The 72,089-nt window shown below is 41.6% G+C and overlaps 1 pseudogene and 1 gene segment (V, D, J or C); one reads left to right on the top strand and one right to left on the bottom strand.

The window, feature by feature from the left end:
• Positions 1-22,346: 22,346 nt before the first annotated feature.
• LOC111140018 lies at positions 22,347-23,149 on the bottom strand. The segment is given in 2 exon segments: positions 22,347-22,618; positions 23,107-23,149. Coding segments are annotated over 2 exon segments (315 nt in total).
• A 4,215-nt stretch (positions 23,150-27,364) lies between these two features.
• On the top strand, positions 27,365-27,932 carry LOC111140012 (annotated as a pseudogene).
• The last annotated feature ends 44,157 nt before the right edge of the window (positions 27,933-72,089 follow it).

The raw sequence follows: 72,089 nt of genomic DNA on the forward strand, positions 1-72,089 counted from the left end.
GACACATTCAGAGCTCAAGCCTTAAGCCCTGAGTTCCTTAGGGAAAATAAGGAAGTCAGATTTTCTCATTACATCTATGGCAAAACCTTAATGTCTTTCCTTTGAGACATGGCCTTCCCCTGAGTCAATGTGCTTCAGAGTAGGAACTGACTTAGGTCTAGGAACTGAGTCAGAAGCTGTGACTTTGGGCTTGAGGAACCCTGAGCTAGAGTTTTCCAATTAGAGAGATAAAATACTCTTAGGGTCAGCACATTGACTTAATTTCTCATAACATGTGCTCAATTCTACTGCCACATTCTCTCTTTCTGACATCATTCTGTCCCTGTGCATTTTGGAAAATGGACAGCTTCTGCCTATGGAGGTTATTCTGAATATCTGGTCTGTGCTACTCTCCAACGTCAGTGGTCACAGGCATTGTTTCCCTGGAAGCAGACTCACATCGACTATAGCATGTGTGACACTGGCTGGGGAATGTTCTTGACATCATCACCTCTGGAAAGAGAATGCAGGGTTGGGCAGAGGGGGAGTTGGGCTAGGATACAGTAGAACAAAAGCCTAAGCCAGCCCCCCCGGGGGATGCAGCCCTGTGGTCGCCCTCCAGAGTGGACCTGACTGGGGACACAAGGGTCAGATCCTTACCCGGGATATCATTGCTTCCTCTCCTCCTGTACCTTCATGCACGCGTGATGCACCTGCCAGCGGTGCAGGCCTTTTCACAGTGGTTACTCCTTTCTCCTCAGATTCACTCACTTTCACCTTTATTTTTGTTCTTTATGGAATGTATGGGGAGTCTATCACATTAGTTTTGTCATCACTCTGGGACTTTGGATTTTTATTGAAGGAATTTTTAAAGTTTGTGACAGGAAAGAAGAATGACTTTAGCTTTGTTCAGGGAAGACCTCAAATCTAGGTCTATATCCATCCCATGTGTATGTTTCGGGAGGAGACTGATGTCTCCGCACATTGTGGAGAAGGTGTCACCACTGTCACAGACACTGGGCACAAGGAACCACACGGGGGTGGATAAGCTCCAGTGCACAGAATCCAGGTGGCAGTCCCTAACTAGCTGTGTGGAGAACACCAAGCACTTTCAAGAGGGACTTTCCTCAGGGCACAGCCCCTTGGCTCTCGTTCTGCTCTCAGTGGCTTCGCGTCCACACTTCATCCTCCAGAGCAGCTGCTCGTGGCTCTGCAGGATGTCATGGAGACCCCCAATTGAGAAGGACTAGCCCATTGGGAGCATCATCGTCTAATGGGAGTGAAGAAGGGACCTCTGTCTCTGACCACCTGTAGGCACGGGGTTCCATGATTCCCTCCTCAGATGTGATTAGTTTGCTAGAGCAGCTCACTTCACTTTGATATATACTTAGTTATGTTCACCAGGTTATTAAAAAATATGATAAAGACTCAGATGAAGAGCTTGAGGGAGAGAGACACAGCAGAGATTGGGAGAATCCTGAATGCAGCAGCTTCTGTCCCCATGGAGCTGGGATGTGTCACCCTCCCTGTGTGGACGTGTTCACCAGCCTGGGAGCTTTCTGAACCCTGCTCTATTGAGATCTTATGGAGCCTGTGCCAAAAAAAGAAGTAGGCTTTGTTTATATTCAAATAATGACCTTCATAGTTCTTCATTCAGGGCTTTACACTCTATAATTTCTTTGTGATAAGGAATAACGGCAGGAGATTGAAATCTTATATTTAGGCACCTCTTTAAATACATTTCTGGTTTGCCGTATTCTCGTGCCTCTAGGATTTTTCCAGCCTTGCTTCTAGGATGGTTCCTTCACATTTGCAGCCACTAGAATGGTGCTGGGAGGGACCATCTTGTCCGTGTCCTGGTCAGATTGGCTGAGGTTGTCACTGTGCAGGAAATGACTACATGTGTCTTCAGCATATGCAATCCTATGGCTGACATGGAAGAAGGAGGAAGAACACGTCTGTGTCCAGACCGTGCAGTTTCTGCTCTAAGTGAATCTGCTTTGGTCCTCAGCTTGCTGAGCGGCTCTTCATGTGTCCCGGCCAGAGTGGACTGGTGAGGTGGGGCAGGTTGGATCTCAGATCTCTGTCTCTGCTGTTGTGCTTTCTGCTGCTCTGTGACCTGCCTGAGAAGAGGAGGTGGAAGGGAAATGATATTCCGAGTGTCCTTGCCATGGAAGCTGGGATTGGGAGTCACAGAGGGTCTCATGACATTAGACATGTGCCTGAGAGAATCTTTCTCCAAGAAACTGATCCTTCATCCCAAGTACTTCCTCTGAAAATCCAAATATATACACACATTCGTGTGGATTAGATTAAGTCCTGTATTTGAGTTGAGTTTTGCATAGCTAATGCAATCGCAGATTGTCCAAATGGGAAATTGAATTTTAGTAATGGAGACAGACACAGAACAAACATTTTTCAAGGATAATTTATTATCTTGGCAATTACAAATAAATTGTAAGCTGAACGTGCATATGAGAGGACATGCATTGTTACCTACCAGGATCCACGCACCATACAGACCCAATGATAATAAAACTTTGGTAAGAGAAAGGAAAGGAGACCCGAATAAATGGAGAAATATTACGCTTTCATGCATCTGAAGACTCAATATGTCTGTCTCAAGAAATTGATCCTTAGTTTCAATGTACTTCTGATAAACACCCAATTACTTTTTTGCACATTATAAAATGTATAGGGGATTCTGAGCTATAAAGAACGAAGACATTTCTGAAAAAGAACAATGTTGAGAGAATACTCTATTGACTAATAAGACTTATTTAAATACACATGGGGCTCCTGGGTGGCTCAGCTGGTTAAGCATCTGCGTTTTTGCTCAGGTCCTGGGAAGGAGAATTGGGTCTGGCTCCCTGCTCAGTGGGGAGTCTGCTTCTCTCTCTCCCTCTGCCCCTCCCCCGCCAGCTCATGTTCACTCATTCTCAAAGAAATAAATGAATTCTCTTTTTGAAAAGACTTATTTATAGTCACAGTGATTACGGCACTGTAGTATGCAACAAAGATATAAGAGAGACCAGGGGAATGAAACATAGTCCATGAACAGACATATAACTATGGGGATGCTTAATTTGTGACACATGACTCCTAGGACAATTAACAAAGGAACATTCTTTCTAATATAGTGGGATGGTTCAAGTGGACATTCATACTGAAAGAGAAATGAAATCTGATCCCCTACTCTGTATCATGTCCAAGAACCCAATCCAGCTAGATTATAGAAATAAAGTACAGTGATAAAGCTTAGAAAAATAGTAAGTAGTAATATATTCATCAATTTGGGGTATGAAATGACTTTTCAGATAAGACATGAAGAGTACTCCATATGAAAGATTGGTAATTTGGGCAGCATCGAAATTATCACAGGTTTCAAAACTACCACTCAGATAAAGCAGAGAGAGGATAAAGATGTTTGCAAATACCATAACTGAAGCATCCATTCCATTCTAGATCAGTAACTGGTTGTTTCCAGTTTGGGGTTGTCATAAGCAACACTGTCATGTCATTCCTTGAGCACGTACGCTCTCAATTCTGTTGGGTATATCAGAGTAAAAAAGTACTGAGTACTGGTATGTGCATGGGGGGTGGGCATGGAATTGACAGGGAAGGAGATTGAGGGAGATTTTGGGATTCTAGAGACAGTCTCTGTCTTGACCTGTTTTTAGTTGTACTTATTTTTTTTTTAATGAATGTAGTTAAATAATGAGTAGAAATTATGGAGTCAAAATAATAGATTCTTCTTCTGTCTACTTCCTTTAGAACCACTGGCATGTTGAGTAATGTGAACTCTGAGAACCCGTGATTTCTCATCTCTGGAGGATTATTGTGAGATGAATTGCGCTAGATGAATGAGTCCTTCGTACAGTATTTGATACATAGTAAGTCCTCAAGATTTCACTCGTTGGCAGCTGACAGTGTAGTTGATGTTTATTCGTTTTATTAGTGGTAGTAGCATGACAGTAGTAGTGCCTGAAGTATTAGTACTAACGTTTGTAATACTAGTATTTGCAGTACTAGTATTAGTCATAGCAGTATTAGTAGTATTAGTAGTGTTTGCTTGGAGGTGGGTTCCCTTTTTTTGCCTACTTCACAGAGTGTTTATCAGAAATAGGATTCAAGGTCCATCCTGTGGATGAATTCCGTTGCAGGCCTGAAAGAGAAATTTCATTTTTAGAATTCCTGAGGTTTGGGATTTGTGTCATCAGGAAAGGAAGCTTTTGAAGGACAAAATCCCTTGATCCTTGAGCCCTGCTAGCCCTTCCCCAAAGCAGTTCCTGCCGGGATGATCAGACCCAGAGCAGAACGCAGCTGCTGGAACCGCAGTGAGCACAGCCCACTGCTCCCCTCACCATCACAACCCACGCCAGGACGGTTTCTGTGCGGGGCTATGGCACTGTGAGAGGAAGGGTATAATCCTGCTGGCAGTAATAACTGGCAGCATCCTCAGCCTCTACTGCGCTGATATTGAGGATGAATTCTCTGTCCAACTGAATTGCAGAGAACTGGTCTGGGACACCAGACTTGAGGTTATCAGCATATAGATGAGAAGCTGAGGAGCCTGGTCTGGTTTCTGCTGATACCAGCTGAAGTAATCGCTAACAATCTCTTTGGCCCTGCAGGTGATGGACATGCCTTCTCTGAGGGATACGGAGAGGAAGGCCAGAGACTGGGTCAGCTCCACGTGCCTGTGGACAGCTGTGTTGGAAGCAAAACCCAAAATCACCATTGTTTACCAGGTCCCACCTCATGTTCCTCCAGGAAGATTCTGGCGGCCTTGGTCCCCTAATCTGAGAGCACCTGGGTATCCGAGGGGAGGAGAGATCCTGGGTCTGGGATCCACAGGGAGGATCCCTGGGGAGATCCCACAGTCTGGAGGACAGGATTCCCACCATCTCGGGATGTCCCTTGCACTCCCCTCCTCACCTAGAAGGCAGGCCAGTAGAAGGCAGAGGAGTTGGGTCAGGACGCCCATGTTCGATCCGAGGCCCATCCTGAGGCTCTTTTTTGCCCCAAATGTCTGAGTAGCCTCTTAATGAGAATGCTGAGGAGCAGAAATGGGCTCTGGGGGAAACATGCAAATCACTGAGGAGTTGGGCAGGTCCTAGGCAGGTGCAGAACCAGTGCCTCTTGGGGGATCACACAGATGCAGGGTTCGTGTCCTGACCCCGAGGAGCTTCTCTGCGCTGTTCGTCAGAAAAAGACCATCTCTGTATTTTGTGATGCTTGTTTATCCTCAGAGTCCAAGAGTTTGTGATTAGAACAGGGGGTCTTCCTCCTAAGAATGAGGAAAGAAAAGTAGATGACTCTCCATGACCTAAACTTTGCTATGAGTACACATTTTTGATTGTGGGTTACCCAGGACATCATGCTCTAGAAAGGCCAGTGAGGCTCCATCTTCATACCTTCTCAGATCGATGCCATGAGCCCCGGGGGAGAAGAGGGGACGAGCTGATGCTTGGGAAGCAAACCCCCCAATCCCATACAGATCCAGAGTTATCCTTAATACCATTCCTTTTTTATTCTCATAAATGACCCTAAGTTTTGGTGAAATGTATCTGGCAGAACCTAGATTATGACTCCATTCTTAGTCTATGAACTGTTTTTACTTGAAAATTAGAAATGTGTTTAAAAGTATGTTACAGAGGGGACGCCTGGGTGGCTCAGTTGGTTAAGCAGCTGCCTTCAGCTCAGGTCATGATCCCAGCATCCTGGGATCGAGTCCCACATCGGGCTCCTTGTTCTGTGGGGAGCCTGCATCTCCCTTTGCCTCTGCCTGCCATTCTGTCTGCCTGTGCTCGCTCTTTCTCTCTCTCTCTGACAAATAAATAAATAAAATCTTTTTAAAAAAAGTGTGTTACATATATTTATTTCATCTGCCTTTGTGATTGAAAGGTTTTATTCGGAACCCCTTATATTGCCATTACAATAGTACATCATCTGGGCTAACTGGGGCTCCCAGGATCATCACCCACTTGGTTCAACATAAAATGCCCCAGAGCTGCTTTTCCCAGAAGACATCTACAGGGTTGTCCAGGTGGGAAGTGGGTTATTGTAAATCACCTTCAATACTGAGTACCTTGCAATTTTTTATTTGAGCTGTACATTGTAAGCCTGTGGGATTCTTTGGAGTGAGAGGAGTCTGTTTGTCTAATTTTTTCTTAGGCCAAGATCCACAGCACTTCAGATATCCCCTCTCCCACTGGCAGCCTCTCAGGACCCACAGTTGCTCCCGTACAGTTGCTCAGACTGTGGCTGTCCATGTCCCTGTGTCCAGACACAGCCCTGAAGGTGAATTCCCATCATAGCACACAACCAGCACTGGGGGATGAACCTTTACACTTCTGACCTCAGAACATCAGGGAAATCTGTCCTCCCTCTCAGCGGTTCTGGGGCTGAGAGGACCATGCTCTGTGTTCTGTGGCTGCATTTCACTCACGAGTCAGAGGCTGTATTCTGCTCAACCTTCCCAAGAATTCCCTGCACAAATGCCAGGCTCTGTTAATTATGTCCACATGATTTAAAATCAGGCAAAAAGAAAATCACCATTTTATTCATATAAACTACCTAATGTTGAAGTTATTTTTAACCTTCTTGCTAATTCTTAATATTCTTGAAATTTACTATATCTTGTCACCACATTTTTATAATATAAGGGGAAGAAAATATTAAAATTTTATCTACATTTATGCATTTATGTTTATAGGTGATATTGATCTATTTATTCTTTTCCATGTTATCTTTTCATATCTTCATATCAACATTAACTTTTTAAAAAAAATGTTGAAAGATTGTTCTCCATATGTTCTAATCTAAAAGAAATAGTTCATGGGATTCAAACATATTTGTGAAGCAAATGTATACCACACAGAACATTTTATTCATACTGTGATGCACTTAAGGAGAAAAAGCTGTATCAAAGAGTGGGTAATACTTTCAGTTGTAGAATAAATAAGTCATGGGGATGTAAGGCACAGCATAGAGAATATAGGCAATGATATTTAATAACTTTGTATAGTGACACATGGTACTTATTGTGGTGAGCATTTCATAAGGTATAGAATTGTTCAATCACTATGTTGTATACTTGAAACTAACATTGTATGTTAACCATAAGTAAATAATAAACAGATAAAATAGGTAATGATTTTTGCTCATTCTGTGGCTGTTTTAGTTCTACAACTTTGTTCTTAAATGCTGCCTTTACTTTTATTTGTCCATTAAACTTCCAAAAAAGTTTTAAAATCAACTTGTTCCTAATAGGTTAAGAAAATTTAAAAAATGAATGACCAAATTATGTCTCCATCAAAGACAGAATTTTGTCTTTCTCTTTGCTTTCTATGATACTGAAAACCTATGGAATTGTATAGGGCTTTAGGAACCAAGGAACTAAATCAGGCCTCCTTCCTTATAGATGTCATATAATGGTTGATTCATATCCCTGATCAGGGCCCTGGAGAGATTGCTTTACTTATGTGTTGACATTAAAAATCAGCAGTGATGCGGTGCCTGGGTGGTTCAATCAGTTCAGCATCAGACCCTTGCAGGTCAAAATCTCAGGGATGTGACATCAAGCTCTGCATTGGGCTCTGCATGGAGTGTGGAGATGGCTTAAGATTCTCTCTCCCCCTCTCCCTCGGCCCTTCTCCCTGGTCCCCTACTAAGAATTTTTAATTTTATCATTATTCTGAATTAATAATTCGATTAGTGCACTTCTCAAACCTAAACAAAAAAGTAGCCAGTTATTTTATTAGCAAAAGAAGCTTATTTGAGAAAAGGAGAATTGCAATTTGGGTCAAAGCAAATTATGGCAAACCACCGCTGAGTCTGAAGAGGCAAAAGGAAGGCCGGCATTTATCATGCATTAGGAGTAGATTGGGGAAGATTGTTTTGAACAAATGCTCACTGGAGAAGGACAGTTTGAGGTTGTGGTGGTTTCTCTCTGGCTGCAAGCAGTGGTTGTTGCTTGCAGGGTGAGAATCTCCTTCTTTTTCTTAAAAGCAGGAAGTGAATACCTACATGAAAAATGTCCTCCTTTGTTGAGAGAATTCTTACATTTCTTCTTTCTGTTGGTTACACAGACTCTAACCATGGAATGGTATGTGTAAGAGAACTTCCCAGCTTATATGAGATTTCCTTTACTCTTTTTTATCCAACAAAGTCAATATTGTTTGGTAAAGAGAATAACAGGAGGGTAGGTGCATCTGGGACTACCATTGGTAGCACCCTCCTGTTTACAAACACGTAATAGCTGTGTTCTTCTCAATGACAGGAAGGCATTAGAGTTGTCATTGTTCTGTCCTTGTTGCCATGTCACCTCTTTACAGAGCCACCTCTTTACAGAGTGGAAAACCTTAATATAGAGTATCTTCTTTGTCATGATTAGGAGATACCATATTTCTTCCTCCCTTTTTTTGTTTGAAGCTATTCTTCAATAGAGATCATGAGCAGAGCTCCTCTTTGAGGGCTCTGAATAATAGGGATGAGATCAAGAGATATTTGTTAAGAAGCAGAAGCTGGGGACTCAGCAGTGCTCTATAGAGTAGCACAGTTTGTGCACTGCACAAATGTGCCCAGCTAAAGGGAATTAATAGGGGTGAAAGGTAGCTTTGCATATTTGTTTGCTGAGCCATGTGAATAGAATTTTGTTAGTAGGATGTGCATCCATATGGTTCATTAGTACATGGACAGTTCTTCTCTTGGTGAGCCTGTGGAATTGGAGAGATGTCATCGTCAAAGCACTGACTCATTCTCTTGTGATAGCATACTCACTACAGCTTAGCACCATTCTCCCCTCAGGCTTGTACATCTCCAGATGACATTTGAGGGGGACAACAGGACAGAAGGAAGTCTGCTCGTCTTCAAACTCTGTCTTTAAAACAGAAAGAAGCACTTCATCATTCTATCACAGTGGCAGGAAACTTGACATTTAGAAGCAGGGCATCTGAATTCTAGCTGGAGAGTCACATACAGCGTATCAGATAGGAAGCCAGTCTTAGTATTGTGTTTGTTTTGAATCTCTGATTGTAAGAAGACGTCTCATAGCTGAGACTGAATTCAGCCTGGCTAGAAAAGCAAGATCAGGAATTGGCAAACTATGGTTCATGGACTCCATCAGACCCACTGCCCGCTTTTGAGGGACTTGTATGTTAAAAATTGTTTTTTCATTTAAATGGTTGAGAAGAGTGAAAAGCAGATTAATATTATGTGACACAAGAAAAGTAGGTGAAATTCAAATTCAGGGCCTTATGTGTAGATACAGTTATTTTCTTTCACATTAGTATTGACTGAGACTACTCTTATAATATAAAGGTGCATTGACTCTCAGACACCAGGTTCTAAAATGTGGAAAGTACCTTAAGGAGAAGATGGGAATATAGGCATTGCCACCTAGCTGCTAGTCACATTTGCCAATTTGTCAAAAGTTAAAGAAGGAAGTGAGATCTTATTCTCCCATAAATTTGCAGGGAATATATAGTCTGTTGGAACTTGAGGCAAATGAGAACGAACTTGCCATTTTCCAAAATTCTGTACAATTGAGGAGTTTCCACGTAATATTCAATGGAAATGAATTAATTCTCAATGTAACAATAAGCTAAGTCTTCCTTCGGCTCACATTGTAAACCCAGGGTCCTGGAATTGAGCCCCACATCAGGCTTTTCCCTCTTTCCCCTGCTCATGCTCTCCTTTGCTCTTTTTGTCTCTAATAAATAAATAAAGTCTTAAAAAATATTGAGCTAAAATACACATCTCAACAAGACTTTCCCAAATTCTATATATGAGGCCGGGAGTGGCTTAGTTGGTTAAGTGTCTGCCTTCAGCTCAGGTCATGATTCCAGGGTCCTGGAATCAAGCCCTGCATCAAGCTTTCTGCTGTGTGGAGAGCCTGCTTCTCCCTCTCCCTCTGCCTGCCACTCTACCTGATTGTGCTCTCTCTGTGTCAAATAAATAAAATCTTTAAAAAAGATTCTGTACATGACTTCCAAGTGATGCATGTGCTCAATTTCTATCATGTGAACTGGTATCAGTATTTGGCAGTAGCAATCTGTGTGCAAGATATTTACAAAGATATTTGAAAGGCAGAGAGAGAGCAGAAAAAGAAAATTATTAGCAAAGAATGCATTGTTTTAGGGTAAGTTGCCCTCCAAAAAGGAATGAAAGGGGTTTATCAGTGGATTGGCTACTAATTTTGACAAGGAAATTCCAGTTCGACTGGTTAAAGATCACATTCCGGGGGGTGAAATTGCATTTAGTTGAGGTGTTAAGTCTAGGTTTGCTAATACAGAGCCTTAACATAAGTGACACCATTTTGGTTCCATGTGTTTTTTGTTTTGTTTTGTTTTTGTTTTGCTTAACAATTTTTTTTATAAAGAAAGAATAGAGAAAGCAAAATTATCTAAGAGCCATAAATGTACATCTGAGTTGTGCAGTTATTGTGAAATCGCTTCCTCAGTATTTCTGTCCTCAGGGTTCCCTTGGGTCTTTTTATGTGGAAGGTTCTGGAAAGGCTAAACCACATTGCCTTGGCACTCTTCGCTGCAGGTGCCATTAAGACTCTGACTATCTGATGCATTCCTGTAGAGTGGTTCTTGGCACAGAGAGAGGGGAGGAGCAACATACAGCCAGAGGGGCTCACATCTCTGGAGTGGGGTCCAGGCAGCACTGTCTGAAGCACATAGCTTTCTGATTTGCCAGATGGCCTTTGCCAGAGCAATAGCTTTTCTGATCATGGAAAATACTAGGGTATTTGAGGGACTGAAACAGGGAGTTGCCTGAGCCTGCTCATTTGGTCTTTCTACACATTTTTGATTTACCCAATTCATGATAATAAATACCTTTCTGTTTGAATTAGCCATAATGTCTTCTTTTATCAAATGGCTCAATCCCAGAACATGTGCTAGTAAGACAACCACCTTTCATTATATGAATCTGTACCCTTGAGCCTACACATGGACTTCCATCTCTGATGTCATGATGTTTGTTCTTTAGGCTTCCTGGGAAAGCTGGGAAGGGTGACTGTCCTAGTCTGTTTGGGTTGTTACATCAGAAAGAACCTTAGCCTTGGCAGCTCGTAAACAACAGAAATATATTTCTCACAGTTCTGGAGACTGTGGAGTCCAAGATCAGGTTGCTCGCCAATTCAGTATGTGGTGAGGGCTCACATTCTGCTTCTCAGATGGTGCCTTCCTGCTGTGTCTGGACATGGTTGAAGGGACCAGGGAGCTCAGTGGGGTCTCTTTTTAAAGCACTAGTCCCATAATGTGTGCTCCATCCTTATGACCTAATCACCTACCAAAGGGCCAACTGCTTAATATGATCACCTTGGAGTTTAAGATTTCAACATATGAATCTGTGGGGAACAGATCATCAGACCATACCAGGAACCAACATCTACCTATAGGATCATGTAATCATTAACAGCCTTCTGTTTGATAATGGCCCTTTGATCAGCATTCACTGGGAAGCTATTATTTTCAATCTTGGCCCATTTTTCAGCTCTTCCCAAAATGACTTTGACTCCAATCTTTTGATCTTATTTTTTTCCAGGTCTGATAATTTGTCAAAACCAGTAGTCTATGTCAGTGAATTGACTATTTCTGCTGTCATCAAACATAACCTTTGAATTTAATGTACTGTTGTGATTTCCTTTTCTCAAAATCTTCCTTGCGAAGAGCAGCAAAGTGGCATCATACCAGCAAAATTCTCTGACAAACCTCAGGTATAAATTTGTCCCCAATTCCAGAAATATTTCATAAAAATAAGGAAATATCTGGGTTCATCCGGAACTGAAAGCTCTTGTTTTTGTATCTTAGATAACTGACTGGTCAGTATTTCACTTCTGGTAATAAATGTTTCATTCTGTCTCCACATCTCTTTCCTTACCTGGGAAAGTGGGAAATGAGGTAGTTCATATATGCCCCAATGGTCCGTGCACTGGGATTCTCTGTTAAAAGTTCTTAGGACGTTGGTTGACTTGTTTCTCCCTTGGTTTCTTTTAGCTACAGAACAACCTGTTAAATTTTTCTAAATTTTATCCAAGTTTCTTCAGGGTTAATTATGTATAAAATAATGGGGGGGATGATTACCTAAGGAGCAATCTAAAATATTTAACACATTGACAATGCATCTCTAAATTGTAATTTTATCCTCTAATTCACCAACAAGGACAGAGAAATCATTCAATCGATATTTTAGAGACATGCCAACTGTTGATAAACAAATATTAATATTTGTAGGATGAAATTGAGATAGTGTAAGGGCCTGCCCCTCCCAGAGGAACTAGCTTGTGGACCCTGGAAGTAGGGGCGGGGCAGCCCGGGTGGAGACGTCCAGTCGGTGTGGCGTGGGTATATCCACTGGGTGAATTAGGATTCAATTGGCTACCTGTGTAGGGGTGGGGCTCAACCACCCCCATAAAGGTTGGTCTGCGAGGCTGGCGAGGAGGAGAAGAAAGAGAGCTGTCAGAAGAAGAAGAAGGAAGAAGAAGCAGGAGAAGAGTCGGGGGAGCAGCAGCAGCAGAAGAGTTGGTGGGAGCAGCAGAGAGAAGAGCTGTAACAGCTCTTCGCCCCGAGCCGCCAGCAGTCCCGCGCCACCAGCGGCCCTGAGCCGCCAGCGGTCCTGCAGCCCTGAGCAGCCAGCGGTCCCGACGCCAGCGGTCCTGAGCCGCCAGCGGTCCCAAGCCGCCAGTGGTCCCGCGCTGCCAGCAGTCCCGCGCCGCCAGTGGCCCCAAGCCGCCAGCAGTCCAGATGCCAGAGGTCCTGTGCCACCAGTGGTCCTGACGCCTGCGGCCCTGAGCCGCCGGCAGTCCTGCCGCCAGCGGTCCCACGCCACCAGCAGTCCAGATGCCAGTGGTCCCGCGCCACCAGCGGTCCCGCGCCACCAGCGCCCCGATGCCTGCTGCCCTGAGATGCCTGCGGCACCGAGATGCCAGTGGCCCCGAAGCCAGCGGCCCCACCCACACACTGCGACCCTTGGCAGCAGCGCCGCGGGGAACGGCCTAGACGGCAGCAACCTCGCCGGGAACCCTGAGCCGCTGCCTCACCGGAGCTGTGTCATTCCGGGGAGCGGCTTTGTCTGGGAAGAGGCCTCCTCGGTGAGCAGCCCTGCGGAAGCAGCATCGTCAGGGAGGAGGCTTCCTCCAGAGCAGCCTCGCCGGAGCAGCCTTGTCTGGGGAGCAGCCTCGCCAGAGCAGCCTTGTCAGAGTGGCATCATGGGGAGCAGAATCTGTGTCCTCCCTGTCATCATCGCTGTCATCATCATCTCTTCTTGGGAGCAGCTCCAACTGGGGAGCAGCCTCATCTGCGGAGCAGCCTCATCCGGAGTGGCCTTCTTGGGAGTGACCTTGTCGGAATCATTGTCGTCATCTTTTCGTAAGAGACAGCCCTGTCCGGTCAGTTTGATTTTTGATGCTTGGCGTGAAATAAAGCTTTGTTTGATTTTCGCTTTATATCAGTCTTGTTCCTTTGATCACGGACCCTAACAATAGTAGCATGTATTGTTAAGTGATCAAACTTGATAACTGCCCCTCCCCATGATTCTGATATGCTTCCTCCCAGAAGGCTGAGTTCTGTGCCTTATGCCCCACTTGAGGACAAGTGATATTACCCATTGTTGGGGCCGATTCCATGTTAAAACCTGTTAACCCCCTAGGGCCTGCCTGGGCCTACTTAGCCATAGTGACTCCATGTTGACTAGGTAGCCATTTTGTTATTTAATAAATGCCTCAGCTGTTACTGATACCTGTTCTGGGTAACTGTTGCTTAAAAAAAAAAAATACCGAAAACAAGGCCATTTTGTTGTTTAATAAATGCCTTAGCAGTTAATGATATCAGGTCCAGGTAACTGTTGCTAAAACATATACCTAAAACAAGGCCATTTTGTTGTATCAGTTCTGGGTAACTGTTACTAAAACACACAGGTAGGAGACATCCAATCAGCCAAACTCACATATGTAGAGGTCTGTGGTTGTGCCCTATAAAACTAGCCTGTAAGACCAAAAGGGGGTCGCTCTCTTCGGAGGAGGCCCTGGCCGGTCAGTCTGACTTCTAATGGTTGGCATAGAATAAAGCTTTACATAACTTTCACTTTGTCTCAGCCTCTTTCCCCTGGTGAGTCAGTCTAACTTCCAATGCTTGGCATAGAATAAGGCTTTGCAAAACTTTCAGTTTGTCTCAGTCTCGTTCCTTTGATAACGGACCCAGCATATGGGGGCTCGTCCATGATCAAACGACAAGAACTGAGCCAGCATCAGAATTTTTGGGAAAGGCCTCTGGAGGTAAGTTCTCCATATTCTGTGAGATCCAGTCTGTCTGGTTGTGGAGCTCCAGGGTATGGCCCACCAGGGAGAAGCTGGATGCAGCCATGCTCCCCAGGGCTGGAGTGGATGTGAGGATGCCCCATCCCTCTTCTGGTAGATTGTCTAGAGGTTAGAGCCCCCCAGGCTTTCATCTGGGTCTGTATGGAGACCTGGTAACCCCTGTCTGTAGGGGGCCAGGAAAACCACCACCAGTGGGTGAGGGCCGCTGGGTCTGGTTCTGTTCTGTGACTCATCCTGGTGAGCATCTGTGGCTCGTCCCGGTGAGCGTCTGTAGGAGGCCTGGGATCCCCCACCAGCGGCAGGCTCTTGGTGAGGTAGATTGCCAAGGATTCGAGCCCCCCTAGACAGTCAAGGGACTGAGAATTTCTCCACCAGCGGCAGGTTCTGGGTAAGAGCCGCTGGGTCTATGGTTGTCTTTGTCTTGTCTTTTTGTTGTCTGTTGTGTTGTTTGTTGTGTTTGAAGAAATGGGGCAAACAGAGAGTAAGGGGACTCTGACTTTCATCTCTCCGTTCCTCCTAATAGATGTGGGACTTCTCCCTTGAAAATTTCTTGTGTTAATGGCTATAACTGGAGCCAACTGTGTTTAGTCTAAATCGAGACAGACTTTAAGGAATATTCCCAAGCAGCTGCCAAAACTCCCTTTGTTTCAGGGAAGTTCCTTGCCTTCTTTGGCCTGACCTGGACTGCCTAGCCCCTCCCCCTTGCTGGCTGGGCCTTCTGGCAGCACTTTGTTCTTCTGTCTCCTCTTTCTGTTTCTGCACCAGCTTGGGTGCGGCTTGCATAACTGGCCACTAGACCATCCTCAGTGCTTCCTGCACCACGGCTCCTTCCCTCTTCACTGACAAGGAACAAAAAGAGCACCCCCTGGACCTAACACCCCCCACTCCTGATCTTCCCACCCTTGTCTCAGGTAAACATTCAAAATGGAGTGGGTCCAGGTGAAACATAAATCAGTATTTAAACTAAGTTAAGTTTGTTGGTTTAATTAAGATAGACATGTCTTTAAAGTTACAGCAGTAAATGTGAAATTTCAATCAAAGTTTACTGAAGGTCAAATAAGCTCATGTTATTTGTTAAAATAGCAAATTAGCAAAGAAATAACTAAACTGATGATTAATTGTCTGTCTCAAAGTTTTAATGGGTAATTGTTAAAGTAACTTTTAAAGTCTTTTGTAACCTGAAACTTTATAGGTTTGCTTGGATAACAAATGGAATTAAGTTTGTTGGACATCTAGGTCTTAACCAAGTAGGATAAAATACCAAAGCATTAATTACTGGAACCAGGTTTGTGCTTTGACTTCTTACTACAAAAAATTTAAATCTGTTGGTAAACATGATTTGTGCTTGACTGATTCATAAATTTGCCATCTACGGAATTCTGTTGTAACTGTTCACAATTGGTTAATACTTAGTCATCACTAGAGACTGAAGTATTTCTATGAATAAACAATTCTGCTAACTATAAGTAAGACTGATGGAAGTAAGAAAAACAACCCTATATGTAAAAAGTAGGAGGTAAAAAAAAAAGAAATAGAAATACATTTTGTTAAAGATAAAAGGTAATTTTTTCATAAATGAAATTATTGTTTGGAAAAAAAAATGGCTTGGGACAAAACCTAGATGCAAAAAAGTTGTATAAGGTTTGTGAAGAAAAATCTTCAAAAAAAGAAATTTTAGGTATAGTCAGGATGGACTAAGATTAAAATGAATTTTAAAATGTAGCACATCAGAATGATAAATACAAATGAAATGACTCCATGTATTCTAGACTACCAAAAGAAAAATGCCTTTAAGGTTTTTATTAAAAGTTTTAATGTTGTCTAAAAAACCAGAGGAAAGGCAGTTGACTGATAATGATAGTAAGTTTAGAAAAACTACACACAGAAAAAGGAGGGCCTAAGAGAGTAAGTAGTTTTGTCTTAAAAATATCTGGTTGCACCAGAACTTGAAAGAAAATAATAAAAACTAAACTTGGGAGTATTTAGTGAGTCATAGAAGGCTTAGGGAAAGTGTCCTTTATTTGCCTTGGTTTATAGGTTTGAAAGAGAACAATGAAATATGTTGGAAATTTAACCATGTTAGTTCAGTTTTGATGGATGTATTCACAAGAAAGAAAAAGACTAATAAATCTTTTCCTGTAAAATGTTTCTGTTCAAATGAGACATAGTATTTAAAAAAGAAAGACTAAAGCCCTGTGTCATGGCAAATCTATATTGGTGATCCACTCAAGTAAATGTTGACTATTATGTAAACCAAAAAATCACTGGTATAAAAAAAAAATCTGCTTTCTCTCTGTTCAAAAAGACAAAGTTTTCTTAGATTAATTGATCTGCTGTTAAGAAGAAAATATAAATGGTTTTCTCTTTGCCTGCCCAGAGAAACCAGTTTCTATGTTTTGTTTTACCCATAATCCTATTTAAGCATGTGCTTTAAAACTTAAATTTTAGAAATTGTCAAAAAGATTTAAATTGTAAATTAGATCTCTGACTTATAAGGCTTTTCCTTGGTATACTAAGTTACTCAGAAAGTACTGCTAAACCAATGATAAATCTTGGGTTACATTTGGGTAAATACTATAACTATTATAGAAATTCTATGCATTTCCTAAAGTTTTAACCTTTTGATAAGGTCATCACTTGATATTGTAATTATTGAAATGTTATGTGTCACAGAAGTAACCTGATTTTCTTGCCAGTTAAATTGTAAAACCATATCTATTCTGAATTTTTGTCATTTATAATTGTTTTAATTCTCTTGTAAAATAGGTTTTACCTTAAAGGAGATTCATATAAAAGACTTTCAGGACAAATACAGATATTTGATATGTTAAAAATCCTAGAACTAAAATGGGTAAAAATTTCCAGAACTAAGTAAAACCTGCATTCAAACTGAACCAGAATTAGTAACATAGGACTAAATAAACTAAAAGATTATAATATTGTATCTGTTATTTTAAATATTGCTGGTTCTCTTATGTTTGCTCTTCCAGACTAGGGAAACTTTTTCTTAAGTTATCTGTAACTTACAGAGATGTAAAAATATTCATTTGTAAATAAATCAAAGCATTCAACTTTTCTCTCTATCTGAACATTCTAAAACTCAAAGGGTCTCAGTAAGTATTCTTTCTTCCATGGCAATCATTCATTTGCATAAGTTCAATAAGAATCTGTTCTCCTTGTAACAGGACACCATTGGAAATGCTGGTTATTTTACCAAGGCTTTGACTGGAATATCATATTTGAGAAAGACTCAGATATGACCAGATAGCTTAAAGGAACTAAGGTTGATTTTATAAAACCTAGAGCCATAAAGCCCCTTGAAACTGTTGGCCTGATACCTTGCTTACAGAGTTCCCAGCAGCCTCACCAGGTGAGTAAAGAATGTCACTTCCTGGTAGGATACTTTGGGAACCTCAGAAAGAGGAATTCGCCCAAATTGACTGGTATTGCAGGCATGTCTGATGGCAAGTACTTGGCTTGGCTTCTGGCCCGGAGAGGCTACTAAAAGTTCAACCTAGAAGATTCCTTATAAGAAGTTCCAGCAAAGCAGATTCTAAAAGATCTATATAATTACTCACTGTTCTTGCTGAGCTTATGTAAATAATTAGGCCACATTTGTTAAAACTGGACTTGTTTTTCAAATAAGTTAGTTCTGATTTGGCTATCTCTGAAAATGAGGGTTATTTTAGAAAGAAAAATCATGTTTCAGTAACACATCTTTGTGAATATTAAGTTCTAGATTTTGTTTCCTTTAAATGTTTGTTTACCTAAGCTAGACAACTTGAGGGAAACTTCAGAGAAGTTACACAATAGCTCTTTAGATGATCTTACCTAATATTCTGTAGGGATAATAACAAAACCCATTGGACACAAATATATGTTAGTTTTTATAGATACCTTTTCAGGCTGGATAGAAACTTTTCCGCCAAGCATGAGATGACAGAAATAGTAGCAAAAAAAAAAAAAAAAACCACAAAAAACAAAAAACAAAAAAACAAAAAACAAAAAAACTACTAGAAAAAATAATTCCTAGGTTTGGGTTGCCTCTCATGATCAGGTCAAACAACAGCCCTGCATTTGTAAGTTCAGTCTCACAGGCATTAAAATTAAATTAAAAACTACACTGTGCCTACTGGCCCCAGAATTCTAGACAAGTAGAGAAAATGAACCGGACTCTTAAAGAAACCTTGACAAAGTTAATTCTGGAAACTGGCGGTGGATGGGTGGATCTCCTTCCCTTCACCCTCCTTACGGCATGATGTACACCCTACTTAAACAAGGTTACCCCATTTAAAATAATGTTCAGAGACCCCCTCCACTCTGCCCACGGCTACAAGTGGTTGCCCTAGTGGAAATGACTAATCAGTCTGTACTCTAGTCACTGCAGGTGCTAAAGTCTGTCTTAAAAGGAGCCCACACAGGGATCCAAACTGCCTACACTGAGACAGAGACAGAGATGGAACCACATCCTTACCAATCTGGAAACTTGGTTTGGATACGCTGCCACCAAATAAAAACTTGAAGCCTCGCTGAAAGGGAACATTCACTGTCATCCTGACCACCCCATGGCAGTAAAAGTAAAAGACATTAGGATCTGGATTCACACGTGTCATACCAAATGAGCTGAAAGCAAGAACACCCCCCAGAAATGGGAACCACTGCTGGTGGACCCCACCAACTGTGGACTAAAACTAAGACTCAAAAGAGTTTCATAACTTGGTCACTTTTAACCCTGATCCTACTCAGCAGCAGGCAGGAAACAACTTCCTTAAGGCACCCACTGGAGCCTGGTTTGCTTGCAGTTCAGAAAAAGTCAAAGAATTGACTAATCTCCAAAGAAAAGGGGGGAATGTTGGGGCCGATTTCATGTTAAAACCTGTTAAAGCCCTAGGGCCTGCCTGTGTCTACTTAGCCATAGTGACTCCATGTTGCCTAGGTAGACATTTTGTTGTTTAATAAATGCCTCAGCAGTTACTGATATCAGTTCCAGGTAACTGCTGCTAAAACACATACCTAAAACAAGGCCATTTTGTTGTATCAGTTCCGGGTAACCGTTACTAAAACACACAGGTAGGAGACATCCAATCAGCCAAACCCACATATGTAGAGGTCTGCAGTTGTGCCCTATAAAACTAGCCTGTCGGGTGCCTGGGTGGCTCAGTGGGTTAAGCCGCTGCCTTCAGCTCAGGTCATGATCCCAGGGTCCTGGGATCGAGTCCTGCATCGGGCTCTCTGCTCAGCAGGGAGCCTGCTTCCCTTCCTCTCTCTCTGCCTGCCTCTCTGCCTACTTGTGATCTCTGTCTGTCAAATAAATAAATAAAATCTTTAAAAAAACAAAAAACAAACAAAAAAAAACTAGACTGTAAGACCAAGGGGGGGTCGCTCTCTTCGGAGGCAGTCCTGGCTGGTCAGTCCAACTTCTAATGCTTGGCATAGAATAAAGTTTTACATAACTTTCACTTTGTCTCAGCCTCTTTCCCCTGGCCAGTCAGTCTAACTTCCAGTGCTTGGCATAGAATAAGGCTTTGCATAACTTTCACTTTGTCTCAGTCTCGTTCCTTTGATAACAGACCCAACACCATGAATTCATTTTTCAGTCAGTCTTTTTATTGTTTAATGTTGGTAGTTTCATTTAGTTGTTATTTTCTCTATAAATTACAAGAGCTCTGACCTATGTTATGAAAGTATTAATAGATTTCACCTTAAAATGAAAACAAAAAGATTGGATAATATCTCATACCTGGAATTCATCACATGAATGTGGATGTAGAGATAATAGGGCTTTCATGGTCTATAATGGTTTGTAGGAAGAAATAACTCCATTTAAACCATTGGGACCTCCACTGAGTGAGAAAACGTATATTCAGATAAGTATACCAATTGGTATATGATTTAGAAACAAAGATTTTAAGGAAAATTCCTCAAGCCAGGTAGGTACTATATCTGGTCCTGGACACCAGTTAGTTATTTATGGGGAGTTACTGGACTCATATTAATCCATTTAATGTATAAGATAATTGTATAAACACATCAAAAATGTACCTACATGTACATATATTATACATATATGCATATATATATGCATATTGACATATACAATTTTATTTAGGTACTTTAGATTTAATCACACTTAATTCTGAATGATCTAAAGAATTTTTCATCATTAATCAAAGTAATCTTAGATGTTTCTACAATGGGGTGAATTTTACACTTTTAATTCAAATATTTTTTTAAACATTTCTTTGTTTTGTATCTTCTTATAAATGGATTCCCAAGTATTCCTTTTTTTTATGCCATCGTGTTTAATAAAACCTGTCAATTTCTATGGGAAGATATGTAAAATCTGTATTAGTCAGATTTTACACACTATTTTAACAAACCAGTCAAAAACTCAGTGGCTTGTCATACTAAGCATTTGTTTCTATATTCATGGATGTTCAGGTTGACAATAATTTGGATAATGCACGCAGGGCTCAGCTGTGTGGTTCTTCTGCAGGGAATTGAATGGTTCTCCAGTCTACGGATTGTGGTTGATCTGGGGCCAAGACAGAGTGTGGTGACTCCCCATGGCACATCATTCTCATGGCAAGCTGTGGGAGCACAGAGAAACCACAAAACAAGCAAATCTAAGTCCAGTTATTCTGACAGAATTACATATAATTTTGTTTTATTCTTACTGTGGTCTTCATAATTCTTTAAATTTCTACAAATCATTATTCTATTTAATGTTTAAGATACATGATCATGTTATTTCTGAATAATTATATTTTTCCATATTTACAGTCTAAAAAGAATTTTGTAATTCTATTTTGTATGAATTAGAATGTAAAATTGGAGGCGTTTTTGACCTGTGGCTTTAATTCAACAGATGGCTTTCAATTGAAATGTGTTAAGTGAAAATAGAAAATTAAAGAAAGGCTACTTTAGGGAAAGTAATAGTGCTCTACAACAGAGCATCTAAACCTTACACAGCTCCTGCTATCTTGTTAAAATGGAGAGCCTTGTGAGTAGGTATCAGGTGGAGACAGCTATTTCACATTTGCCACAAGCTTTCAGGGTTGTTGATGATGCCCTGGCTTATAGAGGATTTTAAGAAACAAGATATTTTTATAGTAAGAAAAAAATGTTTCTTCCACATTTAGTTTTTTTTTTTTTAAATCACGAAAGTCCTTCATTGTCTAGTTATTTCTATATACATGACACAAGTACCTCATTCTTCTGTTCCCTCAGTCACTTAACAAAATCTCCTTGTTTTGACCTAATGATGGTAGCTAGAAGCATATTCAAACATGTTCTGGGGCATTCCCCTAACTGGCCAACTTCTGAGAGATGTAAAAATAGTGACCATCCCAGGCTGTCTTCTGTCAAATCCCCGTCACCACCATCACTTCTGGAAGCACATTTCACAGAGCCTTCTTTCCTCTGTGGTGCCCTATGGAGTTGCTCAGGAGGCACCTTACCCTAGAACTGAGGTTAGATGAGGAGGATTCAGTGCCTTCCATCAGCACCTGCAGGAAGGTAAGTGGTAAGTGAGGGACAGAGAATCACCTGGGGAGGGGCTGCAGTGGCTAGAGCATCAGCCCCTCCATCCCTGGCCATCCTAGATAGGCCTGAGGACCACGTGGTTAGGCAGCCTGGATCTCCAATGGTATAAATTCTCTGACTTATGTGGGATCATCAAGGAGTCACTGTTTCTAGTGTTTGCTTCCCTTATTATATCCCCAGTGCTTTGAAAGAGTGATGTTTAAACATTACTTCCTTTTAGGAAGCAATCCCTGCTTGGAATACCTAGAGTGGCTTCTCTTTTGCTGTGTAAACCCCAGAGGATGCCATCACCCACACTCCTCAGTTGTAATGATCTGGTGGAATGGGAGTCAGTCAGGGGGCCAAGGAGCCTCCTTGCCCTTCTCCCAAAGCCCCCATGACTTCCAAATTGTGACTGTCCTGAGAAACTGTCTGAGCAGCCCCTCACATCTGCATCTCTGGTGGTTTATGCTCTGACCTGTAACACTGTGGGTGGGTAGCTGTTAGACTTCAGTCAGTAGTAGGTCCCAGTATCTTCAGGCTCCAGGCTGCTGATGGTAAAGTGAAGTCTGTCTGACCCACTGCCCCTGAACCATGATGGGACCCCAGTTTCCAGCTTGGATGCTTCATAGATCAGGAGCTTAGGAGCTCTCCCTGGCTCCTGTTGATACCAGGCTAGCCACTTGTTAATGTTCTGACTGGCCTGGCAGGTGATGGTGACTCCTTCTTTTGGAGCCATGGACAGGACAGCAGGAGACTGGCTCAGCACAATCTCTCCATGGGAGGCTGAAACCACACAGGAAACATCAGCAGAGTCTCAGGATATGTACATGGAAGTCACCAGTATCTAGTTAGGTAGGACAGAGAATACTACTTATTTTTAAAATAAGCCAAATTCATCTGTGGAAAGATTCCCAATGAAGAAAGAAAATCAGGATGGAAAATCATACCCCCACTTTAAGCTGTCTTGTTCAAATATTCTCATCTGGAACCCAGAGGAGCAGAAGGCCAAGAACTGTGATGGAGTCATCATCTTGCTGCTTTCAATGGGTCCAGTGTGTTCATGCCACACACCCAGAGACTCTGGTATAAGACTCTGAGAGGCAGAAACACTTCAAATCTAAAAGGAAGTAGATACACAAATTATGGGGCATTCCTATTGCTTAAGTACTCAAAAATTAAGTTTGTCAAAAGAATCCCCCCACAGGGCCCCATTCTCCTCTGGGTATGTTATCTCCCTCTTCTGGCTATGTGGAGGTTTTGAAAGTACTTACCCCATGCTGGGCCAAGTTGGTGGGCCCCAAGCAGCTGGGCCATGCTGCTCCCCAAGGAGCAGGGGGCATGGCATATAATGTAAAGCAGTCCTCTGTTGACTTCGCTTTCACAGCAGTGAAGAGCAGGTCACATCCTCAATCTTGGCCCAGGGTTCCATTGACTCCCTGCTCCCTGCTACGGTGCGTTTGTTGTATAAACATCCCCCAGAGCATCCCGCCAGGCCATACTCTATCAATTGCATCCTGTTAATTGCACACGATGAGCAAGAAATGGTGAGGACTTCGCTAACTTGCAAAAATACATGTGCTCCAACAGTAGGATGCAAACCGTACAAAAATTCATGTGGCCCCCCACCTGGTGGCTATGTCAGGGTCCAGATATCTGAGGAACGCAGGCACATATTCTCCAAGGTAAAGGACAAGTGCTTGTATCTTGTACCTCCAACTACTGAGGTTGAAGCACAGTATCTTGTTGAGTGTCAAGTGTTGAGTGTTGAGACAACACATTCCACACTTGGATAAGCTACACCATTCTGTTTATCAGCTAATTTTGAAGTCACCAGTGTAGAGTGGACTCAGAGTCAGGAGGGACTCTGTATCAGGCTTAGGTCTTGATATAAGTGGCCCTATCATGTGGGCCCTATGACCTCTCTTATCATTTGGTGGTACATGCATCTGTGTCCAGGAAGGACGTTGTGGATACTCTGGCAAGCCCAGATGAAGACTCGTAGATAGCACAGACTTCTCGGTTCTTCATCAAGACTTGGCCCTTCTCACAAACGCCCTATTCACTGTCCAATGAGTAGTTCCCAGCATAGCACAGGCCCTAGTAGACCTGTCCATGGAACATCAATTAACTGTGTGACAGAGCTGTTTGTCCTAAACCAGAAATGTCAGACACACCAGATTGGGTGGAGCCCAGCAGCAGACAATCTCAGAAAGGAGATAGTATTTTCTTTATTCTTGAACCCAAGCAGATTCAGCAGGCACACAATTTATGGGACAAGAGTTTCAGATCACCACATACTCACCACTCTTGCCCAAACACCCCTGCATGAGCTTATTTTCAGCCTCATGAGGCTTTATATTTAATCTATTTTCTTTCTTTTTTTTCTTTTAAAGATTTTATTTATTTATTTGACAGAGGTCACAGGTAGGCAGACAGGCAGGCAGAGAGAGAGAGAGAGAGAGAAAGAGGAGGAAGCAGGCTCTCCTCTGAGCAGAGAGCCCGATGCGGGGCTTGATCCCAGGACCCAGGGATCATGACCTGAGCCGAAGGCAGAGGCTTTAACCCACTGAGCTACCCAGGCACCCCCTTAATCCATTTTCTTATTTCTGCATTCTTGCTGCCCCAGCCAAGAAGGGACCTCTTCTCATAAAATTATCTAATTCCCAGAGGCGGTAAAAGACTTGCACAAGGGCATACGTTTGATATGCAAGCCACACAATCCTGAGTCCAAATCCTACTCTTTTCCATTCAATGAGAGGTGCAATCTGTGACATTTCCCTCTACCCAAATCCCCTGGGTACCAGAGGACAAGGGGCACACCTATAGTCTGCAGCCTGCTGAAATTTTCAAACTCTCCAATCTTATATCTAAGTAGCTTGTTGGCTTTGCTTCTCCATTGCTTCTCATGAAATACACAGTAAAAAATACAGGCCAGCAGTACTTCTCTCTGCCTGTGCATCTCACCTCGGTACTGCCTGTGTTGCCATGGGGCATGCTGTGTGTTCTGTTCCCAGGGGACTATGCATATAATAAAAACTTCTTACTGCATTGTAATAGCTCTCCTGTCTTTGTTTCTTACCACAACTCATTAAAAACACAGGGCCTCCCCACCAGGAAATAGAGAGAAAGGACTCCAGGATCAGCCATGGTTCAAATCATATGTTGATGAAAGTTAAACTGAACAGCTCCCATACCATTCTGTAATGAAATAAGATGCTTTTTTTAGTAGACGCTCGAAGAGCACAAATGGTCATTGACTGAATGTGGCTGGGGAAGTGACCTGAAGTAAGGACACAGATGGTCTATGGGGTGGCTGGCTAGGAAAGGTCTGGAAGGAAGAGAGTGTAAGGATAAAGGAGAAAAGATCAGAGGCAAGAAATTATCCACTCCATATCCTCTTTCTCCATATCCTTTATAATCTTTGATATTTCTTGGGTTTATTTATTTATTTATTTTTGATAAATAGATACTGAATTTTATCAAATACTTTTTCTGCATCTGTTGAGACAATCCTATGATTTTTACCCTTAAGTTTGTCAATGTGACATTAATGCTGATTGATTTATAGATATTGAATGATCCTTGTATCTCAAGAATAAATCCTACTTGATCATGGCATATGATCCTTTTAATGTATTGTTGAATTTGGTTTGCTAATATTTGGTGGAGGATTTTTGCATCTATATTCATCAGGGATTTCAGCCTCCAGATACAGCCTTTCTGTTCTGGATGCCAAGAGCTACAACCTTGTCTCCTCTTGCTCCGGGCAGGGCTGGCCCCCCAGAATGGGATCCAGGAGGGGAGGCAGATGCACATAGCTTGGGCTACTTGAAAATATAGACTCATGAAAATGTGAAATGCAGCCTGTTCCAAACTGCATGTAGGTGAACAAATGTTTCATTTCAAACCCTGTTATTTGCCCTATAAATATGGCCCTTGTGGGGATTCCACTGGAAGTGTCCCCTGAGGGGAGAACACTCTGCCCAGGCCTCTCAGTCGGGACTCCAACCTGGTTGTCTCCACGGGGTTTCTCCAGCTGGTGACGTGGGGTGTTGTAAGTACCCGATAGGAGGTGAAGTGGCCTTATTCTCATTTCTCGCCTACTATTCCCTTCCTGTACGTGCATATTCCTTTCCTCTTCTGTTTCTATTAGTTTTTCTATAATAATAATAAAGTTTTCTTTCCTTTTTGAGCCAAAATAGGGCTGTGGTGAATCTTTTGTGAGCATGGGAGATAAGGGCTCCTGATGTAAATGTTAATCACACTAAAAAATACCTTGGCATCAACATATAAACTGTCATTGACCATCCCACTAGGCGCCCGAGCCTACTTCCATGGACACAAAAAGTTAACCATCATCTAGAGCAAATTCAGGAGCGGAGTGATGGGAGAATTGACCCTTTGTGAGGGTGAGGTGTGGATCCCAAGGCAGGGTCTACTTGATACAGGCTCTGCCTGGATTTAGGAAATGGCTCATGTCACGAAGCGGTGCATTGGCCATGCAGACCCATCGAACAGCCAGGGTGCCACCTAACAGAGGAAGCCTCAGGCATCTGCCCCACTCAGAGGAAATATGGCAGAAGTGTTGTGGTTGGACTTGCAGTGCGTCCAAAACCTCCACAGCCTCTGCCCTCCTCATCGGGACTGCATGCTCATTGTCTTAAGGGAACCCCACACCTGCCCCCTTCCCTCTGTTTAAGAAGGAACAGCAGGATGAGGAACAGGTGCAGGAAGTTTATATGATACCCAAGCCACACTGCACTGACTTCTCAAACCCCTGGAGGGAACTGAATTTACTTGAGGCACCTAAATTTCATTCATTGGTTAATTCAGCACAACAGAAATACTGAGTTGAAAAGATAGAATAACTAAAATTGAAGATTCAGACTTCTCCTAGGTCCAGTGATGGTCCCACATGTCTCCCCGCGTGAGGAATTTCTGGGCCTGTCTTCCATCACTCATCTCTCTGGATCTTGCACAGCCCAGGACCTGAGGTCAGGTGTTTGCTGCATCCTTACCCATCTGCAGGAGAAAAATGGCTTCAGAGCTTGCTTTTTCCAGTCAGAGTTTTTATAAAAAGTTGGGCCCAAAGTTCTCCACTTTCTTTTTGTGCCTTCCAATTCTTTTGCTCTCCCTGCCTCCCATTATTTGTTTCCCAGCATGTTTTGTTATTTACCTTGGTTATTGAAATGAAGAGCCAAGCTCACCATTTCTGGAAACTGAACCCATTTAAAGATATTTTTAAATAGAAAATGGAAGCTCTTCATTTGATCTTGTAGCAGTTTGTCATTTTAGAAATTGTAAGTTGTTCTCAGAGCTTCTAAATTGACATTTGTGTGTTCCTGTCATACAACTCCATTTTGGAGTTATTTTTGGCTCCTTACATTTCCACTGGGTACTTTCACAACCCACTGCTTATGAGATTTGCTTCTGTTCCCCCTGACTGCTTTGCATAAGCCTCTGCAGGCCCAGGCCAGAGGCTCAGGCTATATAAAAGGGGCCTTTGTTACTGAGCTGAGCTGCGTCGGGCAGGCAGGGGCAGCAAGATGGCATCACAGAGGCAGGTCCTCCTCTGCTTGTTGCTGTGGGTCTCAGGTGAGAAGCTGAAAAGTGCCATAATCCCTCTGGAGTAGTGTCATTTTAAACAACTTTTTAAGATACATAATGAGAATCACTGGTTATTTCCAAAATAGACCCAATGATGTACTGACTTGTGGTACCATTAGGAAGCACGTTTGCAATGACATATTTCAGTGTGACTGGGATAAAGTGTGTCTGTATCACCATTTTTCTGATTGCAGGTGCCCATGGGGACATCACAATGACTCAGTCTCCAGGCTCCCTGGCTGTGTCTCCAGGTCAAGGGTCACCATGAACTGCAGAGCCAGTCAGAGTGTTAGCAACTATGTAGCCTGGTACCAGCAGAAACCTGGGCAGGCTCCCAGGCGCCTCATCTATGGTGCATCCAACAGGGACACGGGCATCCCAGACCGGTTCAGCGGCAGTGGGTCTGGGACAGACTGCACCCTCACCATCAGCAACCTCCAGGTGGAAGATGTGGGAAAGTATTACTGCCTGTAGTATGATAGGTTTCTGCCCACAGTGCTTCAGCCTCGAACACAAACCTGCTCCCCAGGGCCACAGGTCAGGGAGGCTTTGCTGTGCCAGCTGTTTCCTCCCCTCTCAGCCCTGAACATGTGGGAAGTCTGAGAAGTCACTTCTCCTGACTTACTCCTTGCAGGATTTGTAAGGCCCAGCATAAAATGAAGGGAGCTGGCTTTTCCTGCATTCCCCACCCCTTTAAAAAAAAAGATTTTATTTATTAATTTGCCAGACAGAGAGGGTGCACAAGAGGGGAAGAAGGAGGCAGAGGGAGAAGCAGGCTCCCTTCTGAGCAGGGAGCCCAATGCAGGACTCCATCCCAGGATGCTGGGATCATGACCTGAGCTGAAGGCAGCCACTTAACCAACTGAGCCACCCAGGCATCCCTCCTGCATCCCTTTTTATGGGAGGTTAGTGAAGACAAATGCTGTGAAGATGTCTTAGGGATGGTGCCAGGAGGTTTTGTGCCCCAGGAAGCTGCATGTTTCCCAGGGTCCCACCGGAAGGAGTGAAACAGGAAGGTCTGTCTTTAGCCTCTGACAAAGGGCCATGAACTTTACACCCTCCAGTTCAGTTCTCCCTTCCTGCTCCTCTTGGACTCTGGGACATTTCCCTTTTATTTCCTCATTCTCTTTTCTTAAACCTCCATCACCCTACCACTCTGAACCTTCCCAGAATGAAACCTTTGAGCTCTCCTATTCAGAATCTCCCACATGGAAGGTAGTGTCCCTCTAGCATTTTCCTTCCATGGGCCCTGTTTCCCAACCTTCCTGGGCAGTGTCCTGGACATTCATTTCTGCACCAGCTCCTTTCCTACCTCCCTTCTCTCTCTTCTCCATTTCTCCCAGGCATACTCATTCTCACAAAGGTAATTCTCTCATATTTTAAAAAATATTTTAACTATCTATTTATTGCTGGGGGGTAGTGGCCGAGGGATATGGTGAGACTCTTAGGCAGACACCCTGTCCAGTGGGTACCTGTGGGTGGGAACTCTTAACTGTCGCACCATCAGTGGCCTGTAGGCCAAAGGTGCAGCCCATTACTGCTGCCAGCAGAGGGCAGCCACCCATCCACAGTGTTAGAAACAACAGCAATAACTCCAGCTTGGGCCCAGCTGTGCTCCCTTGGATACCCTGAATGTCATGGGCTCTGCTTCTGAGTCTGTGAGACCTCACTGTGGCCCTCTGTGGTGTCTGGGCTTGGCTGACTGTCGAAGATGCTTGGCTTTCAGAGGGAAGAGGAGGAACAGGTTCTGGAGAATGAGTCTGTTCTCAGTAGTCTCAGTTTTGGGGGCAGCCTAGGTTGTGAAGGGAAAGGTGCAGGTGTGATGCCATTCCTCCAGAGCATTACTCTTTTTTGTTTTGTTTTGTTTTTGCTTGTTTGTTTAAGATTTTTATTTATTTTTCTGTCAGAGATAGAGCACTAGTAAACAGAGCAGCAGGCAGAGGGAGAAGCAGGTTCCCCGCTGAGCATAGAGCCAGACATGAGGCTTCATCCTAGGACCCTGGGATCATGACCTGAGCTGAAAGTGAACACTTAACTGACTGAACCACCCATATGCCCAGCCCCCACTTAGGTCATTCTTATAACAAAGTTACTTTCTGCACTGCCCCATAAGGCTTTCTTTGCTAATGGGATTGAATTAAGCCTGTTTGGACAGAGACCCATAAATAATGCCCTGGACCAGATGTACACACACCTCACAAAAGCACTGAGAACCTTCCCTCTCCTCTTCCCACCTTCCTTATACAAATGGAAGGACCACAGAGACTTATAAGCTAGGACCTCCTCACTCACACCCTGCTGATTTGTATCTTCCTCTGGAAAAAATAATCATAAATTTTATATAGAACCAGAAAAGACCCCCAATAGCCCAAGGAATGCTGTAAAAGAAAAGCAAGGCTGGCAGCATCACAATTCCAGACTTCAAGTTCTATTACAAAGCTGTCATCATCAAGACAGTATGGTACTGGCACAAAAACAGACACAGATACCCATGGAACAGAATAGAGAAAACAGAAATGCCCCTCAACTCTATGATCAAGTAATCTTCAACAAAGCAAGAAAGAATACCCAATGGAAAAAGAGAAAATCTCTTCAACAAATGGTGTTGGGAAAATAGGACCTCTTCTTGCAGAAGAATGAAACTGGGCCACTTTCTAGACTGTACACAAAAATAGACTCAAAAATGGGTGAATGACTTCAATGTGAGGCAGGAACCCATCAAAATCGTAGAGGAGAACACAGGAAGCAACCTCTGTGACCTCGGCCACAGCAACTTCTTGCTAGATGTGTCTCCAAAGGCCAGGGAAACAACGGCAAAAAATGAACTATTGGGACTTCATCGGGATTAAAAAGCTTTTTGGTAGAAAAAAGTGGTGGTAGAAATACAAAATACGGAATCATGAGAAAACAGTGATAGCCTACATTGCACCATTATTGGGTTAGTCAAGGTCGGACAACCAGCTATCCAGAAAAATAAAAGTTCAGAAAGAAGAAATATTTATTTATTTACCTATCTATTTATTTATTTATTTAATATTTTTAAAGCATAAGGAATCGAGTCAGTGATATTGTAATAGTACTGTATGGTGACAGATGTGGCCATAGAATAATGTATAAACTTGTTGAATCACTATGTTGTGTAGATGAAATAGTACAGCCCTGTGTGTCAATGAGGCTAAAACAAAAAATGAGGAAACACTTAAAATCTGTGATCCAAACATCTTCCATAGGAATCCAAAGAAAAAGAAGTTCTGGTTCACGGTCGGTGTTCCAGGAGGCTTCTGCATTCACCTCCTCCTATGGACACATGGAACCTACAGCTACACATGGGACAACTCCCACTGTGAGACATCCAGAAACTAGCCGAGGGACTCCTACATATTGGCTTAAAGAGGTCATAGCCACATTGATCACATGCACAATGCTGGGGCACATTCTTGCCATAAAGTCCACCTCCAACAGAACAGTATACCATTGGAAGGGATCTTGTAACTCCCAGTTTCTCTCTGAAGAGCAAAGGGTTTGGACCCAACTTCTAGTGTCCCAACTTGCAAAACTTCCACCTGAGGAACTGGCCCCCAAACACCTCGATACGGAAGCCAGAGGTGTGGTGCACAAAGACCCCCCAAGACAATAGTAAAGAAAGAAAGAGGGAGCAGACGGAACCACCCACCACCCAGTCTTACCCTCAAAGAAGCCTATTTTCAGATCTTAAAGGCTCCTGCCTAACAGTTAGGCTTCCAATTCAGAACACATCTACGGACTGACTGCATTCCTTCCTGGAAATCGGGGAAGCCTGTGTTTGCACTCTGCATTCTCTCTCTGCCCAGCTCCAGGTCCCTGGTGTCTCCCTGGAAAGAGCTTGTGCACTTGTCTGGTGCCCCGGCAGCCCTTGACCACCTGGCTCTGTTGGCCATTAGGGCTCAAGTTCTCAGACCTACAGGGCTACAGCAAATAGAGACAAATAAGTATTTGCAGAAATAATACTTGTGTGTTAGAACTGGCAAAGTAATACTGGCAATAAACTTGCAATTATTACAGTAAGCTCAGGATAAACTTCCAAACAGATGAACTTGCAAGAATAATATTTGTGTATTATAATTTTAAATAATACAATAAATATGTATAATAGATGGTAAGATTTTATTAATTTAATATATTGACTGAGTATAAGATTTTTCTGGATTGCTTTTCTGCAATTTCATTTATTATGGCATCAAAATTTGTACTTTAAGCAAACTCAATTTCCATACATAATTGAAAATAACAGTGTCTTTTGGCAAATACAAGTCCTCAGATATTTTTCCAAAATTTCTAATTTTGAAAAGGTTTTTTCTGATGGAAAAGAAGATAAAACCCTGAGTTTGGAATATTTTATTGCCTGAGACATTATGATGCCTTCTGATTAATTATTTTGAACTATAAATTTTGATATGTCTAGACATGATGAACCACTTCTAAAAAAAAATGATTTAACTCTTCACACAAATTAGTTTTGTGTAAATCTGATTTAATGTTAGATACAAATATGTACAATATCTTAATGTTTCTTCTGACATTTCTTGCAATATGTAGATATAAAACATGAAACTGACAGTAGCTCCATAATTATCATACACTTCAAAACACCTGTTTGATACATTCTATCTCTGTTCCTTCAATTACAACTAATCTTAAAATTGTCTTATTAGATTGTTTAGTATGAAGCTTCATATAAAATAATGCTCTTCATCAAATGCGACAATATTTAAATTTACCATTTACTTCTAGGACTGTGGCTACTTAGTTTACATTGCTGTAGCAGTTTTGAAAACCGAGATCCTAAATTCCCTGAAGAATTCTCATACTTCTTTTTTTTTTTAAATTTTATTTATTTATTTGACAGACAGAGATCACAAGTAGTCAGTGAGGCAGGCAGAGAGAGAGAGGAGGAAGCAGGCTCCCCGCTGAGTAGAGAGCCCGATGCGGGGCTCGATCCCAGGACCCAGGGATCATGACTTGAGCCAAAGGCAGAGGCTTTAACCCACTGAGCCACCCAGGCGCCCCATCATAATTCTTTTTTGATATATTGGTATGCTATGCTACGCTCATTGCAAGTGTAGCTGTTGTCTCTCTCTGCACAACACTGTTGTAATATCATAGACTATATTCCCTTCATTGTACCTTCATCCCTGTGACTTACTCATTCCATAACTGGAAGCCCATTCCTCCCAATCTCCTTCACACATTGTACCCCTCCTGCCTGTTCCCTTCCCCTCAGACAACCACCAGTTTGGCCTCCGCATTTACAGGTCTTTCTGCTTTTGTTTTATCTTTGTTTTGCTTTCTGTTTTAGATTCTACATATAAATTAAATCATGTGATGTTTGCCTTTCTCTCACCTTACTTCACCTCACATAATACCCTACTGGTCCATCCATGTTGTCCCATATGGCTAGATTTCATTCTTTTTACGGCTGAGTAAAATTTCATTGTATATATGGACATCATTTTTACAGGATTAGGAGCTTATATCTGCTATGGGTTTCCAAGTTTGTTTGGGAGCTTGAAGAAAAAAAGTTTACTAATTGTTCTCAGCCATATTTCCTGTGGGGTTAGTGTGTACAGAATGTTTCCTAGAGAACATAGTAGAACAGTTAGTATAACTGGGAAAAAGAAATTCAGAGAGTGGGAAAATAAGCAATAATAAATTATGAAGGATATCTAATGTTATCCTACTGAAAATATTACAAACTTTGTTAGGTCAAAAATGTATGTAATTGTGTTGCCACAAATTTGCCTCAGGTTTCTGATGTTCAGGCTGAGTAATTGTCCCTGACCCATGCACACAAGCCAGGAGGGTCAGGGTGAGGTTCAGGGTGGCTCTCCATTGCAGTTCACCGCTCAGCCCTCAGGATGATCATGTCCCTCTGGAGCTGATTTTGCCCCACTGAGGCTGTTGATGCCCAGAGGACAGGACTCGGTCCAGAGCACTCAGCTGCACGTTACTGCCCTGACTTCCCCAGCACCTGCCTCTGACACCACCTTAGAGCCTCTGCTGTGCTGTCTCCCTGCTCAGGGAACACACATGCCCCCCAAACAGAGAGATTTGTGTTCGGGCCTGAACCACTGTGAGAGGATACTGTATACCTTGCTGACAGTAATAAACTCCCACATCGTCAGCCTCCACCCTGCTGATTCTCAGGGTGAAATCTATTCCTGACATGCTGCCATTGAACCTCTGGGACTCCAGTGAAACATTTGGAAATCTCATAGATGAGGAGCTATGGGGACCGGCCTGGCTTCTGCAGGTACCAACTCAAATAGGTGTTTCCATTGCTGTGTACAAGGCTCTGACTGGCCCTGCAGGAGATGGAGGTTGGCACTCTGGGGGTGACGGGCAGCAAGAGTGGGGTTTGTGTCATCACAACCTCTCCATTGGATCCCAAAATAATGAGAGATAAGTACAGGCTGAGGAGAAACATTATAAACCATTATTATGATTTTAAATTTCATGTATATTAGGCCAAATCATATTTAGTGATTGGAATCCTACTCTAAATATATCTGAATTCCATGGATAACCCAAGAATGTCAGGGCACAGAGTGGCCAGTTTTTTTTTTTTTTTTTTTTTTTTTTCCCAGCATCTCACTAAAGCACTGTTCTTTGTTCCTAGCTTTCTTCATGGTTTTCACGGATCTCAAAATTAAATACCTCTTGCTAGAGGGCAATCTCACCCCTGGACAGAGCACAGATAGGGACTAACAGCACCCAGATAGCTCACCCTCCCCACCGCAATCTCCCATCTCCTCCCCCACTCTGCTCTTACCTGTGACCCAGAGCATCAGCAGCCCCGGGACCTGAGAAGGGAACCTCATTTTGAGAAGCTGATCTGATGAGTACTAGAAAGTAAACACAAGCTCAGAGCTGACCTTTATCTCAGACTTCCAAGGCAAGGTCCTCCCCAGGATACAATATGCAAATCCAGTGGTGGGTGTGGCAGAGAGGAAAGAGCCAAAGGCAGGGTGCAGGTCCCTCTCCTGGGGAAGCAGTAACTTAAAGTGTCTTCTGTGTTTGGAGGAATACTAATAGAGACAAATTCCTTTCTGCCTTGGTGGGAAGCAGGATCTCCCTGTGACAATTGGGATCTGTGGCAGGACACAGTGCTCATAGTCCTGTCTTCTGAGAAAGCTCCAGAGACCCTGACGATAAAGACATGTGTGTCCAGAATCCGTTTCTGGAAGGTGAATGGCCATCTTGCCTGGATTCCTGTCAATTAATGGCCAGTAGGAAACAGGTCCCACTCCCACTCCAGCTGATTTTCCAGCGATCTCCAGATCTCAGGATGAACTGGAGATAGATCAGGAGTCTCTGGAATCTGCTGTTTCCAGGTTAATGGTCTTGGACAATTTAGTAATGATTTAATAAAGAATTAATCTCACCCAGGGGCTTCGTGAATTATACTCTATTAGAAGATGAATGTGAGAAGAACTTGAGAGGATTAAAAGAATCTCTCACAGGAGGAGAACTCATAGTCCAGCAGAAAAGAGTAGGAGAGAAGACAGAATTTTATGCTTCAGGCAGTGAGTGTGATAACCATTTGTTACAACCTGGGTGTATCCTTTCATGTTTCATGCCATAGAGAGGTAGGCAGATAGTTAGGGACACACACACTGTATGGCATATGTGAGAATCTTCACTAAAATAGGGATATAAACTGATGGTTCTTCATGGGTCAGCTTGATGTTATGTCATATTGAATCATTTGTGAGGATTGTATCAAGTTCAAATTACCTCAGAACTCAGGTCACCATTCTGCAAACAAAATCCTAGAGAAACTAAAGAATACAGTTTTTACTTCTACCAGATCATCCGTAATTTAAATCTGAAGTCATACTGAACTGAAAAATATCTGAATACATACAGTTTCAGGCTTGATTCACAATAAAGCTCAGTCTGAATATCTTCTAGGAAATCCTTCAAGAGTTAGGTTTTTTGTAAAATCTAAATGAGCTATTGTGTAAAAATGGTATCGAAAGGAAAGCCTGATCTCAGGATGGAGACTTGGGCATTGAAGACAAACCATGGAAGAAGTAGAAGTAGAAGAGCCCATGTCCCATAGTTGACTAGCCAGCATTTTATTTGCCCTTTTTTGGTGATTTCTGTGCTAGCCAGTGCAATCCTGAACCTTACTCTTGAAAATGCCAGTCTTCCTAACGAATCCTACTAGTGAGTGAATTCAGAAATATAAGTCAGTAAAATGAAAAAAAGCACGACAAAAGCAAATGAAAAATACAAGACAGTATTGTAAATCTTAAGGTGAGTTTGAAAAATGATTATTACAGATGTTAAAGTAAGAATTACATTATCTAATGCTGTGTGTCAAGTACACTTAAAGAAACAGAATCACATTACCCATTATGGTATGTGAAACCTCAATGTGTGGATATATGGGCAGAAATTATTCATCTGTCATATTTATTTTCTGTGTGTCAGGTGAAAGTTTTTTTTCCCCACAAAGTATTCTTAAGAATGCCTGAATTTCAAACATATAAATATTTCTTACAAAACATGACATGAAAATGTTACAAGTCTCCTTTTCTGTTTGGTTATATATCTCATAATGCCTTGTCTAAAATATCTAGAAAATGCAAAATCTTATAAAGATTTCCTTTTCATCTAAAGGTTTTGACATTTTCCTGTACTCCCTGTAGACCAAAGGAAGAGCATTCCTAATTCTGACCAGGAGTGTTTGTGCCCTTCATGTTTACAAACTAGGTTGTATCTTGGACAGTAAAATGGACCCGCAGTGAGCAGGTTTTGGCACATTTGTAAGGAGTGCACAATGAACCTCCATGAGGTCCAGGTGGGGAAAAGGACTCTAGAGTCTCTAATCTTGACCACTGTCACTTGAATGAGGAAGGACTTACACAGGTGGGTTTTATTGCACTTTTGTCTCTGTGCCAGGGGATGTCTCTTTGGAATCTATAAAACTGGACACCAGGGTGTGATTGGTGTCCCTTGGGTGGTTCTCTTGCTGCTTCGGTTATGTGAGTCCATTATTCTTGGGTCAGGGTGTGTGGGTGGCGAGTGTGATCCTGTTATACGTTCTATAGAACTGTTGGGTCCATTATCAAAGTATCGAGACTGAGACAAAGTGAAAGTTATGCAAAGCCTGATTTTGTGCCAAGCATTAGAAGTTAGACTGACTGGCCAGGGGAATGAGGCTGAGACAAAGCGAAAGTTATGTAAAGCTTTATTCTATGCCAAGCATTAGAAGTCAGACTGATCGGCCAGGGCCGCCTCCGAAGAGAGCGACCCCCCTTGGTCTTACAGGCTAGTTTTTATAGGGCACAACCGCAGACCTCTACGTATGTGGGTTTGGCTGATTGGATGTCTCCTACCTGTGAGTTTTAGTAACGGTTACTTGGAACCGATACAACAAAATGGCCTTGTTTTAGGTATGTGTTTTAGCAATGGTTACCCGGAACTGGTATCAGTAACTGCTGAGGCATTTATTAAACAACAAAATGTCTACCTAGGCAACATGGAGTCACTATGGCTAAGTAGACACAGGCAGGCCTTAGGGGTTTAACAGGTTTTAACGTGGAATCAGCCCCAACATTCCCCCCTTTTCTTTGGAGATTAGTTAATTCTTTGACTTTTCCTTAACTTCAAGCAAACCAGGCTCCGGTGGAGGCCTTAAGGAAGTTAGTGCTGATGAGGTGTTTCCTGGCTGTTGCTGAGTAGGAAAAGGGTTAAAGGTGACCAAATTATGAAACCCTTTTGAGTCTTAGTTTTAGTCCACAGTTGGTGGGGTCCATTGGCAGTGGCTTCTGTTTCTGGGGGGTGTTTTTGCTTTCAGCTAGTTTGGTGTGACACGTGTGAATCCAGGTCCTGATGTCTTTTACTTTTACTGCCATAGGGGTGGTCAGGATGACAGTGAATGTTCCCTTTCAGCGAGGCTTCAAGTTTTTATTTGGTGGCAGCATATCCAAACCAAGTTTCCAGGTGGGTAAGGATGTGGTTCCATCTCTGTCTCCGTCTCAGTGTAGGCAGTTTGGATCCCTGTGTGGGCTCCTTTTAAGACAGACTTTAGCACCTGCAGTGACTAGAGTACAGACTGATTAGTCATTTCCACTAGGGCAACCACTTGTAGCCGTGGGCAGAGTGGAGGGGGTCTCTGAACATTATTTTAAATGGGGTAACCTTGTTTTAGTAGGGTGTACATCATGCTGTAAGGAGGGTGAAGGGAAGGAGATCCACCCATCCATCACCAGTTTTCAGAATTAACTTTGTCAAGGTTTCTTTAAGAGTCTGGTTCATTTTCTCTATTTGTCTGGAACTCTGGGGCTGGTAGGCACAGTGTAGTTTCCAATTAATGCCCACGGCCTTGGCCAATGCCTGTGAGACTGAACTCACAAATGCAGGGCTGTTGTTTGACCCAATCGTGAGAGGCAACCCAAACCTAGGAATTATTTTTTCTAGTAGCTTTTTGGCTACTATTTTTGCCATCTCATGTTTGGCGGAAAAAGTCTTTACCCAGCCTGAAAAGGTGTCCCATGGGTTCTGTTATTATCCCTACAGAATATTAGGCAAGATCGTCTAAATGAGTTATTGTGTAACTTTTCTGAATTTTACTTCAAGTTGTCTAGTTTATGTGAACAAACATTTAAAGACAACAAAATCTAGAACTTAATATTCACAAAGCTGTGTTACTGAAACATAATTTTTTTTTTCTAAAATAACCCCCATTTTTCAGAGATAGCCAAGTCAGGACTAATTTATTTGAAAAACAAGTCCAGTTTTAACAAACTTGGCCTAATTATTTACATAAACTCAGCAAGAACAGTAGGTCATCACATAGATCTTTTAGAATCTGCTTTGCTGGAACTTTTTATAAGGAATCTCTAGGTTGAAATTTTAATAGCCTCTACAGGCCAAAGCCAAGTCAACTACTTGCCATCAGATATGCCTGCAATACCAGTCAATTTGGGTGAATCCTCTTTCTGAGGTCCCCAAAGTATCTTGAGTTTTTTGCACCTGCCAGGAAGTGACATTCTTTACTCACCTGGTGAAGCTGCTGGGAACTCTGTAAGCAAGGTATCAGGCCAACAGTTTCAAGGGGTTTATGGCTCCAGGTTTTATAAAGTCAACCTTAGTTCCTTTAAGCTGTCTGGTCATATCTGAGTCTTTCTCAAATATGATATTCCAGTCAAAGCTTTGGTAAAATAACCAGTGTATCCAATGGTGTCCTGTTACAAGGAGAACAGACTGTTATTGAACTTATGCAAATGACTGATTGCCATGGAAGAAAGAATACTTGCTGAGACCTTTTGGGTTTTAGAGGGTTCAGATAGAGAGAAAAGTTGAATGCTTTGATTTGTTTACAAATGAATATTTTTACATCTCTGTTCTACCATTTTTCATTGTTCTCTTTTAAACCTATAAACCAAGGCAAATAAAGGACACTTTCCCCAAGCCTTCTATGACTTACTAAAGACTCTCAAGTTTAGTTTTTATTATTTTCTTTCAAGTTCTGGTGCAACCAGACATTTTTATTTTAAGACAAAACTACTTACTCTCTTAGGCCCCCTTTTTGTGTGTGTGTGTGTACAGTTTTTCTATATTTACTATCAGTTATCAGTCAACTGCCTTTCTTCTGGGTTTTTTTTTTTAGACAACATTAAAACTTTTAATAAAAACCTTAAAGGCATTTTTCTTTTGGTAGTCTAGAATACGTGGAGTCATTTCGTTTGTATTTATCATTCTGATGTGCTACATTTTAAAATTCATTTTAATCTTAGTCCATCTTGACTATACCTAAAATTTCTTTTTTTGAAGATTTTTCTTCACAAACCTTATACAACTTTTTTGCATCTAGGTTTTGTCCCAAGCCATTTTTTTTTCCTAAACAATAATTTCATTTAGGAAAAAATTACCTTTTATCTTTAACAAAATGTATTTCTATTATTTTTTTTTACCTCCTACTTTTTACATATAGGGTTGTTTTTCTTACTTCCATCAGTCTTACTTATAGTTAGCAGAATTGTTTATTCTTAGAAATACTTTAGTCTCTAGTGATGACTAAGTATTAACCAATTGTGAACAGTTACAACAGAATTCTGTAGATGGCAAATTTATGAATCAGTCAAGCACAAATCATATTTACCAACAGATTTGAATTTTTTGCAGTAAGAAGTCAAAAGCACAAACTGGTTCCAGTAATTAATGCTTTGGTATTTTATCCTACTTGGTTAAGACCTAGATGTCCAACAAACTTAATTCCATTTGTCATCCAAGCAAACCTATAAAGTTTCAGGTTATGAAAAACTTTGAAAGTTACTTTAACAATTACCCATTAAAACTTTGAGGCAGACAATTAATCATCAGTGTAGTTATTTCTTTGCTAATGGATTTTAACAAATAACATGAGTTTATTTGACCTTCAGTAAACTTTGATTGAAGTTTCACATTTACTGCTATAACTTTAAAGACATGTCTATCTTAATTAAACCAACAAACTTAACTTAGTTTAAATACTGATTTACGTTTCACCTGGATCCACTCCATTTTGAATGTTTACCTGAGACACGGGTGGGAAGATCTGGAGTGGGGGGTGTTAGGTCCAGGGGGTGCTCTTTTTGTTTCTTGTCAGTGAAGAGAGAAGGAGCCGTGGTGCAGGAAGCACCGAGGATGGTCTAGAGCCAGTTATACAAGCCGCACCGAAGCTGGTGCAGAAACAGAAGGAGGAGACAGAAGAACAAAGTGGTGCCAGAAGGCCCCGCCAGCAAGGGGGAGGGGTTAGGCAGTCCAGGTCGGGCCAAAGAAGGCAAGGAACTTCCCCGAAACAAAGGGAGTTTTGGCAGCTGCTTGGGAATATTCCTTAAAGTCTGTCTCGATTTAGACTAAACACAGTTGGCTCCAGTTATAGCCATTAACACAAGAAATTTTCAAGGGAGAAGTCCCACATCTATTAGGAGGAACGGAGAGATGAAAGTCAGAGTCCCCTTACTCTCTGTTTGCCCCATTTCTTCAAACACAACAAACAACACAACAGACAACAAAAAGACAAGACACAGACAACCACAGACCCAGCGGCCCTTACACAGAAGCTGCCACTGGTGGGGATTTTCTCAGTCCCCTGACCGTTTAGTGGGGCTGAAACCCTTGGCGATCTACTAGAAGAGGGATGGGACGTCCCTGCATCCACTCCAGCCCTGGGGAGCATGGCGGTGTCCAGCTTCTCCCTGGTGGGCCATACCCTGGAGCTCCATAACCCGACAGACAGAACGGATCTCACAGAATATGGAGATCTTACCTCTGGAACCTTTTCCCAGAAATTCTGATGCTGGCTCAGTTCTCGTGATTTGATCCCGAATGAGCCCCCATATGTTGGGTCTGTCATCAAAAGAATGAGACTGAGGCATAGTGAAAGTTATGCAAAGCCTTATTCTGTGGCAAGCAGTAGAAGTAGACTGACTGGCCAGGGGAATGAGGCTGAGACAAAGTGAAAGTTATGTAAAGCTTTGTTCTATGCCAAGCATTAGAAGTCAGACTGACCGGCCAGAGCTGCCTCTGAAAAGAGCGACCCTCCTTGGTCTTACAGGCTAGTTTTCATAGGGCACAACCACAGACCTCTACATATGTGGTTTGGCTGATTGGATGTCTCCTACCTGTGTGTTTTAGTAACGGTTACTTGGAACCGATACAACAAAATGGCCTTGGTTTTAGGTATGTGTTTTAACAACGGTTACCCGGAACTGGTATCAGTAACTGCTGAGGCATTTATTAAACAACAAAATGTCTACCTAGGCAACATGGAGTCACTATGGCTCTGTAGACCCAGGCAGGCCTTAGGGGTTTAACAGGTTTTAATGTGGAATCGACCCCAACAGAACGTGATCTATAAATTTTCTCAAGCCAAACCACTCAAACTCATAGTGCTTTGGCCAAGTTGATAGACAACAGACCTGTATCCTGACTGAGCCCAAATGAGGTCCTTTCTGAGAAAAGATGAGCTTATCCTTGCCTGAGAACTGAGCTGAAGCCATCCAGCAAAGGGAGCTTCCCCAACATGAGGTCTTTTGAGCAGCTTCCTGGGACCTGTGACTGAAATGGGTTCCCTTTTCCAAAGAACTGCAAATTATCACCCTCTAGAGGATGAACTCACAGGAATAATTTTGGAGCCAGGTAACTCACGTATACATATGAATGTGTTGATCTTCTGACTTTATAAGTTATTTCTCAACCATGTGAAGCAGGTCATTTCTGAGCTTCAGTGATCTTGATCCTTCAAAGTCCTGATCTCCAATGTGCAATTAAATTCCTTCCCAATATCATCATTTCTTTTCTTTGTTTTTCCTTGCAATAAATGTATATGTAAATACATTTTGTAGAGGTGTCTGAGATTCTGCTGAGTCCTGGGGAGAAATGGGAACAATGTCTTAAGTTGAGTGTATCAGTTATTCTTGTATCAGTTGTAAGCCTTGGGCAGGACTCCCAATCACCCCAGTCTAATCGTGGGAAGTGAGACAGAGGTTCCCTCTGGCCACAGGCCACCTCATAATCTCTCCATTGTAATGAACTCTTTTTTTTTTTTAAGATTTTATTTATTTGACAGACAGAAATCACAAGTAGGCAGAGAAGCAGGCAGAGAGAGAGAGGGATGCAGGCTCCCTGCTGAGCAGAGAGCCCGATGTGGGACTCGATCCCAGGATCCCGGGATCACGACCCGAGCTGAAGGCAGAGGCTTAACCCTCTGAGCCACCCAGGTGCCCTGTAATGAACTCTTTATTTTGTTTAGCAATTTGCATCCCTAACCCCAAAGTGTCTTCTGTGAGGGATGGAACTTCTGTCCTAAGGATGTCTCATGAAGTCCTATAGCTTTCTCATCAGTTAAAATATCCTTCCACTGCTTAAATGTGAGGTAGCTTGATTATTTATTTATGTGTTTGCTTTTTCTCTGTGGAAATTTGATGCACGTGAGAGATGAAGAGGAAAGAAGACTAAAGGGGACAGGAAAATGTATGATCCTTATTGAAATTGTCTGTTCTGTACATAGAGAGGTATGAGATGAGTGCACATTTGCATAATGTTAATGTATCGTGTCAATGTTCTCTTTATTCATGGGTCATTTTGTGTTTGTGGTTTTTTATTTGTTTGTTTTGTTTGTAGATTCTACATAAAAATGAAGACATATGGTATTTGTCTTTCTTTGTCTGACTTGTTTTGCTTAGCATTATACTTTCTAGGTCCATCCATGTTGTTGCAAATAACAAGATGTCATTTCCTTGGCTGAGTAGTATTTCAATATATATATATGTATATGCCACCTATTCTTTATAGAATTTGGAGCTTATATTTGCTATGAATTTACAACAACAGTCTATTTGGGTGCTTGGCCACCAAACAATTTTACTAATTTTTCTCGTGTGTATTTCTTATGGGGAAAGAATGTATAGAATGATATCCAGACCACATTGTAACAGAGCTGTTAGTTTAACTGGGAAAGGAGATGTCATAAAGTGGGAAAATAAAAAATAATAAATTCTGAACGATACTAAATAACCTCTTAATGAAAATATAGGAAACATGTTTAGCCGCAAATGTATGTAATTGTGTTTTCAAATAAATGGCTCAGGTTTCTGATGCTAAGGCTGAGTCACCATCCCTGAGCCATACACAGGGCAGGAAGGTCAGGGTGAGGTTCAGGGTGGTTGTCCCTGGCAGCTCACTGCTCAGCCGGTAGGTGATCATGTCTCTTCTGGAGCTGGTTGTGCCCTGCTGAGTATGTTGCTGCCCAGGGGCCGGGACTCGGTCCAGAGCACTCACCTGCATATTACTGCCTTGAGTTCCCCAGAACCTGCCTCTGACACCAGCTCAGAGCCTCTCCTGTGCTGGCTACCTGCTCAGGAAACACATGTGCCCAGTGGGACCACCAAACAGGTTTGTGTTTGGGCCTGAACCACTGTGGAGGAACATGTGTACCTTGCTCGCAGTAATAAACTCCCACATTGTCAGCCTCCACCTTGCTGATTCTCAGGGTGACATCTCTCCCTGATCCGCTGCCACTGAACCTGTCTGGGACCCCAGATTTATGGATGGAAACCTCGTAGATCAGGAGCTGTGGGGACTGCCCTGGTTTCTGCAGTTACCAATACAAATAGGTGTTTCCGTGCAGGAGGCTCTCACTGGCCCTACAGGAGATGTGGGCCAGTTCTCTAGGGGTGCTAGACAGGGACTGTGAGGCCTGTGTCAGCACAATATCCCCACTGGATCCTAAAATAATGAGAGGTAAGTACAGGTTAATTTGACTCATTATAAGCCATTTTTATTATTTTAAATTTCATTTATATTAGGCTAAATCATATTTTGTGATTTGATTCCTACTCTAAATATGTCCAATTTCCAGGGATAACCCAAGAACTGCAGAGCACAGAGTAGCCACATTTTTTTTCCTGGATCTTACTAAAACCCTTTTCTTCATTCCCTTTAATTTCCCCATAATTTTTGTTGGGGCCAATTCCACATTAAAACCTGTTAAACCCCTAGGGCCTGCCTGGGCCTACTTAGCCATAGCGACTCCATGTTGCCTAGGTAAACATTTTGTTGTTTAGTAAATGTCTCAGCAGTTACTGATATCAGTTCCAGGTAACTGTTGCTAAAACACATACCTAAAACAAGGCCATTTTGTTGTTTAATAAACACCTCAGCAGTTACTAGTATCAGTCCCGGGTAACTGTTACTAAAACACACAGGTAGGAGACATCCAATCAGCCAACACCACGTATGTAGATGTCTGCGGTTGTGCCAGCCTGTAAGATCAAGGAGTCCTCGCTCTCTTAGGAGGCGGCCCTGGCTGGTCAGTCTGACTTCTAATGCTTGGCATAGAATAAGGTTTTGCATAACTTTTACTTTGTCTCAGTCTCATTCCTTTGATAACGGACCCAACATTTGGGGGCTTGTCCAGATTCAAGTGTCGAGAACTGAGCTAGCATCAGAATTTCTGGGAAAAGCCTTCGGAGGTAAGATCTCCAAATTTTATTGTGAGATCCGGTCTGTCTGGTTGTGGAGCTCCAGGGTATGGTCCACTGGGGAGAAGCTGGATGCAGCCATGCTCCCCAGGGCTGGGGTGGATGGGGGGATGCCCCAGCCATCTTCTGGTAGATCGCCCAGGGGTTCAAGTCTCCCTGGGTGGTCAGGGGACTGAGAAAATCTCCACCAGTGGATTGTTACAGGGGACTGAGAAAATCCCCACTGGCCGCTGGGTCTGCAATTGTCTTTGTCTTGTCTTTTTGTTGTCTGTTCTGTTGCTTGTTTCTAGGGGACCAAGAAAATCCCCACTGGTGAATGTTTGTAGGGGACCAAGAATATCCCCACCAGTGGCAGGTTCTGGGTAAGGGCCGCTGGGCCTATTGTTGTCTTTGTCTTGTCTTTTTGTTGTCTGTTGTGTTACTTGTTTGTAGGGGACTCAGAAAATCCCCACTGGTGAATGTTTGTAGGGGACCGAGAAAATCCCCACCAGTAGCAGATTCTGGGTAAGGGCCACTGGGTCTGTGGTTGTCTTTGTCTTGTCTTTTTGTTGTCTGTTGTGTTGCTCGTTTGTAGGGGACCAAGAAAATCCCCACCAGTGGCAGGTTCTGGGTAAGGGCTGCTGGGTCTGTGGTTTTGTGTGTCTTGTCTTTGTCGTCTGTTTTGTTTGAAGAAATGGGGCATACAGGGAGTAAGGGACCTATGACACCTCTAAGTCTTTTTCTCCAGCATTTCAAGGATTTTCAAGGTAAAGCCACCCAATCAGGTGACAAGGTTTGCCCAGGAAAACTCTCTAATACTGGGAATCCTTTCTCTGCCTTCTGGCAGCACTTTGTTCTTCTGTCTCTCCCTTCTGTTTCTGCACCAGCTTGGGTGTGGCTTGCATAACTGGCCGCTAGACCATCCTCGGTGCTTCCTGCACCACGGCTCCTTCTATCTTCACTGTCAAGGAACAAAAAGAGCAACCCCTGGACCTAACACCCCCCACTCCAGATCTTCCCACCCATGTCTCAGGTAAACATTAAAAGTGGAGTGGGTCCACGTGAAATGTAAATCAGCATTTAAACTAAGTTAAGTTTGTTGGTTTAAATAAGATAGACATGTCTTTAAAGTTACAGCAGTAAATGTGAAATTTCAATCAAAGTTTACTGAAGGTCAAATAAGCTCATGTTATTTGTTAAAATAGCAAATTGGCAAAGGAGTAACTAAACTGGTGATTAATGGTCTGTCTCAAAGTTTTAATGGGTAATTGTTAAAGTAGCTTTCCAAGTCTTTGGTAACCTGAAACTTTAATGGTTTGCTTGGATGACAAATGGAATTAAGTTTGTTGGATATCTAGGTCTTAACCAAATAGGATAAAATACTAAAGCATAAATTACTGGAACCAGGTTTGTGCTTTTGACTTCTTACTGCAAAAAAAGTTGAAAATATTTAAATCTGTTGATAAACATGTTTTGTGATTAACTGATTCATGAATTTGCCATCTACAGAATTCTGTTGTAACTGTTCAGAAATGGTTAATACTTAGCCATCACTAGAGACCAAAATGTTTCTAAGAATAAAAAATTCTGCTAACTGTAACTAGGACTGATGAAAGTAAGAAAAACAACCCTATATGTAAAAAAATAGGAGATCTATTAAAAAAATAAGGGATGGAAATACATTTTGTTAAAGATAAAAGGTAATTTTTTCCTAAATGAGATAATTGTTTGGAAAAAAAAATGGCTTGGGACAAAACCTAGATGCAAAAAAAGTTGTAAAAGGTTTGTGAAGGGAAATCTTGAAAATGAAATTTTAGGTTAGTCAGGATGCACTAAGATTAAAATGAATTTTAAAATGTAGCACATCAGAATAATAAATACACATGAAATGACTCCATGTATTCTAGACTACCAAAAGAAAAACGCTGTTAAGTTTTTTATTAAAAGTTTTAATGTTGTCTAGAAAACTAGAGGAAAGGCCATTGACTAATAACTGATAGTAAGTTTAGAAAAACTGTACACACACAAAATTAGAGGGCCTAAGAAAGTAAGTAGTTTTGTCTTAAAATAAAAATGTCTGGTTGCCGCAGAACATAAGAGGAAATAATAAAAACTAAACTTGAGTGTATTTAGTAAGTCATAGAAGGCTTGGGGAGGTGACCTTTATTTGACTTGGTTTTTAGGTTTGAAAGAGAGCAATGAAATACTTTGGAAATTTAACCATATTAGGTCAGTTTGATGGATGCATTCACAAGAAGGAAAAAAAGACTAATAAATCTTTTCCTGTAAAATGTTTCTGTTCAAATGAGGCATAGTATTTAAGAAAGGAAGACTAAAACCCTGTGTCATGGCAAATCTATATTGGTGTCCATTCAAGTAAAAGTTGACTAATATGTAAACTAAAAAACACTGGTATAAAAAAAAATCTACTTTCTCTCTTTTCAAAAAGACAAAGTTTTCTTAGATTAATTGATCTACTGTTAAAAAGAGAATATAAGGGCGCCTGGGTTGCTCAGTGGGTTAAGCCTCTGCCTTCGGCTCAGGTTATGATCTCAGGGTCCTGGGATCGAGTCCCGCTTTGGGCTCTCTGCTCAGCAGGGAGCCTGCTTCCCTCTCTCTCTCTGCCTGCCTCTCTGCCTACTTGTGATCTTTCTCTGTGTGTCAAATAAAAAAAAAAAGAGAGAATATAAATGGTTTTCTCTTTGCCTGCACAGAGAAACCAGTTTCTATGTTTTGTTTTATCCATAATCCTATTTAAGCATGTGCTTTAAAACTTAAATTTTAGCAACTGTCAACAAGATTTAAATTGTAAATGAGATCTCTTTGACTCATAAGGCTTTTCCTTCTTATGCTAAGTTACTCAGAAAGTACTGCTAAACCAGTGATAAACCTTGGGTTACATTTGGGTAAATACTATAACTATTATAAAAATTCTATGCATTTCCTAAAGTTTTAACCTTTGATATGGTCATCATTTGATATTGTAATTATTGAAATGTTATGTGTCACAAGAGTAACCTGATTTTCTTGCCAGTTAAATTGTAAAACCATATCTATTCTGAATTTTTGTCATTTATAATTGTTTTAATTCTCTTGTAAAATAAGTTTTACCTTAAAGGAGATTCATATAAAAGACTTTTAGGACAAATACAGACATTTGATATGTTAAAAATCCTAGAACTAAAATGGGTAAAAATTTCCAGAATTAAGCAAAACCTGCATTCAGATTAAACCAGAATTAGTAACATGGGACTAGACGAACTGATGTTTACTCTTCCAGACTAGGGAAACATTTTCTTAAGTTATCTGTAACTTACAGAGATGTAAAAATATTCATTTGTAAACAAATCAAAACATTCAACTTTTCTCTCTATCTGAACACTCAAAAACTCAAAAGGTCTCAATAAGTATACTTTCTTCCATGGCAATCAGTCATTTGCATAAGTTCAATAAGAATCTGTTCTCCTTGTAACAGGACACCAACAGGACACTGGAATATCATATTTGAGAAAGACTCAGATATGACCAGACAGCTTAAAGGAACTAAGGTTGACTTTATAAAACCTAGAGCCATAAAGTCCCTTGAAACTGTTGGCCCTATACCTTGCTTACAGAGTTCCCAGCAGTCTCACTAGGTGAGTAAAGAATGTCACTTTCTGGAAGGTGCAGGAGCCTCAGGATCCTTTGGGGACCTCAAAAAGAGGAATTAGCCCAAATTGATTGGTATTGCAGGCATATCCGATGGCAAGTACTTGGCTTGGCTTCTGGTCTGGAGAGACTATTACAATTTCAACCTAGAGATTCCTTATAAAAAGTTGCAGCAAAGCAGATTCTAAAAGATCTGTATGATCACTCACTGTTCTTGCTGAGCTTATGTAAATAATTAGGCCAAGCTTGTTAAAACTGGACCTGTTTTATCTCTGAAATGAGGGTTATTTTAGACAGAAAAGTTATGTTTCAGTAACATACCTTTGTGAATATTAAGTTCTAGATTTTGTTTTCCTTAAATGTTTTTTTACCTAAACTAGACAACTTGAGGTAAACGTCAGAGAAATTACACAATAGGTCACTTAGATGATCTTATCTAATATTCTGTAGGGAAAATAACATAACCCATTGGACACAAATATATGTTAGTTTTTATAGATACCTTTTCAGGCTGGGTAGAGACTATTTCCCCCAAACATGAGATGGCTGAAATAGTAGCCAAAAAATCTACTAGAAAAAATAATTCCTAGGTTTGGGTTGCCTCTCACGATTGGGTCAAACAACAGCCCTGCATCTGTGAGTTCAGTCTCACAGGCATTGGCCAAGGCCGTGGGCACTAATTGGAAACTACACTGTGCCTACCAGCCCCAGAGTTCCCGAAAGTAAAGAGAATAAACCTGACTCTTAAAGAGACCTTGAAAAGGTTAATTCTGGAAACTGGTGGTGGATGGGTGGATCTCCTTCCCTTCACCCTCTTTAGGGCATGATGTACACCCTATTTAAACAAGTTTACCCCATTTAAAATAATGTTCAGAGACCCCCTCCACTCTGCCCACGGCTACAAGTGGTTGCCCTAGTGAAAATAACTGATCAGTCTGTACTCCCAGTCACTGCAGGCACTAGAGTCTGTCTTTCAAAAAAGCCCACACAGGGATCTGAACTGCCTACACTGAGATGGAGACAGAGATGGAACCACATCCTTACCAATCTGGAAACTTCGTTTGGATACACTGCCACCAAATAAAAACTTGAAGCCTCGCTGAAAGGGACCATTCACTGTCATCCTGACCACCCCATGGCAGTAAAAGCAAAAGACATCAGGACCTGGATTCACATGTGTCACACCAAATGAGCCAAAAGCAAGAACACGCCCCAGAAATGGGAAACCGCTGCCAGTGGACCCCACCAACTGTGGACTAAAACTAAGACTCAAAAGGGTTTCATAACTTGGTCACCTTTAACCCTTTTCCTACTCAGCAGCAGCCAGGAAACACCTCATCTGCCTAAAACAGCCCAATGGACCATAATAGTCCCTACTGTCTTCACTAAATTCCTTAAGGCCTCCACCAGAGCCTGGTATGCTTTCAGTTCAGGAAGAGTCAAAGAATTGACTAATCTCCAAAGAAAAGGGGGGAATTTTGGGGCCAATTCCACATTAAAACCTGTTAAATCCCTAGGGCCTGCCTTGGCCTACTTAGCCATAGTGACTCCATGTTGCCTAGGTAAACATTTTGTTGTTTAATAAATGTCTCACCAGTTACTGATATAAGTTCCAGGTAACTGTTGCTAAAACACATACCTAAGACAAGACCATTTTGTTGTTTAATAAACGCCTCAGCAGTTACTCATATTGGTCCTGGGTAACTGTTACTAAAACACACAGGTAGCAGACATCCAATCATCCAAAGCCACATATGTAGATGTCTGTGGTTGTGCCCTATAAAACTAGCCTGTAAGACCAAGGGGTCGTCCCTTTCTTTGGAAGCAGCCCTGGCCAATCACTCTGACTTCTAATGCTTGGCATAGAATAAGGCTCTGCTTAACCTTCACTTTGTCTCAGTCTCGTTCCTTTGATAACGGACCCAACAATTTTCACAGATCTGAAAATTAAATTCCCTTTGTAGAGGGCAATCTCATCCCTGGACAGATCACACATAGGAAGCAAGAGCAGCCAGATAGCTCACCCTCCCCACCCCAATCTCCCATCTCTTCCCCTCACTATGCTATTACCTGGGACACAGAGCATCAGTAGCCCCAGAAGCTGAGAAGGGAACCTCATTTTGAGAAGCCAAACTGATGAGTCCTCGTAAGTAAACGGAAGCTCAGAGCTGACCTTTATATTAGACTTCTAAGGTAAGGTCCTCCCCAGGATACAATATGCAAATCCCGTGGTGGGTGTGACAGAGAGGAAAGAGCCAAAGGCAGGGTGCAGGTCTCTCTCCTGGGAGAGCAGTAACTTAAAATGGCTTCTGTGTTTGGAGGAAAACTAACAGAGACAAATTCCCTACCGCCTGTGTGGGAAGCAGGATCTCCCTGTAATAATCAGGATCTGTGGCAGGACACAGTGCTCATAGCCCTGCCTTCTGAGAAAGCTCCAGAGACCCTGATGATACAGGCATGTGTGTCCAGAGCCCATTTATGGCAAGTGAATGGCCATCCTGCCTGGATTCCTGTCAGCTAATGTCCAGGAGGAAACGGATCCTACTCTACTACAGCTTATTGGCCAGTGATCTCCAAATCCCAGGATGAACTAGAGTCTCTGGGATCTGCTGTTTCCAGGTTAACCATTTTAGACAGTTTAATAATGATTTTAAATGAATTAGACTCACCCTGGGACTTTTTGAGAAGATCTTTGAGAAGATGAAGCTGAGAAGAACGGGACAGGTAGAGAATAATCTCAAACTTCCAGGAGAAGAACTCATAGTCCTGAGGAAGAGAATAGGAGAGAAGACAAAATGTTATGCTTCAGGCAGTGAGTATGAAGTTTGTGGTAACAGTTTGTTACAACCTGGTGTGTATCCTGCCATACTTCTCTCTCTCTTTCCAGAGAGACAGATAGATGGATAGATAGAGCCAAGACAGACAGATGCTAGACACATACACACCATATGGTGCATATTAGATAAGGTAAACACACATACACACCCCATACCAAAAAAAGAGATTTCTTAAGTCAACGTGTTCTAAGAGGATGGAGAGAATAAATGTTTCCCATATCCCAGGAAACAATGTTTCCCCTTCCCATACAGAGGCTTTCTCATCATGTGAAAGCAGTTTCTGTCCGGGGTCTGGTTTTTTGTTAGTTCTGTGTGAGAAGTTGTTGTATCTCACTTGGATTTTATGTTCAGCATTCGCGGCTCTGAGTCTGTAGTTCACAATGAGATTCTGTAGGTGAGAATGGAAAGGACTCAGATAAAACTTCTAATAATTTGAGGTCATCTGTACCTATGACAATTTTCTGGGATCTCTGGTGAACCACAGTCACCGGAAGAGGGTGCGGGGTCAGAGCTGCTTGGGGCATCAGTTTCCCAACCTTCATTAAAGTTGGTACATAACCTGATGATTCTGTGTGTGTCAGCCTGATGTTGGTGTTAGTCAATCATTGGTGAGAATTCTGTCAACCTCAAAGTACCTGACAACTCAAGTCACTGTCATGCAAACAAAATCCTGGAGAAACTGAAGGAATAAAATTTGTAGTTCTGTTAGATCTCAGGTAAATCAAATCCAAGGTCATATTGAATTAAAGAATTACTGAATACATGCAACTCCAGGCAAGATTATACAACAATCTCGGTCTGAATATCTTCTAGGAAATCCTCCTAGAGTGAGATTTTGTACCATAGTTGGAAGAATTATTATGTAACAATGGTACTGTAAGTAAACCCTGAACTCTATGGAGGAACTTGGGTGCTGATGACAAGTTGGGATAGAAGTAGGACTAATAGCCCATGTCCCATAAGTTACTAGTTGTCATTTTATTTACTCTTTCATGTGTTTTTTCCCTTGATCTTTTCTTAGGTTGCTAGCCAATGCAATCCTGTCTCTTATTTTAAAGATGCTGGCCCTCCTAATGAATCCTGCTGGTGAATGATTCAGAAAGTTAAACCAGTGGAAATGAATAAAATCAGGAAAAAAAGAAAAATACAATATTATAAATCTTGAGTTTAAAAACTATTCGTTACACATGTTAAATTAAGAATCACAATATCTAACACTATGTGTCAAACATACCAAAGAAAACCAGAATCATATTACCCATTATCATATTGGAAACCTCAATGTGTGGAAATTTGGCTGAAAATTATTCATCCATCATGTTTATTTACTGTGTATCAGTTTTGAAACTATTTTTTGTACAACCTATTCCTAAGAATGCTTGAACTTCAAAAGTATTACTATTTCCTACAAAACTTAACATGAAACTTTAAAAGTCTCCTTTTGTGTTTGGTTGTTTATCTCATAATTTCTTGCCCTGAAATACCTAAAAAATGCAAAACCTGCTAACAGTTCTTTCTTGACAGAGGAGGCTTTGAAATTTTCCTCTGCTACCTATAGACGGAAGAAAGACTGTTCATAATTCCTCAGAGGAGTCATTATCTCCTATGTATGTAGGAACTTTGTTGTACCCTGGACAATAAAAGTGACCTCATCACCGTTGGTCACTGTACACCACACAGAAATCATCAGCCTCTGTAAGGGATGTAAGAACCTCCATGAGGTCCAGGTGGGGACCAGGACTCTAGGAGTCTCTAATCTTGACCACCATAAACTCAATGAGCAAGGTCTTATGCAGGCGGGCTTCATTGCATTTTTTGTCTCATTGCCACGGGACGTCACTTTGGAATCCACAAAACTGGAAGCCAGTGTGTCATTTGTGTCCCTTGGGGTGATTCTCTTGCTGCTTTGGTTATGTGAGTCCACTATTCTGGGGTCAGGGTGTGTACATGAGGAGTGTGATGCTATTACACATTCTGTAGAACTTGATCTATACATTTTCTCAAGCCAAACAGCTCAAACTTACAATGTTTTGGTGAATTTGAGAGACAACAGACCTGTGTCCTGACTGAGCCTAAATGGAAGTTCTCTCTGTCACCCAGCAGAGGGAGGGACTCCAACAGGAGGTCTCTTGGGTAGATTCTTGGGACCTGTGACCTGTCACCTTTTCTAAATAACTGCAAATATACACCAACTAGAGGATATACTCACAGAGAATAGTTTTGGCTCCAGGAGGCTCCCATATATATGTGAGTCTGTTGATCTTCTGACTTTATAAGTTATTTGAAAGCCCTGATCTCTGTATGCATAATCTGAATTCCTTCCCATTTTCCTTCCCATTTCTTTTCTTTGGACTTTTTTGAATAACTAAATAGGGAAATAAATTTTCTAGAGCTGAGATTCATGTGAGTCCTTTGAACAAATGCGAGCAATGTCTTATGTCTTAGATTCATGTCTGGAGCTCAGAAAACTCTGTGAATCCAGCTTGTGGAATAGAGACCCCAGCAGTTATATTTGCAAAATTGATAGCTGGATGATTTTGTGTTGTTTTTTGTTTGCTTGTTGTTTATGTTTTTGCATCATGCCAGCTACCCCCGTAGCAACCTTAGCTTCATTATGAAAAATGCCTAGATCCAGGTTTTCCTGACAATCCAGTATTTCATGCAGTGTTTCTAACTGAGAGACAGATTGCAAGAATTTCCAAACAATTCTCAGTATTTAGCATGTACACAGTTTCAAAAGGTCAATCTGAATTTCCTTTTATTAATGAGGAAACTGTAAACCTACAGAGTTGAAAAGGATCCCAGTGTCCTTTTTTGAGTTTGGAATCAGACGTGGTCAGTGTGTGACCCCCTTTCATGATACAAGCAGAGGTCATTTATTGACAAAATTGGAAAGGAGGGAATGAGAGAGAGTTCTGAATGCAAAATCATTAGAATGTATAGTTCAACAGGACTCATAACTCAGATAACCTTGGATGGAGAAAGAATTTGGGACCACAAACTGGCTCTAGTGTGCCTTAGGGAAACAGATCCCCCCCACCCTCAGTGCTCTCCAAGACATGTAGGAAAGAAAGAATCCAGCAGTGTGAGACTCACACTCTTTCAGTCATGCTTTACACTCTAGTTTCATGAAAATGAGGAATGGAGCACCAGACTGCTGCTTGAATCTTCTATTCTGACACCTCTTTTCATACATATCTGGTATATTGTGTTCTCATGTCTCAAGGATTATTCCAGTCTCCCCCCTGAGACAGCCCTGGCTTCATTTGAAGCAGCTAGAATGGTGTGGGAAGGGGCCATCCTGACATTGTCCTGGTCAGCATGGCCGAGGCTGTCACCATGCAGGAAATTACTACACGTGTCTTCAACCATATCCAAACCTATAGCTGACATGGAAGAAGCAGATAGAACATGTCTGCCCATTGACCATGCAGTTTATGCTCTAAGTGAATTTGCTTTTCACAGAGTTCTCATCTTGCTGAGCAGCTATTAATGCATCCCTGAAGGAGGAGACAGCTCTAAGAATTATGCCTGGTAGAGGCATAATACTCCATAGTGTATATTATGCCTCTATCAGAAAGGATGAATACCCAACTTTTGTTGCAACATGGACAGGACTAGAAGAGATTACGCTGAGTGAAATAAGTCAAGCAGAGAGAGTCAATTATCATATGGTTTCACTTCTTTGTGGAGGATAATAAATAGCATGGAGGACAAGGGGAGATGGAGAGGAGAAGGGAGTTGAGGGAAATTGGAAGGGGAAGTGAACCAGGAGAGACTACGGACTCTGAAAAACAATCTTAGGGTTTTGAAGGGGCGGGGGGTGGGAGGTTGGGGGAACCAGGTGGTGGGTATTAGAGAGGGCATGGACTGCATGGAGCACTGGATGTGGTGCAAAAACAATACTGTTACGCTGAAAAAAATAAAAAATTAAAAAAAAAAAAGAATTCAAGCTGGTTCTAAAGAAAATATTTCAGAGGATCAGACAAGCCAGGAGAAAAGTGCTGGTACATTCCCACCTGAAGCTCTAGTTCTTTGTGGCCAAGACCAGGCTGGAAGAGTGCCCAAGCTTTGCTCTGTTTTCCAAGGCTGGATGGGGGAGGCAAACAAGCAGAGGTGAGAGGCAGAGGGCAGGTGACTGGGGGAAAGAATTTGATCTTTATTAGGCAGTCTCGGTGAATGATCCTTGGGTGGATTCTAGTAAAGAACATGGAGACAAATTTGAACATCTTAGACTGTCCACAGTCAAAGCTCTCTCTTCCACTCTTATTCCAGCAATTAAGTTTTCAGGGATCCATCTATCACATGCTCTGAGCTACTCAGGCTTGATTGTGGGGTGGTCCTAGGGGAGGATAATGATAAAATGTACCCAGAAAGGCTGTGAGAAATAATAAGGAACTCAAATATACAATGTTTTTGTAAATAAAAGATTTAGTTGATCAAACACATAAAAAATGAAAGATCAAATGCCCCTGATTTTCCATGTCTCCCAGCCATTTTTGTAGAGTGTCTTCTGTCCAGGTATTACAGTTAATATGGTGTAAGATCTCCCTGTGTAAACTGACAGGAGGACCCTCCTTGTGCCCCCACCCCACCCCATCCCCAAACCCCCAGTGAAAGGGACTGGTTGGCTCTCCCTTTGTCAGACAGACAGAAAGATTTTATATCACAAATAGCATCTTTTAGGGTCAGTGGGGTAGGGAAATGGGAGGTGGAAGTGTGGTGGGGAAATCTCCCAAGTCCTTATTCCAACTAAGCATTTCTAATCTCTTTCTGCAGAGACTTCCATGTGGTCCAATAAAATCTATGGTGCCTTCTCACAAAAAGGTTTTTAAAATCAAACAATGAAGAAACATAAGCATAGTAAGGAATTAAATTTTATTTATATACAAACATCAAAGTATTTTAAAAATTAATGATACAGTAATATAGTTTTTATTGATACATGAAATAACAAGATGCAGTGGCAAAAAAAATACTCGGTGGCAGACATTATGTGGGGTACAAGGAGACAAATAACAGACTGGGAGAAAATATTTGCAAAAACACATCTAACAAAGAACATTTCAAACTCAACAACAGGAAATGATGCAATTAAAAAATGGGCAAAGGATCTGAACAGACACCTCATCAGCAAAGATAAGACAGGTATCAAATAGGCATCAGAAAGATGTTCAACATTATAGGTCATTAAGGAAATGCAAATCAGAGAAGACACTACATACCCGTTGTAGTGGCCAAAATCCATAACACAGACAGTGCCAAATGCTGTTGAGGATGTGGGGGAACAGAACTGGCATTCACTGCTGGTAGAGATGCAAAAAGGGAGTAGCCATTTTGGCAAACGCTTTTGGCAGTTTTGTATGGAACTAAGCTTACTCTTACCATATCATTCGGGGATCATACTTTTTGGTATTTTCCCAAAGGAGTTGAAAACTTATGTCCACAGGAAAACCTGCACACCAATGTATATAGGAGATTAACTCATACGTTGCAAAACTTGTATTTAACCAGATGCCCTTCCCAGGGCAAAAGGCTAAATAAACTGTGGTGCATCCAGGTGATGAAATATTATTCAGCTCGAAAAGGCACAATCCACTGTCCATGGAGATGGTAAAAAGTTGAATGGTTGCCAGGGGTTAGAGAGGAGGGAGGGATAAATAGGCAGAGCGCCGTGGGGTTTTGGACAGTGAGAGTATTCTGTATGATACTCTAATAGTTGCACTTGGTAGATTTGTCCAAACCCACAGATTTATCCACAGCAGGAGTGATCTGTCCTGTAAACTGTACACTTGGGGTGGAAATGATGGGTCAGTGTGGGTTCACTGATTGTGACAAATGTATCACTCTGGAAAGGGATGTTGATGATGGTGGGGGCTGTGCATATGAGGAGGTGGGGGTATATGGAATTATCTGAATTTTGATTACATATACCACAGAATCCAATATCTTGGACTAGGCATGTATAGGCTATAAATAAACGTATTTACTCAGCCAGAAACAGGATCACATTGTTGTGTGGATTCAATCACTCTTTTACTTCCTTCACACTGTGTTAGGACAGGTAATTGACATGACCCCAAATTAGGCCACCTGCAATTTGGCGGCACTTTTTGAATTGAGATGTTCTCAAAGCCTATAATTTCTATGCATTTCAACAGAATGTACAATTCGGCTTCCTTTTCAGGCAAGATCATATTCTGTAACAATAATGAATTTGTCTATTGAACCTTGAAACTTTTTGGCAATGTAGTACCAGCATTGTCATCTCCCAAATATATTTAGGCCAAATGGTATAAGAGGTTACCTTTGTGAAGAAGTTCATACCATCGGTGTCTAGCTGTGGTGTGTGAAGGGCATTCTATGCTCTACAGCTTTCAGATTGTGTTGTCTTCTCAGAACCCACTTTGACATTCCAAAAACTGCCTTCCTTTTATAGAAAAAGGTAGTGGAGGCAAACATAAAACTTTGAGGATTACCTTCTTTCATGTGTCTCTCTGTGTGTGTTGTGGCTATTGCTTTTTTGAAGTATAGTTAGTACGTAATGTAACATTGGCTTCAGGTGTGCAAAGTGGAAATTTGCCATGTGTATAGGTTATGCCTGCTCTCCACAAGTGTATTAGCTACATCTATGCTCATGCATATATTACAATACCGTTGACTATCTTCCCTCCACTGGACATTTCAACCCTGTGATTTATTCATTCTGTACCTGAAACCCTGTACTTCCCACTCCCTTCCCCATTTTCCCATGCCTCCCTGCCCCCTTCCCCTCCAGCCATCTCCTGTGTGTTTTCTGTCTTCATGGGTCTCTTTGTGTTGTTTCTGTTTTCTTGTGTGATTGTTTGTTTTGTTTGTAGATTCCGCATGTACATGATGTCACCGTGTATTTGTCTTTCTCTGTGTGACTTATTTTGCTTATCATTATAGTTTCTGGGTCCATCCACATCGTTGTAAAAATAAGATATCCTCGTTTCCCTGTCAGTGTAATTTTTCAGTATGTGTGTATATCTATGTATACTGAATGTACACTACTTTATTTCTTTATGGAATTGGGAGTTTATATGTTCTATGAATTTACAAAGGTCTGTTGGGTGTATGATCACCACTAGTCATTCTCAGCCATGCAACTGCCCCTCAGAACAATGTATTACTTAATCTATAACCCCTGGAGGATTTTACTAGTTAAAGCACATTTAGACATGGCCTTAAGAAAAACACTTGCTGGCAAGGGGTCTTTGGGGGAAAGGATGATACAAGGCTGTGAAGTCCAGCGGCCGGTAATGCCCGGCCAGCTCAGGGTGGAATGAAATACCGCCTGCTTCCCTTTTCCATTGTCTCTCCTTTCTCTTCCCAGAAACTCCCATTGTTAGTTAGATGAGTCCTTTGAATGTGCTTGGTTAACTATAAACTTCACCCTCCTTCTTGTTTGTCCACAAGACCTGTGACTAATGTTTGACCTTCATCGGCTCTTCTGTGGGCTATTGTTTCTATCTAATAAAAGTGAGACTGAGGAGTTGCTTAGGGCAGCAGTCTTTTCGACTGTTGTCCCCTGCTCCCATTCTCTTGTAGCTGACTTGCTTGTGCCTAATTCTTCTCCAGTTCACTGACTGGAAGTGGCATAGCCATATTTCCTATGAGGAGAGGACATATAGAATGCTATCCAAGGAACATGATTACAGAACAACTAGTCTAACTTGGAAAGGAGGTTCACAAAGTGGGACCATAGCAAATAATAAATTCTGAATGATACCAAATATTCTCTTACTGAAAATACAGCAAAATTTGTTTTTTCCAAATTGTATTTAATTTGCATTGTCACCAATATGCCTCAGGTTTCTGACTCTCAGGTGAGTAACTCTCCCTGACCCCACACACAGGCTGGGAGGGGCAGGGTGAGGTTCTGGGCGGCTCTCCTGGCAGCTCACTGCAGCTTCCAGTCAGCAAATGGGAGAAGAATGAGGCACAAACAAGTCAGCTGCAAGAGAAAGGGAGCAGGGGACAACAGTAGAAAAGACTGCTGCCTCAAGAAACTCCTCAGTCTCACTTTTATTAGCTATAAACAATGACCAACAGAAGAGCCAATGAAGGTCAAACATTAGTTATATGCCTTGTAGATAAATAAGAAGGAAGGCAAAGTTTATAGTTAAACAAGCACATTCAAAGGACTTCTCTAACTAGCCACAGGTGCTTTTGGGAGGAGAAAGGGGAGATCATGAAAAAATGAAGCAGGCGGCATTGCACCCTGAGCCAGCCGGGCATCCCCAGCTGCTCAGCTTCAAGGCCGTATATCATCTTCTCCCCCAAAGGCCTGTTGCCAGTATGTGTTTTTCTTAAGGCTGTATCTAAATGTGCTTGGTAACTAATAGAATCTCCCAGGGGTTATATTTTAAGTAATACATTGTTCTGAGGGGCAGTTGCATTTCCCCCTTTTTGTTTGTGAAGAAGAAAAGTTGATTTTGCAGCTTCTTGATTCTTCATTCGTTGGAGGGATTTTCACGTGCATCTGAGGACTAAGCATAAAAAGATTATATCAATAAAAAGGATAATCATTCCACCTATAATGCCGAGACCAGTTTGTTTGATCCAACTAAAAGGGCCAGTTTGTTTGATCCAAGTAAAAGGGTTTAAGTTAGAATATCATTAATTCTTTGAGTAAAAATCACTCCTGGAACTGATTGGAATGATGAGTGAGTAATACTTCGAATAGTATCTTGAAGTTGTCTAATATCTAAAGTTAGATTATCACCATAATGATTAGTAATATGCCAGCAAATTTTGCTCCAAGATATTTCTGATTCATTATAGGCATGGGGAGTAACACAGAAAGAAGAAACATTCCATTCACATAAAATATGAAGTCTAAGCTTTATATTTTGAAGATCATCTCCTATATATATCATGGCTGCTTCTGAATCAGAAATACTTTCATCTAATTTTTGATCTATGATTATTTGTTGATTCCAAGCTTTGCTAGCATTCTCGTGCCACTTTTGTACAAATTGTGTGGTTTGTATAGTTCGATGCAAGGCTATTCCTGCAGTGGTAGCTGTAGCAGTAATGACTATAATTCCTAAAATAGCTGTTATAAGCAACCCAAGAAATCTTTTTGTTCTATGGACCCACTCCATCAAAACTGTTTAAAGTATATGTATATCTGGAGATCTTTCCCAAACACGGTGGTGTTTTCACTGGTAACCAAATGCTTATTCTTCTTCTAGCTATGAGAATGATAGAATTGTCTGTATAAACACTCTCATCTACACAGGTGAGCATTTTACATTTGAGACAGTTTATTTCTCTATGGCTATGATTAAAAGTCATTTTTCCAATAACAAAAACATAGGGATCTCTAACACAAGCTTTTACCTATTCTTCATCCATAAGGAAAAAAGAAAATGCATAGCCATTAGACTGATGAATGTAAGAGCCATTCCAAACTCTTATATGTGATTTAAAGTGGTGGTGACCTTCCATAAATTCTTTTGTCTTTTATGATAATTAACAAAAGGGGATGGCATATAAAGTCCTTGCCCAAGCCAGACCAGAGGTATATCTCCTGAGGTTAAGGTTTGTGGTGAAATGAGATAATTGAAAACTTGCCATTTTAAGTTTCAGTGAGAGGAGCAGGGTCTCCCAGTGCAATTGGTGACTGCCATCCCCTTAGGGGACCAGTCCACACAGTTCCATAGGAATCATTAATAATAATACTGGGGTGAGAAGCTCAACAGTTCTCTCATAAAGGGCAAATTCCCTCATCAGACCATATTTGTGTTAGTTTGCATTTGGGAATAGGGGGTGCTGCTGTGCTATAGCCAGGACCCTGATATTCATTGACTAGGAATCCTTTAGTGGAGAGTAAATGTAACTGAGCTTTAGTCAGATAATTATTAGTAGGAAAGTCCACCAACCATCTTTGATCATCAGGGATAAGACAACTGGAATGACTGTTGATACATATTGGTCTATTTTGATATCCTAAGGTAAGATTAGTATTTATGCCCTCCTCTAAGGGCAATAGTGGCAATCTAGGATCCAAAATTCCAGGTACCCATTTTGAGGCATTTAAATAAATTGGTATTATATCTTCTCCCCACTCTATTGGATGGAGCAGAGGAGGATTGGGTACATAAGCCCAGTAACTAAAGTTATTTATTTGTGCATAACATCCAGGAAGACTTACGGTTACTGTGATGAGGGTCATCATATTACATCAGATGTAGAAACAGTAGTAGTTTTGATATGCTGTAAAACATATACTGTATATCGGGGCACCTGGGTGGCTCAGTGGGTTAAAGCCTCTGCCTTCGGCTCAGGTCATGGTCCCAGGGTCCTGGGATCGAGCCCCATATCAGGCTCTCTGCTCAGCGGGGAGCCTGCTTCCTCCTCTCTCTCTGCCTGCCACTCTGCCTACTTGTGCTCTCTGTCTGTCAAAAAAATAAAATCTTAAAAAAATATACTGTATATAAAGAATCAGATAACAGATTAAATGCAGAATAAACGTCTTGAAACAATGCAATAACCGCCATTAATTCTGATTTTTGTGCTGAGAGACTGGTAGTAGATACGACCTTCGAAGTAGGACCATAATAACAAGCTTTACCTTTGACAGAGCCATCAGAAAAGTAAGTAGGGGCATCTGTTATTGGATTTTTATTTTTTTTTACTTATTTTTAAATATTTTATTTATTTATTTGACAGAGAGAGAGAGATCACAAGTAGGAAGAGAAGCAAGCAGAGAGAGAGGGGAAGCAGGCTCCCCGCCGAGCAGAGAGCCTGATGCAGGGCTCGATCCCAGGATCCTGAGATCATGACCTGAGCTGACGGCAAAGGCTCAACCCACTGAGCCAGCCAGGTGCCCCTGTTATTGGATTTTTAGAAGTAATTTTAGGAAAGACAAAAGCAGTATGTTTTAAAAAGGAAACAACAGGTAAAGAGTGATAATGAGAAGAAGTGTTTCCGGTAAAGCCACTAAGGGCAATTTGCCAATGTAAATTATTTTGGAATGCTGCTTTAATTTGTGTCTTATTTAAAGGCAGAACAATAACCTATGGATCATACCCCTGTATTTGCCAAATTCTTTTTCTTCCTAATTGAATAATACTGCCAATATGGTCTATATAGGTAGTGAGTGTTTTAACAGTATTATTTGGGAGAAAAATCCATTTTATAATTAAATTTTTTCTGGATAATTAACCCCATGGGTGTATGTGGGGTATGAAAAATGAGAAGCTCTAATGGTATCTCAGGTTGGACTCTATCCATTTGCATTGAATGAATCTGACTTTCAACAAATTGTAATTCTTTTAAGATCTCTTTTGATAGGGTCCTAGGGCTGTTTAAATTAGGATCTCCCTTTAAAGAGGCAAATAGATGCTGTAAAGTAATATGTGGGAATTCCAATTTTAGGTCTTATCCAATTAATGTCTCCCAACAATTTTTGCAAATCATTCAAGGTTGTAATTTTATCTCCATGGATTTGAACTTTTTGTGGTTTAACTGAGGTCCTGTCCATAATGAACCCCAAATATGAGTAAGGTGTGGTGACTTGTATTTTTTCTGGAGCTATAATTAGTTTATATTTTTCTAATTGCAATTGAAGCATTCTGAATGCATCTGCAATTGCATGTTGTCAGAGGCTGCACATAATATATCATCCATATAATGGATAAGATAAATTTGTGGAAATTGATTTCTAACTGGCTGTATAACTTTTGCCACATACTCCTGACAGATAGTGGGGCTATTCAATATTCCTTGTGGAAGAACTCTCCCTTGATATCGTTTGGCTGGTTCTTTTAAATTTACACTGGGAATAGTGAAAGTGGTATAGTATAAAAGTGGTATAGTATAAAAGCAATCCTGTAAATCTATGATAATTATTGGCCATTCCTGTGGGACTAGATTAGGCGAAGGCAATCCAGGTTGGAGAGACCCCATGGGTTGGGTAGCAGAATTAACCGCATGCAGGTCTGTTAAAAGTCTCCATTTTCCTGATTTTTTCTTAATAACAAAAACTGGTGAATTCCAAGGACTGTGAGATTCTTCAGTATGTCCCTTTTTTTAAATCTGTTCCTCTACTAGGGTTTGCAAAGTAAGTAATTTCTCTTGTGTTAAGGGCCACTGCTCCATATAAATGGGTTTGTCATTCTTCCAATTTAACTTAATGGGTTCAGGAGCAGTGGCCCTCAGTGAAAAATCTGGGAATCCTCTTTGGGGGAGTATAACCAGAGAGGCTTCCCACTGACTTAGTAAATCTCGCCCCCAAAGGTTAATGGGTAAGTCTACAATATATGGCTGTAAATAACCCTTTTGACCTTCAGGTCCTTCACAGAAAAGAATATTGGAGCTTTGACGCACACTGCCAGCCTGTCCTAATCCGGTAATAGTAACAGAAGAGGAATTATATTGCCATTTTTTTTGGCCAATGTAATGAGCTTATGATAGAGACATCAGCTCCAGTATCAATTAGACCTGAAAATTCCTTTCCTTGTATTTCAAGATGACAAATTGGTCTATCTTGATAAATTTTCTCAGTTAAATATGCTCCAGTTTTTCCAGCACTTCCAAACCCATTGGAGTTTCTTTGTTTGTTTTTAGATTGACCCTGGAGATAGGGTAAAAGCAACAACTGAGCAATGCAGTCTCCTTTTTGAAAACGGTATGGAGCCACAGTAGTTAACATCACTGAAATTTCACCAGTATAATCTGAATCAATAATGCCAGTGGGAACTAATACTCCCTTTGAAGTAAGGCTAGATCTCCCCAAAAATAACCCAGTGGTCCCCTTTGGTAAAGGGCCATAAATATTAGTTGGAATTTTAATGGGAAGCTTGGTATGCATTAAAAGATAATCTTTGGGAATGGGGATATCTAATCCAGCACTACCAGTTGTGGCATGTAATCAATTTAAAATGGTACATTTGTTTGAAAGCTGGGTGTTATGGGAGAATTGGCCCCCTTGTTTTTTGGGGCTGAGGGCTTGCCCCAAAATAAGTTTCCCTGAAGGGGGGATCCATCCTTGTTAAATTTGGAATGACACTGACTTGCCCAATGATTTCCCTTTTTACATTTGGGACAGAGACCAGGTGTTTTATTTTTTACATTTTGCAGAGGGAATTTTCTTTTTTGCCTACATTGAGCTTTAGTATGCCGTACTTGCCCACAGTTGAAACATTGTCCTCTAAATTTTCCTGTGGTCAGAGCAGCCATTGCTTGAGCTAACAAATCACTTTATAGGTCTCTGTTCCTACTCCTTGGCATAGCTTAATATAATCTGTCAATGTTCCCTTGCCTTTAAAGGGTCCTTTCAATTTCTTACAATCAGAATTAGCATTCTCATAAGCCAACAGCTGAAGAATGGTATCAGCAGCCTCAAGATTATTTATCTGTCTTTTGATAGCCTCTTGTAATCTTGCAAAAAAATCAGTATGGGTTTTTTGGACCTTGTATCACCTTTTGAAAAGAAGAGAACTTCTCTCCTTGGGATTCTATTCTCTCCCAGGCTCTCAAACAGCAACCCCGGAGCTGCTCAATAGCTTGATCATTCATTAGTACCTGGTCTTGCACCCAGGCCCACGGCCCAACACCCATGGGCTGTTCCATGGAAATAGGAACATTACTAGCTCTGTTATGGGCAGCTGCTGTTTCTGCATGATCTTGCCACCATGTTTTAAATTGTAAGAACTCACTTGAAGATAGAACTGTTTTTGCTAACAATGACCAATCAATCGGAATAAGTCGATTGCCTTCTGTGATGCCTTGAATGATTCCAGTTGTAAATGGAGAATTAACTCCATAGTTTTGTACTGCTTGTTTTAGTTCCTTCAATAATTTGAAGGTAAATGGCTCATGCTTGGCCTCATAGATACCATTAGGGTTGTTAGGATCATGTCCTGGAGCAACATGTTCTTTAATAATAACTGGGAAATTAAAATGTAAGGCATCCAGGTCTCCTGCTCGCTGTGCTTCAAGGAGGCCTTTTTAAATGGCTGATAGCATGTATTTTTCATCTTTTTCATTAAATGGTGCCTTCTTATAGAATGATGAAGCCAATGGCGGTAGTGCCATTTGCACCTTTTGTTCTGTTATTGGAGAAGGAGGAGGAGATTCCTCCTTTATATATTCCTTTATGATGGCCTTAGTAATTTCTTTCTCCTCCTGGATGGCATGTTCAGGTTCCTCTTTTTTTAGTTTGTCCTGAACATTCATTATCATTCTCTGAATCAGAGGTTTGTAAAGGCTCCAAAACAGAGCAAATGAGGGTCCAAGTAGGCCATATAGTAATTGGAATTGGTTTTCCTTTAGTATACAAAAGTTTTAACTCATGACCAACCTTTTCCCATATTTGTAAATCTAAAGTCCCTAATATAGGGAACCAGGAGCAATGTTCTTTAATTACCTTTAAAAGCTCCATGAGTTGGCCCTTGCTGACTTTTGCTCCTCCCACCTTTAGAAGCCGTCTCAGTAAGCAAACGTAAGGATGATAATCCTTTGTGCTCTCTAGATTACCCATACCCTGCGATAAGTACCCACAACTCACCAGCGGGAAAAAGGCACGGCTATTCAAAACTCACATTCAGGCTTCTCCTGTTTTGTTTCAGGTCCCTGTTCAGATACCACTTGCCACTCCAGTCGGCGAACGGGAATGAGGCACAAACAAGTCAGCTACAACAGTAGAAAAGACTGCTGTCCCAAGCAACTCCTCAGTCTCACTTTTATTAGCTAGAAACAATGACCAACAGAAGAGCCGATGAAGGTCAAACATTAGTCATATGTCTTGTAGATAAACAAGAAGCAGAGCAAAGTTTATAGTTAAACAAGCACATTCAAAGGACTTCTCTAACTAGCCACAGGTGCTTTTGGGAGGAGAAAGGGGAGGTCATGGAAAAATGAAGCAGGCGGCATTGCACCCTGAGCCAGCTGGGCATCCCCAGCTGCTCAGCTTCAAGGCCATATATCATCTTCTCCCCCAAAGGCCTGTTGCCAGTATGTGTTTTTCTTAAGGCTATATCTAAATGTGCTTGGTAACTAATAGAATCTCCCAGGGGTTATATTTTAAGAAATACATTGTTCTGAGGGGCAGTTGCAGTTCACTGCTCAGTCCACAGGCTGATTACCGTTCCTTTTGGTTGGTTGTGCCCTACTGAGGCTTTTGACACACAGGGGCCTGGACTCCGTCCAAAGCACTCAGCTGCATGTTACTGTCCTGAGTTCCCAAGCACCTGCCTCTGATGCCAGCTCAGAGCCTCTGCTGTGCTGGCTCCCTGCTCAGGCAACACACGTGCCCGGTGGGGACCGCCAAACTGAGAGGTTTGTGTTCGGGCATGAACCACTGTGGGAGGGCCATGTGTATCTTGGTGACGGTAATAAACTCCCACATCGTCATCCTCCACCCTGCTGATTCTCAGGGTGAAATCTGTCCCTGACCCACTGCCACTGAGCCTGTCTGGGACCCCAGTGAAACGGTTGGAAACCTTGTAGATCAGGCCCTGTGGGGACTGGCCTGGCTTCTGCCGGAACCAACTCAAGTACATGTTTCCATTACTGTGTACGAGGCTCTGACTTGCTCTGCAGGAGATGGAGGCTGGTTCTCCTGGGGTGACAGGCAGCGAGAGTGGGGTCTGAGTCAGCACGACCTCCCCACTGGATCCTAAAATAATGAGAGATAAGTACAGCTTATAGAGCAACAGTATGAGCCATTTTTTATGATTTCAAATTTCATTTATATTAGGCTAAATCATATTTCGTGATTGGATTCCTACTCTAAACATATCCAATTTCCATGGATAACCCATGAATTGCTGAGTAACCTCATTTTTTTTCCCCAGCATCTCACTAAAGCACTGTTCCTGTTCCTAGTAGTTTCTTCATGCTTTTCATGAGTCTCAAAATTAAATATCCCTTGTTGGAGGGCAATCTCACCCCTGGACAAAACACACATAGGGACTAACAGCACCCAGACAGCTCACCCTCCCCACCCCAATCTCCCATCTCCTCCCCCTTCTGCTCTTACCTGGGACCCAGAGCATCAGCAGCCCCAGGAGCTAAGAAGGGAACCTCACTTTGAGAAACTGAACTGATGAGTCCTAGTAAGTAAACACAAGCTCAGAGCTGACCTTTATGTCAGACTTCCAAGGCAAGGTCCTCCCCAGGGGACAATATGCAAATCCCATGGTGGGTGTGGCAGAGAGGAAAGAGCCAAAGGCAGAGTGCAGGTCCCTCTCCTGGGAGAGCAGTAACTTAAAATGTCTTCTGTGTTTAGAGGAAACCTAACAGAGACAAACTCCCTATTGCCTGCAGGGGAAGCAGGATCTGTGGCAGGACACAGTGCTCATAGCCCTGCCTTCTGAGAAAGGCCAGAGTCCCTGATGATACAGGCACACATGTCCAGAGTCCATTTCTGGCAGGCAAAAGGACATCCTGCTTGGATTCCTTTCAGCTAATGTCCAGGATGATACAGGTCCCACTCCCACTCCAGCTGATTTACCAGTGATCTCCGGATCCCAGGATGAACTGGAGATGGTTCAGGAGTCTCTGGGATCTGCTGTTTCCAGGTTCATTGTTTTAGATAATTTAGTAATGATTTAATAAAGTATCTCACCTTGGGCTTCGTGAATTATATTCTAGTAGAGTATAATTATACTCTATTATTATTACTCTATTAGAGTATAATTATACTGGTGTATAATTATACTCTATTAGAAGATGAATGTGAGAAGAACGTGACACGTAGAGAAGAATCTCAAACTTACAGGAGGAGAACTCATAGTCCTGAGGAAGAAAATAGGAGAGAAGACAGAATTTTATGCTTCAGGCAGTGATAATGAAGTTTGTGGTAACCGTATATTACAACCTGGTGTGTATCCTGTCATACTACTCTCTCTCTTCCCAGAGAGACAGATAGATGGATGGATAGATAGACAGACGATAGACACATACGCACCATATGTTGCATGTTAGATAAGGTAGACACACACAGAAACACCCTATATCAAAGATTTCTTAAGTCAACATGTTCTAAGAGGATGGACAGAATAATGTTTCCCATTTCCAAGAAACAATGTTTTCCCTTCCCATACAGAGGTGTCCTTATAATGTGTAAGCAGTTTCTGTCAGGGTCTGGTTCCTTGTTAGCTCTATGTGAGAAGCTGTGTCTCTCACTTGGCTTTTATGTTCAGCGTCTGCAGCTATGAGTCTGTAGTTCAAAATGAGATTCTGTAGGTGAGAATAGCAAGGACTGGGATAAAACTAATAATTTGGTGTCCCGCGTACCTGTGACATACATTTTCTGAGGTCTTCGGTGAACAATAGTCACTATGGAACAGGGAGCACAGGCAGAGCTGCCTGGGGGCATCAGTTTACAAACCATCCATCATTAAAGTAGGGAAATAACCTGATGATTCTGCCTGTGTCAGCCTGAGGTAGGTGTTCATCAGGTGTTGGTGCGAAATGTGTCAACCTCAAATTACCTCACAACTCAAGTTACTGTTGGACAAACAAAATCCTAGAGAAACTGAAGGAATATAATTTGTAGTTCTGTTAGAACTTGGTTAATTCAAATACAAGGTCATAGTGAATTGCAATACTTGCAATTCATAGTGAATTGCAATTCTTGCAATTCTGGGCAAGTTTACACAATAAATCTCGGTCTGAATATCTTCTAGGAAATCCTCCTAGAGTGCAATTTTGTACCATAGTTGGAAGAATTATTATGTGAAAATGGTACTGAAAGTAAATCCTGAACTCTCTGGAGGGACGTGGGTGCTGATGACAAGTTGTGATAGAACTAGGACTAATAGCCCATGTCATGTATGTTACTAGTTGTCATTTTATTTACTCTTTCATGTGTTTTCTCCTTTGATCTTTTCTTAAAGTGCTAGCCAACACAATCCCGAATCATATTCTTTTTTTTTTAATTTTTAAATTTTTTTATAAACATATAATGTATTTTTATCCCCAGGGGTACAGGTCTGTGAATCGTCAGGTTTACGCACTTCACAGTACTCACCATAGCACATACTCTCCCCAATGTCCATAACCCCACCACCCTCTCCCGACCCTCCTTCCCGCAGCAACCCTCAGTTTGTTTTGTGAGATTAAGAGTCACTTACGGTTTGTCTCCCTCCCAATCCCATCTTGTTTCATTTATTCTTTTCCTACCCTCCAAATCCCCCACATTGCATCTCCACTTCCTCATATCAGGGAGATCATATGATAGTTGTCTTTTTCAGATTGACTTATTTCACTAAGCATGATACCCTCTAGTTCCATCCACGTTGTTGCAAATGGCAAGATTTCATTTCTTTTGATGGCTGCATAGTATTCCATTGTGTATATATACCATCTCTTCTTTATCCATTCATCTGTTGATGGACATCTAGGTTCTTTCCATAGTTTGGCTATTGTGGACATTGCTGCTGTAAACATTTAGGTGCACATGCCCCTTCGGATCACTACGTTTGTATGTTTATGTTAAATACCCAGTAGTGCAATTGCTGGGTCATAGGGTAGTTCTATTTTCAACATTTTGAGGAACCTCCATGCTGTTTTCCAGAGTGGTTGCACCAGCTTGCATTCCCACCAACAGTGTAGGAGTGTTCCCCTTTCTCTGCATCCTTGCCAGCATCTGTCATTTCCTCACTTGTTAATTTTAGCCATTCTGACTGGTGTGAGGTGGTATCTCATTGTGGTTTTGATTTGTATTTCTCTGATGCCGAGTGATGTGGAACATTTTTTCATGTGTCTGTTGGCCATCTGGATGTCTTCTTTGCAGAAATGTCTGTTATGTCCTCTGCCCATTTCTTGGTTGGATTATTTGTTCTTTGGGTGTTGAGTTTGCTAAGCTCTTTATAGATTTTGGATACTAGCCTTTTATCTGATATGTGGTTTGCAAATATCTTCTCCCATTCTGTCAGTTGTGTTTTGGTTTTGTTAAGTGTTTCCTTTGCTGTGCAAAAGCTTTTGATCTTGATGAAATCCCAATAGTTCATTTTTGCCCTTGCTTCCCTTGCCTTTGGTGATGTTCCCAGGAAGAAATTGCTATGGCTGAGGTCAAAGAGGTTGCTGCCTGTGTTCTCAAGGATATTGATGGCTGAATCATATTCTTGAACATGCCGGCCCTCCTAATGAATCCTGCTGGTGAATGATTCAGAAAGTTTACTCTATGATGTGGAAAAAATCAAGAACAAAACAAAAAGGAAAATATAAGATAATATTGTAAATTTTAAGATGAGTTGGAAAACTATTCATTACACATGTTAAATTAAGAATCATAATATCTAAGACTGTGTGTCAAATATACTAAAAAAAAATCAGAATCGCATTACCCATTATGTGTGAAACGTCAATGTGTGGAAATTTGGCTGAAAATTATTCATCCATCATGTTTATTTACAATGTATCAGTTTTGAAACTATTTTTTGTATAACGTATTCCTACCAATGATTGAATGGAAAAATACTACTATTTCCCACAAAACATGAATACTTTAAAAGTCTCCTTTTGTGTTTGGTTGTTTATCTCATAATTTCTTGCCCTGAAATACCTAAAAAATGCAAAACCTAAAAGTTCTCTCTTGATAGAGAAGACTGAAAATTTCCTCTATTACCTGTAGGCTGAAGAAAGACTGTTCCTATTTCCTAAGAGGCGTCTTTATCTCCTGTGTATGTAGGAACTTTGTTGTACCCTGAACAGAAAAGTGACTTCAACACCGTTGGTCACTGCACACCACGCAGAAATCATCGGCATCTGTAAGGGATGTAAGAAGAACCTCCAAGAGGTCCAGGTGGGGAACAGGACTCTAGGAATCTCAAATCTTGACCACCATCATCTCAATGATCAAGGACTTATTCAGGTGGGTTTCATTGCACTTTAGTCTCTGTGCCAGAGACGTCCCTTTGGAATCCATAAAACTGGAAGTCAGGGTGTGATTTGTGTCCCTTGGGACAATTCTCTTGTTGCTTTGTTTATGTGAGTCCGTTATTCTGGGTTCAGGGTGTGTAGGTGGGGAGTGTGATGCTGTTATACATTCTGTAGAACTTGATCTATACATTTTCTCAAGCCAAACAGCTCAAACTTACAATGATTTGGCCAAATTGATGGACAACAGACCTGTGTCCTGACTGAGCCCATTTGGAAGTTCTCTCTGCCACCTGGCAGAGGAAGTGTCCCCAAAAGAAGGTCTCTTGGTAGATTCTTGGGACCTGTGACTGAAATGGGTCACCTTTTCTAAATAACTGCAAATATTCACCCACTAGAGGATGATCTCACAGAGAATAGTTTTGGCTCCAGGCGGCTCCCATATATATGTGAATGTGTTGATCTTCTGATTTATAAGTTATTTGAAAGCCCTGATCTCTGTATATGTAATCTGAATTCTTTCCCAATATTGTCATTTCTTTTCTTTGCACATTTTGGAATAAGTAAATAAGCAAATAAATTTTCTAGAGCTGAGATTCATGTGAGTCCTTGAAGAAATAGGAGAAATGTCTTATGTCAGATGGAAAGTTTATTTTTGTATCGATGCTAATTCTTGGGTAGGGCCCCCAGTCACCACACTGTAATCAAGGAAAGTGACACAGAAGTTCCCTTTGACCACAGGCCACCTCATAATCCCTCTATTTAATAAACTCTTAACTCTTTGTAGCAATTTGCATCTCTAGCCCCAAGTTTCTCTCATGAGGGATGGAACTTCTATCCTGAGGAGTTCTCATGAACTCATACAGCTTTCTTGTCTGTTAAAAAAATACCCTTCCAGGGGCACCTGGGTGGCTCAGTGGGTTAAGCCTCTGCCTTTGGCTCAGGTCATGATCTCAGGGTTCTGGGATCAAGCCCCACATCAGGCTCTCTGCTCAGTGGGGAGCCTGCTTCCCCTTCTCTCTCTGCCTGCTGCTCTGCCTACTTCTGATCTCCCTTTGTCAAATAAATAAGATAAAAAAAATACCCTTCCACTGTTATAATTTGAGATGGATTGTTTCTTTGTTTGTGTGTTGCTTTTTCTCTATGGAAAGCTTGTTCCCTTGTCTCCTCCACCAGAGCACTGCCATCCCCCATGTGTCCTTGAGCTTTCTTATCAGGGCAGAGAGAACACATTCTGAGCTCAAGCTCTAAGCCCCAAGATATGTAGGTAAAAGAAGGGAGCAAGATTTTCTCAATACATCTATGGCA

The sequence above is a fragment of the Enhydra lutris genome, unplaced genomic scaffold (assembly GCF_002288905.1).
Source record: "Enhydra lutris kenyoni isolate GAN:26980312 unplaced genomic scaffold, ASM228890v2 scaffoldscaffold145, whole genome shotgun sequence".
NCBI lineage: Eukaryota > Metazoa > Chordata > Mammalia > Carnivora > Mustelidae > Enhydra > Enhydra lutris.